At 45.1% G+C, this 64,923-nt stretch overlaps 1 protein-coding gene and 1 pseudogene across 3 annotated transcripts; one reads left to right on the top strand and one right to left on the bottom strand.

Moving 5' to 3' along the window:
* Window positions 1–4,936: 4,936 nt before the first annotated feature.
* Window positions 4,937–21,202, bottom strand: LOC135911564 (uncharacterized). Of its 3 annotated transcripts, XM_070522745.1 has the most exons (6): window positions 21,145–21,202; window positions 14,051–14,211; window positions 9,823–9,870; window positions 9,694–9,729; window positions 8,810–9,053; window positions 4,937–5,134 (listed from the first exon to the last, which is right to left on the bottom strand). In XM_070522745.1, exons 1-5 carry the CDS (start codon window positions 21,173–21,175, stop codon window positions 9,009–9,011), a joined length of 321 nt encoding a protein of 106 aa, XP_070378846.1. In that variant the 5' UTR covers window positions 21,176–21,202; the 3' UTR covers window positions 4,937–5,134; window positions 8,810–9,008. The 3 variants fall into 3 exon arrangements, with proteins under 3 accessions (XP_070378846.1, XP_070378844.1, XP_070378845.1); XM_070522743.1 differs by lacking the exon at window positions 8,810–9,053; XM_070522744.1 differs by lacking the exon at window positions 8,810–9,053 and having other exon boundaries at window positions 4,959–5,064.
* Window positions 21,203–36,546: 15,344 nt separating this feature from the next.
* LOC139048716 (uncharacterized) lies at window positions 36,547–38,940 on the top strand (annotated as a pseudogene).
* Window positions 38,941–64,923: the final 25,983 nt, after the last annotated feature.

The following is a 64,923-nucleotide window of genomic DNA, read 5'->3' as shown; positions in this document are numbered from 1 at the left end:
AATGGTAAAATAGTAACAATGGTAGGACGACGACTACATAACGGCGGAAAGACATGGTTTTTTTTTTGCCGCAATAAAAACACACACAGAAGAGAGCCACATAAACGACAGCACGGGCTGCAATACAGAACTCTTTTTGGCTTGGTTAGTGCTTGCAGAAAGGTATGTATTTCGCCGCAAGTTAACACACCCACAGGAAGAAGACACATAGGTGACGGCACGGGCGGTTATGTCTATGTGTCTCTCTTTTTTGTGTGTTTTAACTTGCGTAAAAAAAAAACATTTCTTTCTGCAAGCACCAACGAAGCCTACAAACAGTTCTGTATAGCAACCCGTGCCATCGTCTATGTGTCTTCCTTGTGTGTTTTTGGTTGCGGAAACAAACATGTCTTTGAGCAAGCACCGACTGGCGAACAAACAGTTCTGTTGAACCGCACGGGCCGTTATCTATTTGGCTTTCTCTTCTGTGTGCTTTCATAATAATAATAATAATAATAATAATAATAATAATAATAATAATAATAATAATAATAATAATAATAATAATAATAATAATAATAATAATACTGCTTTATGTCTACTGCAGGGACAAGGGCGTCTCCCTGCGATCTCCAAGTGCCCCTGTCCTGTGCAACCGATTGCAATTAACTGTGTGTTTGAAGTTGGGGCAAAAAACATGTCTTCTAAGAAGAACCAACCAGGCGAATATACAGTTCTGTTAATGTGTAATGGCAATATACGACATCGACTTTATGACGCCGGTGGCGTGTCATCGTCTCATGGCGTGCCCTGAGGACAGAGGGCTGACGAAGATGGAACCCCCACGGGAACGAGCCCAGAACGATATGACGACACTGGTTTGATGACAGTGTAATCGCTGCTACAAAATGACGATGAATTTGTGATGACGACCTATATGAAGAATGCCATGACGATGGTACAATGATTACGAAGTTATGACGACGACTACTCGAAGACGGCGTCATGACGGTGACATGACAGCGCAGTGACAACAGAGTGAAAACGGTGGAAAATTCACGAAGAGAACAAAATAATGATCGCAATATTATGAATTTAATCTAAGGACCAATTTGGAACGATGACAGCTTGATAACGACCACGACATTATGATGACGGACTTATGGACCTGCGCTCGCGTACATTACCTGCCGCCGTGGGTCTCCTTATTTTGCACTATATCGGGTAGTTGTTTACACAATGTCCGGTGGCTTTTCGAGCAGCACTATTTTTGGAGTTCGTGTGTATTTTCGCAGACAAAATGGCTGCGTCCTTCTGCTTGACTTTTCTCTGACCTGGGCTCCGACTAAGCAAAGAAACGCGCAGTATTGAGGAAAAGCCGAAGCATCGATTGTGAGAGCAAATTATAAGTGAGCTATACGAAGTAATGCTAGTAGCTTTATCGGCAATGTAAACTTTTGATTTTTCTATTTGATAGAAACATTTGGTTCCTAGCTAAATTAACAAGCATGCTGCCGTGCGTGCTCAGGCATGCATGAACAAAACCAATCCTATGACCACGGACACTCGCTACGAAACGCTGGCATGATGAAGCGCGGCAGCAGCGGCGAGTGAATTGACCTTCGTGGGGCCTCTCGCTTCAACGTGAACTGAACATACAGCACACACGAAGCTCTCAGCACGGCGCACCAAGATGTTGTCCCTGTGTTAGATCGCGTTAAACATAGGGCCCGTGCGGCCGCGCTCGGGTGCACCATACGGAGGCATCGCCGAAACATGACGCCCCCCCCCCGTCCCCGAATCCTTGCGCGTTAAAGTAGATGGGGCGCTTCCTGCCCGACTTCCTCCCTTGCGCGCGCAAGGTCCAGCCACCATCCTCGGCTAAGCCTCAGAACCTTTCACGCTCGCATACAGCATACGGTGCGCGGCAACTATGTTATTGCACTTGGACATAATACGGAAGAACATGACGACGCCGACGACGGAAATGTGCCTGTCATGTGAACATAATTTTTATCGCAATAAGCGAACTAGACAAAAAAGGAGCTATAATTGTCTTTTTTTTCCTTCGTGCCCGTGCCTTTCGCATTTTATTGCGATATAATTTATTGCGAAGGTCAGCCGAAGATGGTGACCTGATCTCGTGAGCGGATGGTAAGCAGGGAGGAAGCACGCCGTATTCCACCATGCCCAAAGCACCGGGGGGAGGGGGGCTGTTGTACTTCGGCGGTGGCTCCGTATGGGAGGGCTGAGCGCGACTGCGCAGGCTTTATCTTGAATGCGATCTGCCATGCACCGAGCGTAGGTGCGCAGAGGGTTCTAGGTGCATGTGTGCTGTGTTCTCGGCCGCTTCGTTCGCGAAGAAGTGAGAAACACTACGAAGGTCAAATCACTCGCTACTGCTGTTGCTCTTGCTCACGCCAGCGCTCTTACAACGAGTGTGCGTGTTCGTCCGATGCGACGTGCTCAGTTTTGTCTGTTCGCGCGTGGCATTATGCTTGATAATTTAGTTGGTAAACGAATGGTTACGAGTTTATATGGCCGATCAAGCTACTATCCTTACTGTATACTAATTAGCAAGCGCAAACGATGCAATCGATCATCAACATAGTTCCACTCACGGGGCCTGTGGAGCAATCATTCTTGACGTGCCATCTACCGCAACTACATACACGACGCTGCCTCGCGGCCAGCGCGCCTTGGGCACTATACTGTAAAGCTATTTAATTTTGATTTTATTTCATGAAACCGCCGACGCAAGCACGAGTAGTGACCTATAAAGTTGTTTGAAGACCCGACTAGCATTATGTCATATTTTAGAGGCGGTGACATTTGTTTGGCATTAAAGCGAATAGAATTGCCATCGTGGCAAGTTTTGTTTATGAATTGGCTGACGAGAGACTAGGGGCGTGCAGAAGTGGAGAGATATCACTGGGGTCGAGCTAGCACAGTGAAAGTTGTACTTGTGCCACTGTCTGCGATTGGTTGTCTTCCATTGCTTAGGTGGCGGTGGCTTATCGACGATCGCAGTGCAGGGAGACGGTTCTCTAGAAATGCTATCAAAACGGATATCAAACGCATAGCCAGTGAAGAAGACTTGGCAGGGCGATGCCCTGGGTATGCCGAGAGGGCTCGATGGTATTTTACTGGCAATGTATGGATGGATGCAAAACTTTAATAAAGGTCCTGAGGTATGCTACTCAGCGCGCTGCGGGCCGCTCCCACATGGGGACAGTCAGGCCACGCCCGACAGCCGCATCGTGGACCCTCTGGACAGCCCACAGTTCCGCCCCGGCATCGGGGCTCTTGACAATATAAAAATGTTTATTACACTGAAATTCATTCTGCTCGGCAGACCGACTAGCCAATGCTATACCAATTTCAATTGCACAACAAGCTCAACACCAACAAGTCCGAAAAGCTATACGCTGCTATAACGATTGATGGGCAGCCATCTTTTATTCCTTTTGGAATGCGGCAGTCACCTGTTCTCCCCCAAAAAAATTGTTTTCCCCGGCATATTAAGTTATCCTTAGTGCGTACACGATACTTTCACATGCTGAGTTCTGGCGCTTTCGTGAAGTCACGCAAACGATAGGCGCAGGGGGCGTGGTCCTAAAAATATTGACAAAATGCAATTGGCTGATCGCGGGAAAAGCGTAGAATCAGAAATTCTTTTTATGGGAATGCGTCCAAGGCCCATTGGACTGAAAAGCCGGAGTCTGTCGTCTCCAGTAGCGAAATGGCTGGTGAATTCCCATTCGCCGCGACGCCACGGCGCGAGCGCGCCTCAACGCAGCAGAACGGGCGAAAGGAGACACCTGCTGGGCAGTAGCGCGCCAGGTGCTGCCGGAAGGGAGTGTGCATCACCACGATGCCTTGTCAACCTCGCTCTCGCTCTCAGAAGCCTTTGTTATCCACGCTTTCTTTGCCTTATCTTGCACCTCGTTGAGGCCACATCAAAACGCGCCAAGCATCTGGATGCTCAGGCTTGCCCGTGAGGAGTTCAGAATTCGAAAGATCTCTCAGCAGCGTTCAATTGTACGTTAGTGCTTTCCCATTCACAACTCATAATTGCTTAGGTATCCTCCGATACTTTGTATTATTCAGCATAATCGTGCATAATCTGTGTGCACACGCTGTTTAGGGATGGAGAGCTTTAATGGTTTTGTTGACGTGGTGTAACAGAGAGACGAAGTGCGTGTGGGCTAAAATTGTTTCACTAATCACGGAATGCTATTGAGGGAAATCAAACAGAAACAGACTGTAATGTATTTAGCTTATACTTGGACTTGTTTCTTCACAAGAGAAGAAGCACTGAGGTGTTTGCTTTTTTCGGAATCTGATTGTTCTGTGAGTGGCTGGATTTCCTGCTGCGGTACGCTTTCTTTGACTCCGATCGAGAGCGGTATCCGCATTCTTGCAATACGAGTACGAGAGTGGCGGGGCCCAGTCTATTGTACTATAACTCTCAATGCAAGAACTGCGTACGCACAATCGATAGAGTGACATAAGGATGAAGGCGGTTCGAACGTGCTATCGGAATAAAGCCGACAGCATCATGTAAATTAAAATTCCAACTGTGTCCAGAATGCGTCGTTGCAAACACAGTGGAGAAACTCGCAGCCTTTAATGCCTGACTATGAAATGTTGAGTGTAAGTACAGGTACCTAAAAAGCTTAAAGCGACGACTGCTCGCTTGACCTATTCCACAACGGCCAACCATTGATATCGTTGCACTGTGCGGAGAACAAAAGACCGACGTTTGTGCGTTTACCAGCGCTAAGACAAGGCTCTTGTGGCTGGTACGTTTGACAGCTGAGCCAATGCCCGAGCTCATTTCTTATGTGAGAAACTGCTCTTATAAGGGTTTTGTGCTTATTAGAGTGAAAAAAGTGAATGTAAATTTCCGCGAATGTTTTTTATGAATAAACGTTGCGGAAAAGTCTCAGCTTGAAATTCTTTATTTTCTCTGGTTCGGCACGCTGCAATGAATGCCGAAGCTTTGTTGAAGAGCGAGGACAAGGCCGTCGGTCAAACTTCCGAGATCACTTGTGTGCTTCCCAAACAAGATGAATGGAAGTTCTGCAATATAGCAGACCAATTCTTGCAGCGACCCATCTAAGCCCAGGTTTATAACGGTACGCGTTAGGCACTGCAAAGGAAGTAAAATCAACGTAAGACTTCGTTGGCTGAATGTGGTTATCTTGTTCGCAACTGCTTTGCGCCTTTTTCATCTGCTTTTTATTTTTCAGTCCACAGGAAATCTGGCAAGTGCAATTTTTTACGCGGCTCTCTGTAATTAGCACACCATATTTTTTGAAGTAGGTCGTTTTCACTTAAGCACTCAAAGGCTTCCTGGCTGCACGACCCACCCTTTACAATGAAATAAATGAAAGTAACCTCTGGGTGTTCCAGTAACATAATTTCCGAATGGAGTCAAATGAGGACATTCAGGCAAAACTATCTCAGTCAAATAAATCAAATACCACATACTTTTTAAACACACTAAGACAAAACAAGAAACCGTACAAAAATACCGTATTTATGTACCTTAACCCTCGTTATGCGATTCAGATCAGATGGTCCGGCCAAATCAAGGATTTCTGTATGAGAAGCAGCAGTACGTTTACAAACGCTCCGAAGGTGTTGTTCTTTTCTGTTTCTCCAAAGAGCTACGTGAGAAACTACAGCACCGTAATTAACGGATGCTAACCTAGTGAGACTTATAAAATAATAAGTTAATGTGCCAATATGTTGACAACATAATAGTAGGTTTCCTGAGTAGGAAGCACCCTTTCTCATTTAGTGTGCAATATTGAGGGCAGTCAACTGCATTATCCACTCAGAGGAAAACTGTTAATTTCAGCACCTTCATTCGGAACCGCCAGCACGGAAATGTATATTGCGCTCTATGTACTTTACGTAATGCTTTCTTATTCGTTTTATTTCCACAAAAACGAATATTTCCCAATTTATGTTAGCAATTTTTTGAATTTATTATGAATAAAATAGCAAGTACTATTCATTTTGTATTGAAAGTTCCGAACTGTAGCACACCTCAAAAATTATACGGCTTTATTTTCTCATGCAGCCTTTCACCTCTTGGGCAACGAATTCATATTTGTGTGTTACTAACTTATTCAACAAACGACAGTTTCAGAGCTCGTTTGATTTATTTACCGAACATGGTAATTCATGAAATCGCAGGATTTGTACTAAGGTAAAAATCCCTACAACAGTGCTTGACATGAATTTCGCTACATTAGCATAAGCGTTAACGTCCATATCGTAAAAAAAAAAGTTCTGAATATGTTTAGTTCCCTACTTTAACGTTGTTATTTGTCGCAGAAGTTGAGTCCACCTCTTCACCTAATCGACCTTCACAGGCCGAATTATACATTGTGTGACAGACAACAAAAAAAAGCTATGCGACCACAGAAAAAGACTGCACCATATGCTTGCATCCGCGCCTCATGAGAAATACTGCAATGTTCACAACCAACGTACGACCTCATCGACGTCTTACAGCCAAACTGCGTGATTGTAGGCCTTCAGAATTAGAACGCTGAAATGCATGCCTTAATTTTAATGAAGATTTAACCTCATCAAAATCACCCACATTTCATCGCCCACCAGTTGAGTAAAAACGTCGACATTTTTTTCCCTCCCATGCCTTGAAGTTCATGAAGTTCAAAGTTCAGCCCAGCTTACAACGTTGCTTGGTAACATTGACACATGTACTTATTTATTCTTTTCTCGGGGACTACATTACGCCCACAAACAACTTGCAGTTATCATTCAACGCAAGGCGCTCCCACATGATGAGACCTCACGGCAACGTTTTCGAGGGTGCTACGCCTTGTCTGTTATCATGGAAGCCTATTTAATTTCATTATATACAGGACGCGAATTGCGTAGTACTTTCTGAAAGACGCGCGGGCACCAGCGATTACTTTGGAAACTTCCACGACTCATGTATAAAAGCCAACGCTCTTGACCCGCAGATCAGAGTTCGACGATCGCCGACTGTGTTCGCCGCTATCGTTGTGCTTTGCGCGTAGCCTGTTTTCTCGAGCACAGGCTCGCCCAACAAAACTTAGTTTTGTCATTCATACCTTTGCTACTGTGTTCTCTGCCGTCGCCACTACGTGACATCTGGTAGAGGTGCTTTGCGTTCACGTACGAGACACCCCGTAAAGCCGTGATCCAAGCCGGAACGCGCAAGACAATACCAACGTCGCCCAGGACCAGCAAAGGAGCCGAATACTGGAAGGACTGATCCCAGAGCACGGAGGTTTTGCGTGAAACGACAGGAAAGTCGTCGGCAAATCAACAACAACAATGACAGCTTCAGCGTCTCCCATCGTGCTTCAACAACCCACGGAGCCACCTACCTTCCATGGAGCTTCGTCGGACGATCCAGAAACGTAGCTCGATACTTTCGAAAGGATCTCATCTTTTAATAAGTGGACCTCTGAGGATAAGTTGAGCCATGTGTAAATTTTCCTTGGAAGATCCCGCGAGGGCATGGTTTGGGAACCGGGAGTCCACCATTACAACGGGTGACTGATTCCGCTGTAACTTCTTGAGAACTTTTACGAGCGTCGTCCGGAAAGAAAGGGCGAAAGCTCTACTGCGAGCGCGAGTGCAGCCACCAATCGTCAACGCTGCCATTTTCACAGAAGAAATGGCCCATCTGTCCCACCATGCCGACCCGAAAATGTCCGAGGAGAAGAAAGCTCGCCTGATCATGCGTTGTGTGAAGCAAGAACTTTTGGCCGGAATGATACGAAACCCGCTAAAGACCGTCGAAGAGATTGTTCGCGAGGGCGCCAGCATCGAGAAGACTCTGAAAATGCGGAAGCGGGAATTCACCCGCCGCACGGTCCCAACAAACTAGGCCGAAGTTGAATCATTGGGCTCCAACGCTCTGTCCGAGACCATCAGAGAGGTCGTGCGGGAAGAGCTTCAGAAGTTGTTTCCTCCCTCACTGCCTCAAGTTGCCTAGATTTCCGACGTAGTCCGCGAGGAGATCGAAAAGCCACTAAGACTCCCTCAATCGCCGCTGCCTTAGCCGGAAGCGATGATGCGTGCCGCCGTAGCCTGGCGTCACAATCCCCCACTGCGCTTGAACCAGCGCCAGGTATCGCCGCCGTTCCGTCGTCCACCGTTCCGTCGCCAGCCCGCCAACCCGTTTCCCCGCGTAGCATTCCAAGGAAGACTGACGTTTGGCGCGTCCCCGACTACCGTACGCTGTGCTATCAGTACGGAGAAGCAGGTCATTCCTACCTCCAATGCCCACACCGTGAGGTGTGCCTACGAAGATTCGCCTCCAACGCGCCACGCCCGCAGCTAGGTCAGTGGCCGCCTCAGATCGCCGACTCTCTGCAACGCAGTGGAGACAACGGATGGCCTTCGCGTGCTTCGTCTATAGGGTGCTATCTGTCGGCGCAGCGCCAACCCTGCACTGGCCCAGCCAGGGGTCAGTCAGTAAGCCTATATCTGTAAAACTATAAGCAGCAACTGATGGAGGTGCCGCTGCGGTTCGTCGAACAGACAAAGGTCCTCCACCGCTGGCCACCACGCTTCTCGACGACACAGTAACGACACGCCACCATGCCGACGAATCCTGGAAGCTAAGAATACGCCAGAAGACCTTTACAGACTTATGCGCGCACAAAGACAGGACGTCGAACGAAGAAGGAATTCACAACATTACAACGTTGGCGTCTTGTGTTTGTGCGCGCACAAGTCTCTAAAGAATCATGTACAACAAACTCGCCCAAAGCGTAACGCTTCACAAAGAAGACCTGACGACGCGACGTGCCAGCCACAGGTGAAATGCCAGGCAGCCATGTTCCGACGCCGTGGCCTAACTGCAGCGCAATACGTAGAACGACCGACCTCGACGTATTTCTCGACGGCCGTGAATCCACCACTCTTGTAGACACTGCAGCTGACTTCTCCGTAATCAGGGGACTATTCGCTGCCAAGTCTCAAAAATTGAAGACGGCATGGGACGGTCCTCATATTCGGGCAGCTGGAGGACACCTGATAACACTGACTGGAATCTGCGCAGCAAAAATTACAGTCCATGACCAGGCTCAAATTCTTGACAAAGTTGTTCCTCGTAATTTTGGGGATTACAGCCCAGAAACAAATTTCATGAAAGGAAAGACCGACAACGTAGCCTTTTCTGTGAAATCCTGAAGCACATTTTCCCTGCTTTATATCGTGCCGACCATGCCCCTGCGGCAGATAGTTTGTTACCGTTGCTATTATAGTTACGAGCAGCCGGTCAAAGACGATTGAGTAGCCTTATTTTTATTTCAATAGCTGAAGTATGAAGTAACAGGATATTTGTAGAGCAGTTTTTATTGAACTGCGTTATATCTATGCAACAAATGGCTTCGTGGAGCTTGATCTACCACTGCGAAATTTCAACTGCTGCCGCTATTATCAATTTCATTTAGGCACCCCATAGGATTGTGCTTCAAAAAAAAAGAAAATGTTCAAACCGAAAAGACAGAAAGACAGAGTCGGCGTTACCTAGGAATATTGCGCGCGTCTACATCCCACTGAGAAAAAAAAGTGCAGTCTCGCAAAACGTGCAATTGAAGGGCATACACACTCTATAATGAATTAGCAACGGGTGATAAACATTTGAATTGATGCCATGGCTTCCACCAACGTAAGACAGCAGCAACTTACCGCTACCAATACGGTAAATCCTTTCAGCAATGGTTCCTGTATGAAAAAAAATATATTTGCAGCTGTGATCGAGCAACCTTTACTTTATACAGGGGCCCAGTTCAAGAGAAACTCATTCAAAAGTCTCACCGTCAAAACTTTTCCCCTGATGCATGTAAATGGTACTTGGCCAAAACACTGCATAGGATGGAAATTGGACATGAAAGAAGGAATTTCGTCTCAAGTTTGAAGAACGCCAACAAGCACCAAAATATCGTTAGCCCACCACAACGCCACCGGCACACAGTCAAAAAATGCCAAATATCGCCAGAAAACAAGGTACATATTTGAAATAAGTGAAACTAATTGAAAGAGAGAGAAGTACGAATAGGGAACGGAGCACCGTGACCGTAATATTATCCCCTGATTTGCCTTCTGGTAGTTTAGGCGGAGTATAACTTACGTAGTGTAACAGCATTTACATGGCAAAACAAGAAGCCATAAAATTCAATTCTGGAGTTTGAGATAGCAATTTCAATGTTCTTGTGTCCTAATGCTCTGTTGTAGACAGATTTATTTGCTAGAGTCCAAGCAAACTATTTTATTCTGGAATTTTTATCTATTGTACCTATAGCGTAAAGCTATTCGAATATGTTTTTACTCCAATCTCCAGACGTGAAATTTGCGTAAGCGCCGACGCAAGTATCGGGCCGTGGCCCGCAGGGTTGTCTAAGCTGACAAATGAGACGCTCTTCTCACTTCTAGGCGGTAACATTTGTTTGTTTTAAAAACAAGTAACATTGCCTACACTGAGCGGCTTGCCTTATCTAATTGGCTGATAAGAGGCGAAGAGCACGCTCAAGTAGAGAGGGATTCAATGGGGCCCAGCCACTGCACTGAAAATCGATAACCGGAGGAAGAGGGTGGTGCCGGCGTCTGCGATTGGTCCATTTTCCCTTAGTTAGCTTGCGGTTGCTGGTCGAAAATCGTGGCCGCATGCAAGGGAAGGGTAAGAATGCTGCTAAAAAGGATCCTCAGCTAAGAAAAGTCGGCTGAGCGACGTCGTGAACGTGCAAAAAATGCTCCAAAGCATTACACAGCCACGAAATTTTTTTTATTATACGCAAATAAACTAATGCTCTCCGGTAGGTGCGAGTAGCCAGTCTGAGCGATCGGCGGCAGCTATCTTTTATTCCTTTTGTAACGGGGCAGCCTGCGGCTATTTAGAGACAACTTCAGTTTTGTTCGGCATATTAATGCATCTGTAACACGTGATCACCACTTTCACGCCGTGAGTTTTCACGGTGTTGTGACGTCGCGTGAGAGGCAGGTGAAGTGGTTGCAGCCGGAAATCTTTTTACTAGTATCCGAGGGCTAGTGGTGAAAAGGCGTCGAATCAGAAATAACTAATTTTCTTTTCTTCGGTTCAATCATGCATAACCAGTGTGTACACGTCATATCAGATGGGGAGCTATCGCGGTTTGCGTGACGTCGCGTGACTGACTAGGGAACTGGGGGTGGCCCAAAAAAGTTTTTCGCCAATCGTGGAGGGCTGATTGCAGAATCGGAATGGAAAGTTTGCTATAGCTTTGCGCTATAGCGCTCCATTCCTACGCAATTCTTAAGAATGTTTTTATTTAATCCAATAAATTAATTGTCCTTCACCTTCACAGAAGTGTGAGAGCTCGACAAGCTTTACTTCTAGATATATAACAAAGAAATAAGCCCGTAAATGGCGCAATCATCCCGTTGAGCTTGTGTGTAGCTGCGCTGCTGTGTTCCTTTTTTATTTTTTTACTGCAACTGAAGCTCAACTTTTGTTGAGCAAGAAAGAAAACTCTTTCTCGAAAACGAAGTTGTGTAGACCGGATCCCGTGTCGCAGCTGTGCTGCCTGAAGCATATCGCGTCATCCTGGACGTGCTCGCCGGCATGAAAGCCTGTTTCAAATATGTAAATGACTATGTGGTTAGCGCCGATGAGAGGCCCGACTTCACCGTAACTGCTGAAATCGTCGAAAAATTATTTCGAAAAACTCATAAGTGACTTAAATTCTGCTATGAACTCCTAGAAGGAGTCAGATTGGAGTTTTTTCTTTAATTCATAAATAAAAATGAGGAACACCATAAGTGCTGATTATACGGGGTACGAGGCCAGAATCAGCCGCTGCGCTTCAATTTGAGGCACTCTTGAATATTCCAGCGAGGAATATCTCTTGCGCGCATCGACCAAGCCACTTGGAAATCATTCTACCACAGAAGTGCAGATAATGTGACGGCATAGATGAATAGCCTTTACAAGAGTGGCTTCCCGTTAGGGATTATCATGAATATTAGCAAACAACTGCTCATTGAAATGAAATGAAACAAGAAAATGAACAAAATAAAAGCGCTATTGCATAAAACCAACAAACAGGTCACTGTATCGTGCAACTTGTTTTAAAAAAGTGAGAACTACAGCGTAAGACGCAATACGGCGCGATTCGGCGCAAAAACGGCTTCAGGCGTAATTACAGCCTAAGGAATGAATGTCGTTTGCCCAGCTCAATAAATGCCGAAAGTATTTGGAAAAAGTAAATGTCGACGAAAAATATAACTGTGAGCACAACTGCGACATGAAGCCCAGAAACAAGTTCGTGAGTATTTGAAGGCTGATGTATATGGAATCCCATTTTCATGTGCCAAAGGCACCATCGGACAAACGGCGCGCTACCTCTGTGACAAAAATAAAGAACCTATATAAACGTGCTAACAGCTGGTTGTGTCTAACAACCTCAATGCGCAATGCAAAATGTGTTGCGGTACACGACGTTTCGAAGTGCTGCTGTCGCCGCCTCTAATAAGAAAAAAGAAAGGAATATGTGGAGGCTCTGAGGCTATGGAAAAAAGCTGAGGCGTGCGTAAGCATTTATTTTATTGTGCTCACGGCACCGACATAGAGCGGGCAAGAAATGTCACTTAACAAAAAAGCAAACACGTGGTGATATTTAACTATTGAATGTTTTCGCTATTGTATCAAGGCGTTCTTTTTAAAATTCTAGGATATTACGTGCCAAACTATTTTCGCTTATGATGCATGTTGAACTGGGGTACTCCGGAATAATTTTGACCACACGAGGTTCTTTTAACTTACTCCTAGTGCTCGGGACAGAGGCGTTTATTAATTTGACCCGAATTGAAATGAGGCCACCGCAGCCAGGATTTGATCCCGCGACCTGGTATTTAGGGAGTAACACCTTAGCCGCTCAGCTACCGCAGCGCATAATGTGTTCTTTTACTTCCAAGCAATCCATATCTTCTTGCGGTCTTTTTAGCATAGTCTACTGCACATGCTGAATTTACTGCAGTCGATGGATCATATATTTCTTCCGTGACATTTTTTGCGCGTCCCTTTGACCTTTCAAGGAGCTGTGATAAGCACGTCCATCGCTCAAGCCGCAACTAGGGCAAATTGGCGCCTGAAGAGAAAGCTCTTAAGAGGAAGCTGGAGGAAGCCTGAAGTTGCAATGACAATACACGCGTTGTTAGCTTGCGCCTTAATATTCTGGGCCCGTATTCACGAGAAGTTCTTGCCCTAAAAGCTTTCGTGCCAGCTAGTAGCGATGTAGGACATATTATAAGCGGAGGCGATACCACCAATGAAAAACAGCACTTACGAACGAAATACTTTGTGAATTGGACCACTTGTGTTTTACGCGCCAAAATCACGATATTGTTATGAGCCACGCTTAGTGCGAAACTGCGTAATAATTTTGAATACCTAGGGTTCTTTAACGTCCACCCAACGCACGGTACACTGGTGTCTTCGCACTACCACCCTCATCGAAGTGCCACCACCGCGACCAATGCGACTACGCCGGCATGATGCGGCAGATAGTTTTCGCCATATTGTCCTGTCGGGTGGGTCGTTTTGTGTCACTTGCCAGTGAGTGCTCTCACTGAGAGCTGTCGCAGGTTAATTGATATGTATATGCTAATTTCCTTGTGTGCTGATAATTGACCTTTGCATCTGCGCATGTCGCAATGGCAACTTTGTAGATTTACCAGATTCCTGGGAAGTTTGTTCACTCTTTACAATACAAAAACTTGTAACCAATCACTGACCTTCACGCTCACCGTGTCACCTCCTTTGTCTTCGTACGATTTTGCTCTAGTGGTTTTGCATTCGTGAACATATGTCAACTCAAGCAACAACTTACATTGCTGTCACATTGTTTTTTTAGTTGTTTTGTTTTCTATAATTGGGTACGCCAGCAAGAAGCCGCATAGCTTTGGTATAAAAAAAATAAAAAATAAAGGCGAACTAAGAACTTCCAGCCCGGCATGTTGCTATTTGCGTTCTTGAAAAAACTAATAAACGAGCAAGAAATAAACTAGATACCTCTGTTAGATTGAGAGTAGCGGGCAGCGTTAACTTTATCTTGTCTTCACACAGAGCCTGAGTGTCTAATTGCAGCAAATTGCAGTCGAGGTCTATTCCAATGACGTCAGTAACAGAGGAAAGTGTTTCACAAAGGCCCCCGAGGATCTCAGGAATAGGATCTGCAAAATAGAAGATAATGGTAGTGGTGATCATGACGAGTGTTGCTGGCAGATTCAACATACATTGGCATAAGGCGTAATTTTACAACATCTTTGATTAAAATGTTCGCAATTTATTTAGATATTTGTTCCTCAATTCTGCATATTTGTATTACTAGTTCATAAATGTCGCTCGCAGGGGTAGCAGACAGCACACTAATGCATATGTCCTGGTGTTGTTTCCATTATTTCTCATTAAACAACATTTATACTGTATTGTTATTATTATTTCCTTTTCTTTCTCGCCATGTGCATCATATTCATAAGCACGGTCCTACAAGCCAACTGAGACTTAGACCGGCCTGTTTATGTTGTTTTGTATTTTTATGGCAATATTCATTATTATTATTATTATTATTATTATTATTATTATTATTATTATTATTATTATTATTATTATTATTATTATTATTATTATATCCACGGCCTTCCTGCTGCACCTAATGAAGACTTGCGCGTTCTTGCGGTGAATCTAGCACAAAAATTGACCATCAAAGACTTCGACAGCTCTGCCATACTTGTCATCCATCGCTTAACGAGCAAAAAGAAAGATGAAAGTCCAGTCATCTGATTAAATCTGCTTCGGTATCTGTAAAGGGAACTTGGATGGCTTGTCGCCATTACCTGCAGAACTTATGCAAAACTGATACTGACCACAAACTTTATTTTAATGAGAACATTTCAGCAACAAACCGGGAACTGTTCTGGCTTGCCAGGAAAAAGGGAAAGGAAAAGAAATATAAGTATGTTTGGACAAAGCACGGAAACGTGTTTGCTAAGAAGGAGCAGGGTGCCTCTTTAATCCGTGTGAACGACGTGAATGATCGGTTACGCCTAACGCAATTGGTTCAAAGCGGTCTATCATTTACTACAATGATCTTTTTCGAAAGAACCTCATGGCTCTATGCGAGAGTTTGGTTGATTTTCAAGCACTTGTTCGTAAGTTTTCCTTTCCATCAACAGTTACCACAGTTCACGTTAATATCCGCAGTTTGCGCAAGCGTTGGAACACATTTTGTACTTACATTGATAGCATTTTACATGAAGTGGACGTTTTTGTTCTTACTGAAATAAATATACGCTCGGCCGAGACACCCTTTCACCCTTCCAGGAGTCGTTTCCTTTTGGTTCACTCGAGACACTCAAAGAGGCGGAGGGATAGCGATTCTCGTACAGGATACTTGGAGTGTGGAAAAGGTAGCGGCTAATTTTTCTAGTGCGGACTCTTTGGCACTGAACATTTCAAACCAACTTAGTCATATTTCACTCTTGGCAACATATAGACCCCCCTCAAGTAACCTGTCCTTGTTCCCAATGACTTGGAGTCACATGTACAAAGGACGACGTTAGTTCCTGACATCAGCCTAGTAGGCGATTTCAATAGATATTCTTAATCCCATTGCAACCTCGGTATGCGATAATTTGTATATCATTGCAAAACATGGCCTTGAAAGTATTATTGATATTCCAACTAGGGAAGAATTGCTTCTTAATAATTTAGTAAAGTCTTGTACTGATCACTTCAACATCCGCTCGGAGTCTGCTTCAGTTCATGGTGCCGTGTTACAACAGAAAGTTGCCGACCATTACTTCATAGCTTGTCAGTTACGCTTTCCTTCTCGGTCGTTATTATGTTCTAGCCCCAACACTTGCCACGCTGTTACCGATACGGCTACTTTTGATAAACTGGTCGCCTTGTTCGACTGGCCAGTTATGCTTGAAAATACCGACCAGCTCGAGCTATATAATGAACTTTCACGTTCGATGGACAATATATCGTCATCGTCATCATCATCATCATCATCATCATCATCAGCCTGGTTACGCCCACTGCAGGGCAAAGGCCACTCCCATACTTCTCCAACTACCCCGGTCATGTACTAATTCTGGCCATGTCCCTGCAAACTTCTTAATCTCATCCGCCCACCTAACTTTCTGCCGCCCTCTGCTACGCTTCCCTTCCCTTGGAATCGATTCCGCAAATCTTAATGACCATCGGTTATCTTCCCTCCTCATTACGTGTCCTGCCAATGCCCATTTATTTTTCTTTATTTCAACTAAGATATCACTAACTCGCGTTTGTTCCCTCACCCAATCAGCTCTTTTCTTATCTCTTAACGTTACACCTATCATTCTTCTTTCCATAGCTCGTTGCGTTGTCCTCAATTTAAGTAGAACCCTTTTCGTAAGCCTCCAGGTTTTTGCCCCGTACGTGAGCACCGGTAAGGTACAGCTGTACTAAACTTTTCTCTTGAGGGAAATTGGCAATCTGCTGTTCATGATCTGAGAATGCCTACCAAACGCACCCCAGCCCACTCTTCTTGTTCTGATTATTTCACTCTCATGATCCGGATCCGCAGTCACTACCTGTCCTAAGCAGATGTATTCCCTTACTACTTCCAGTGCCTCACTACCTATAGTAAACTGCTGTTCTCTTTCGAGACTGGTAAGCATTACTTTAGATTTCTGCAGATTAATTTTTAGACCCACCCTTCGGCTTTGCCTCTCCAGGTCAGTGAGCATTCATTGCAGTTGGTCCCCTGAGTTCCTAAGCAAGGCAGTATCATCGGCGAATCGCAAGGTACTAAGGTATTTTCCATTAACTCTTATCCCCAATTCTTCCCAATCCAGGTCTCTGAATACTTCTTGTAAACACTCTGTGAATAACATTGGAGAGATCGTATCTCCCTGCCTGACGCCTTTCTTTATTGGGATTTTGCTGCTTTCTTTATGGAGGAGTACGGTGGCAGTGGAGCCGCTATGGATATCATTCAGTATTTTTACATACAGCTCGTCTACACCCTGATTCCGCAATGCCTCCATGACTGCTGAGGTTTCTACTGAATCAAACGCTTTCTCGTAATCAATGAAAGCTATATATAAGGGGTGGTTATATTCCGCACATTTTGCTATCACCTGATTGATAGTGTGAATATGGTCTATTGTTGAGTAGCCCTTACGGAATCCTGCCTGGTCCTTTGGTTGACGGAAGTCTAACGTGTTCCTGATTATATTTGCAATTACCTTAGTAAATACTTTCTAGGCAACGGACAGTAAGCTGACCTGTCTCTAATTTTTCAAGTCTTTGGCGTCCCCTTTCTTATGGATTGGGATTATGTTAGCGTTTTTCCAATATTCCGGTACGCTCGAAGTCATGAGGCATTGCGTATACAGGGTGGCAAGCTTCTCTAGAACAATCTGCCCACCATCGTTCAACAAATCTGCTGTTACCAGATCCTCCCCAGCTGCCTTCCCCCTTTGCATAACTCCCAAGGCTTTCTTTCCTTCTGCCGGCGTTACCAGTGGGATTTCGAATTCCTCTACACTATTCTCTCTTCCATTATCGTCGTGGGTGCCACTGGTACTGTATAAATCTCTATAGTACTCCTCAGCCACTGGAACTATCTCATCCATATTAGGAATGATATTGGCGGCTTTGTTTCTTAACGCATACATCTGATTCTTGCCAATTCCTAGTTTCTTCTTCACTGCTTTTAGGCTTCCTCCGTTCCTGAGAGCATGTTCAATTCTATCCATATTATACTTCCTCATGTCAGCTGTCTTACGCTTGTTGATTAACTTAGAAAGTTCTGCCAGTTCTATTCTAGCTTAGGGTTAGACGCTTTCATACATTGACGTTTCTTGATCAGATTTTTCGTCTCCTGCGATAGTTTGCAGGTATCCTGTTTAACAGAGTTACCACCGACTTCTATTGCACACTCCTTGATGATGCCCAGGGGATTGTCGTTCATTGCTTCTACACTAAGGTCTCCTTCCTGAGTTAAAGCCGAATACCTGTTCTGTAGCTTGATCTGGAATTCGTCTATTTCCCCTCTTACGATTAACTCATTTATCGCCTTCTTATGCACCAGTTTCTTCCGTTCCCTCCTCAAGACTAGGCTAATTCGTGTTCTTACCATCCTAAGGTCACTGCAGCGCACCTTCCTGAGCACGTACACATCTTGTATGATGCCAGGGTTAGCGCAGAGTATGAGGTCTATTTCATTTCTAGTCTCGCCGTTCGGGCTCCTCCACATCCACTTGCGGCTTTCCCGCTTGCGGATGAAGGTATGCTACTAATAACTCTCCCCTGCTATTCCTAGTACCTATGCCATATTGGACTACCTTCAAATTTGGCTAAAGGTATTCAGAATCATTTTGATTCAGATTTATCAACAGTCGTTGACAATTTTAGCCAATTTTTCCCTCAGTTTTCTGGGGTGTCTAAGCCATCATGCTACACTGGTATCACTGCTACTCCTGTAATTTACTCCGTTTCCTACCCACTATGACCGAAGAACAGCTTTACTCGTTTTGGGCAGCTTTGGCAGCCATCATTCACCAGGTATCAATAAAATTCGCATGTTTGGTCTACACAGGAACTTTTGCGTTCTGAAACAGGTCTTGCTAGAAATCCTAGATGGGATAATTAGAAGCGGAAGTATTCCTACACGGTCAAAAACGGCCATAGTTCGACCACTTGTAAAAGGTGATGATGCTAATTGTGTGCATAATTATTGCCCCATTTCTATCCCGCCTAGTGTAGCAAAAATTCTAGAAAAACATATATACTTGGTAAGGAACAGCTTTATTAACAAAGTGGGGGGGGGGGGGGTCTCCGACTGTCAATATTGTTTTACTGAAAAAAGGGGCATTCAGGCTATATTAGAAGAATTGAGTGACCATTTATTTTCTTAACTTGAAAAAAATATTTTATGTTGTGCACTTTTTTCAGATGTGGCAAAATCCATTGACAGGTTTTGCCATTCGATGATGCTAGAGAAGCTCTAGAATTTAGGTTTTCGAGGACCTTTCTTCCGATTGGTACGCAATTTCCTTACAGATCGCTCCCAGCTTGTCTCCATTTCTGTCATTTCCAGTTCCCGTGTTTTTCTGAAGGCCGGTGTGCGACAAGGTTCCATACTGTCTCCCTTACTTTTTAATATACATGTTAAGGACATGTTCATCATGCTATCTTTCTCCAAGTTATTTCAATGTGCAGACGATGCTGCAATTTTAGCCATACATGTTAATTTTCCAGACGGATCCTCAATCCTTCAAAATGACGTAGGCAAATTAATGGATTATTTTGGTGCAAATGTAAGTGACATCAATCATTTTAAATCAAAGTTGGTTTGCTTCCGTAGCCCACTCAAGCGTGTTTCACATTCTTCTTCACTTTACCTGCACAGCTCTCGATGTATTAATTGTTCCTGCCCTCCAATAAATTTTTCTGAGTCTGTGAAGTATTTGCGCGTATGGTTCGATTCCAGTCTTCTTTTTTCTACTCACTTATCTTAAATACGTGCCAAATTTCGTAAAATAGTCTGTTTACTGTACCGCATCAAAGTGTTTTTACCCTTGTATATTTAGGAAACTTTTGGAACACTCGTTGGCCTACAGTGTGCTCAGATATGGGATTACAACATTTGTACATTGTTCTAGTACCTGGCATCAACCTGTAAATAGGTTGCTAAAATGTATGTTAAAAAGTGTTACTTATGACGTATACAGACCACAAGAGATGAACCTCTTTCAGATGCTAAAAATGCGGAACATGCGCTCACTGTTTGTTTAAACAGTGGTACTGAAACACTTCTGGACAGACACCTTTAAAATCCCCACTGTACCTTGCCGTCCTTTACGGCGTGCACCTGCTTTTTCAGTTCCTCACACACGTACTAGATATGGCAGATATACTCGAGCCTTTTATGTTCCAGATATATTGATTGCCCTTCCTCCTGAAATTTCTTCCTGTAAGTCTGTACGCAACATTGGCAAAATTTTAAGGGCATTGTACACGGTATGATTATAGGCGTCATATATTTATTTTTCCTGTCATTGTTGAAACATGTCTTCGCTCTCTGGTCGTTTCTTCGCTTTTTAATGTCTTCTTTGTTGTTGTTTTTTCGTGATTCTCTCTTTTTTTGCCTTGTACTTTATCACTCACTACCTTAGTTTTCAATGTCTTTTTATTTTTATTTCTTGCAAAAGAAAGAAAAGTGAGTTTCTGGCTGAGTCTTGTTACTGACTGCCGCGTTTCACGTGACAAGCCACTGTGATGGCTTAGGCGAACCCGATTTCTATACTTATACTCGCAGATTTGATGATAAATATAATATCATCATCATCATCATTATTATTATTATTATTATTATTATTATTATTATTATTATTATTATTATTATTATTATTATTATTATTATTATTATTATTATTGCTTGTTTTCGCGAACAATGACAATCTATATAGATCGCGTCTCCCGTCAAGCGAAGCCCTTCATATCTGGTCGACATGTCGGATATTACTAGTCCTATCAGACATAATCAATCTATTATCTAAAATATATGCGTCATTTGTAATCAAAGGCGTAATGGCACCACTCGGCTGCTTAGTGCTTCTCTTCGGTAAAGTGAGAAACTGTGATAGTTGTTTTAGTTGTAAACTTAATACTAACGAACATGTCCTATTCTATACGAAAGCTCATTAGGTGACGTTATGATGCATTTCTTCCCTATGCTGAATGTTTGCCCACTCTTCAAGTATCAGTGGTAAAGAATTAAGTTTAAACTCAAGATTACCGGTGGGTACGCCAAGGATACGTGAGCACTTAACTAATTTTTAGACAAGTGGACTTCTCTTTGTTACGGAAGCAACTGTGTCGAAATGTTGTAATGGTCCTGCAGGACCTTCCAGGTAATATGGGCCAATGTAAGTCAGATGGAAAAGCTAAGAAATACGAACGTTTTACCGGCTTTGCTCAGCCACGCGTCGGCGTTCCCAAGGATGTGCACTTTTTATGTTACCCGCAATAAATATTTCGCTTGAACTAACGAGTGCATTGCTAGCGATGATTGTCTATTTACAGGTGAAGGCTAACAGAGAATGATTCACCGAGAAGATAGGCGTCGAAATGCTGCCGCATGCCCCAGGTACCATCATCGTCGTCTTCTTCTTCAACCTAGTTTATTCGCCGCGTTACATCTCCCTTTGTGAAGACGATGCCCGCTGGGAGAGTCGGTGTTCAGTTACGGCATATTAGCGGTGTCTATATGATGACGAGCAAGAGAAGACCGAAGAGTGGTAGGGTTTTGATCTTGGAAGAAGTCAAACATGAAAGCATACCGAGATAGCATTTGTACGAATGCTCCCGTTCACGTAAAGACAGACTATCTGAATATGTTCTGGATTCTTGGCTCAAGGGGCACACAGGTTGTACATTTGGGGAATTCGCCTCACGACTGGCAACCCTAACGGTACTGTAGGCGTTGTCGTCGAGCACAATGGGATTCATGTGTTTAGGTAGTAGTACACCAATCGGCCAGTGGTCGAACTATGGCGCCAAATGAGCCACCGGTATCAACAGGCGCGATAGCAGAAACAGACGGTAGCGACCATGTAGGCAGCCTCACCATATCAGCAGGAGCAAATGTGTTTTATGGACGTGGTCGTTCATCAAAAATTCTTGGGACAAAGACTCTGCTGACAGAAAGTTCACCAGTACCGTCATCAACAGTCCCCCGCGTGTTTGCAAAAAGCCAATTCCCAGGATAACACCTTGCGTGCACCGTTCCAGAAACACAAGTGCAGTTAGGAAACACTTCTCAGCAAGTAAAACATTCCTACCACAACACCAAGGAACGAAGCATCTCGCAGCTTACAGAAAAAAATCTAGTATGACCATTCAAAAGAAACCTGACTTTACGATGAAGGAGGTTCTTGAAAGAAAGCCTAATAAAAATTACCACATTCCCTGCGTCCACCAAGAGAATTGTAGACGCATCATCAATTAACACTTCCACTTTGATTCACAGCTTGCGGCAGAGGCATCTGTGTCATATTGTTTCCGGCGACCTCACCTCCGTTGGTCGCGCCTGCTAGTTTTCCGGCAGAGGTGGCGGTGACAATGAACGCCGCCGCGGTGAGGGAGAGCGATGCTGCCATGAATATGGTGTAGTCAAGCTGCGATCAGAAACTGGAGAATAACTACGGGGATTGTGTCGAGTACCATTGTTGGGGAAGGTCGTCGCAAATTATCGTGGAGACCACCGACGGTCGAAGATTCGACTGCCGCGTCAAGATGACATCGATGGGGCTTCGCACAATGTTGGTGTTGGTACCCCCTTCGTGTAGGTTGCAAGGTACCTCGACCACGCCAACACGGCTCTCTAACTGCCTGATCTTAGCCGAAGCCGCGGCCTTGCTGGCTGCCTGCATTACCACTGGTGGTACAGAGATGTGACACGATGTACACGGATCGTCGGGGCCAGTTTCATAGGCGGCTGGTTGCTGGCGACGTCAGCACCTCATAAAGCCTCGATTTATCACAGACAAGTACGGCGAGGACGTGGACGAGTGGCTCATTCCCTACAAAAGGGTCTGCAACTGCTGGCAATGGGACGGAGTAAGTCACCTCTGAAGTGCTGCGTCTTTCTTACGGGCATGGCGCTCATATTATTTGATAACCTCAAGGATACACCTACAACAAGGGATCGGTGTGTGTCTGAAATACAATATATATATATATATATATATATATATATATATATATATATATATATATATATATATATATATATATATATATATATATATATATATATATATATATATATATATATATGAGTGTGTGTGTGTGTGTGTGTGTGTGTGTGTGTGTGTGTGTGTGTGTGTGTGTGTGTGTGTGTGTGTGTGTGTGTGTGTGTGTGTGTGTGTGTGTAGGAGTCCTGCTGAAGCATACTTGCATGTTGGAGGAGGACAAAGTTGGCCACTTGTGCAAAGACATCGGCGAGGATGTCTATAAGTTCTTCGTCGCCAAGGAGACCCTCAACTCACTCGCCAACGTAATGCTTCATTGCCTTACGTTCCTGGCTCACAAATGTCGCAACCATTGCCAGCGTAGCCCATTGCCCATCCCTTGATCTCACATCCACTATTAGGCAGATCGTGTGGGAGGAGCTGAGTCGTCACACAGAAATAACCAACGACATACGATTCCGTGATGAACAGCAGCTTTACCGTTTCATGCAGGTTCATAAAGGTTTCGAACGCTATGCAGCACCTCCACCAAATACGGATCATTCTGTGTTCATTTATATGATCGATCGGGAAGATATAGCCATTGAAATGCTGCTGCACGCCCCAGTGACCGTTGTCGTCCTCTTCAACCTTCTTTTCCTCGCCATGTTACAATATTATTTTTTGCTTTACTTACTTGAGGGTATCGAATGTGGGCGCTATTAAAAAAATTACGTATTGGTAACTATTAGTCTAGGACAATTATTTATTTCTTTCCGCGTTTCGATGCACTGGCGCATAATACAACAACATAAGAAAGAGAGAGATCTGACACGCACCCTCGAGACGCGCGTCATTGTTGAGGACAAACGTCAAAACAGTGACTTGCTGCGCCGCATCGGTGCCGTGCGCTGGCATTGAGAACACAGTAATTGGAGACTGGCTGACGCCAGCAAAGGGCACGCCACCAGGTCAGAAAACATGGCGGCGCAAATGCGAACACGGTGATGAGAGAGTGTATTCTACGCGCAAGCGTAACTGACTAGCTCGTAAAATCGGCTGTTTCTATCTGAAGCCACGGCGGAAGCGGACGAGGAAGGCGCCTGCAAGGTGAATTGCACGCTGGAGAAAGACAGAAGGAGCACGCTGAACGTGCAGCAAAGTAGCACTAGCTTGAGGAATGTGTAGGTAACGTTGAGCGAAGTGGGGATGGAGAAACTAGAGGAAGCGTCGTGGAGGGGAACATGGAGGCGCGCAGGGTTGACATCCTCTGGGAGTTGCGACAGGGTTTCCCTGCGATGCATCCGTACCGTGTTCGTCTCATGCTAACATCGCTCTCGAGTGCCGTAGGCTGTGTGTGCGAGTGAAAGCGTGGGACGATGCCGACGATGGCAGCTTAATCTCGCGGGTGCAAGGGCAGAATCGCGCCGCATTACGTCGCGCACTTGGGACAGCGGGAAGGAGGGCGCGGGGCATTGTCTTTCGGCCGCGCGGGGTCTATCTTGCAAACGATTTGCTCTGGTGTCTGATGGCTCGTAATCTGACTCCGGGATATTCATAAAACTTTCTAGAGCTCAATAAACGTTTTTCCTCCTCCTCCTCCTCCTCCTCCTCGTAGCTTTGCGTGCGCTGGGTTCTCACCGCTCAGTTCACGTTCAAGCAAGGGACAACAAGAAAGTCACTTCGCTCGTTGTTTCCGCCGCGATTCTTCATGCCTGCCTTTTGACAGGGACAGTCCGCGGTTATTGTCTGTCAAGTGTTTACGTTTGCCTATGCGCGCTGACACGATTCCAGGTAATTTACAAGGTAAGCGAATGTTTAGAACGGGGCTTTCTACTCCGGCTGCTGCTGCGTATGGTGCTGCCACACGAGCCCTCTCGTTAACACGATCTGCGATGCGGGCAGTGTAGGCATCTAGGCGCACCGCGGGCCGATAGCGTCGTGTGCCCTGTTAACCCAGATAACTGCCTATAGGGGCGCTGCGAGCGCCGCTCGCGTGTCGTCAGGGCACGCACTCGCGCCTGTCGTCTGCTACAGTTCAGGCGGTGTCCGCACGCACGCTGCAGTGTTTCCCCTTCTTAAGAGGAAGCTTTAGCAGGGGGGGGGGGGGGACACTTCCCGGTTTCGGTGGCACAGGAAATTGGCGCCATCTCTGTAATGGGCGAACGCAAAAATCTGTTTCCCTTGCATGGCCTCGTAGATCGTCGCGCGCACTCGCGCCGATCCAGGTGGCCAAGCCCTCCCGCCGCTCAACTCCTCTCCCCACGCCCTCTCTCGTAACACCCTCGCAACTCCCTCACCTTCGACTGTCTACGCGCCCGCGCCGCCGTGCCGTCCCCGCCGGCCCGGCTGCTGCTTAGTCCGCTACGTAACGCTTTATTTTTGTTATCTACTGTCATCGAGATGCGTGCGTTGCTGTGCGTTGACCGACGTGGCTAGTTTCGTCAGTTCTGTGGTCCTCGGTAGCTGTGTGCTTGTGCTCCGCGATGTTTCAACCGTTTCACGTCTTGTACCGCTCGTGCATCGTGCAGTGGTGCACAAATACCTCAAAAACCAGTCCTGCAAGGTTGTTCCGGGCGCCTAAAGACAACAGGTGAGCGCTCAGACCCAAGGACATCAGAAGGCGCATGTACACGAACACAGCCCTGTCCATTTGTGTGCTCCATGAGGCTCCGGACGTCGTTGCGCCTTGATTGTGCTATACTTGCCTCTTCCCGGTAGAGAAAGCTGACAAATAGATGTTCCTCCTCATTGTCACCTGGTCAGTGACTTGTGTTTTTCTGTGCCAAGTCTCACTCTGCAACTTCAGTAACTTGCCCAGCTTTCCATACGGCCCTGTGTTTTTTCTATGTATCACGTTCTACAAACCTACTAACCACTGAAAAATTGCTGTTAGTGTTTGTGTACTATCTCAGTAACCCCCGATGGGAAAACCGCACGAACAACCTTCATGTGTAGGCATGATACGCTTTTCTTTCTTCTGAAAAGCATGAGCATTGCAAGAGTCCTACATGGAGATTTTTGCAGTTCGTGTTTATTATACAAAGGAGAGCCCAGTAGGTACGACTCAGTGCCTTAAGTGACCTAATTGCTAAGCATTGCATTCGGGTAGAAAGAAAAGTCGTGTTGGCTTGTTTTACCTGGTCTTTGATTGAGGAATAAGCCTTTCTGCGAATGTTTTCTATGTGCTGCTGCAAAAGCCGACTACCTTCTGTTCCCCTTGCCACCGTTACTCAAGTTGTGGTCAAGTGCAAAATAATGTGGTAACGTGTGTTTCAGTTTTTTGTACAATGTAATTTTTTTCGGCCATGTTTTTTCAATTTGTTCAGCAGTAATGAACATGTCACGCATTTCAAATACTTTTGTGCAGATTTATAAGTAAGCTTTCTTCTGGTATGGCTCTCAATCAAACAATGTTAGCATTTTATTCTATCTTTCAGGTATTTTGCGTGTCATTGTTTTTGCCATTACCAGTGAGTTTTCCCTTTTTATAGTTGTCATGACTATGGCATACACGTCGTCCGATTTTGTGCAATATCTTAGTGCACATATCAGGAGCTCGTCTACATTTAGGTCTTGAGGACGTTATATAAAAATCAAGTTTTTTTATGTGTGTACATGAAACGGCCTTCGCGTTTTCTAGCGCTTTCTTTTGTTATTTCACCATCTGTGAACTTTTGTCTTTAGTACTCTTCTATATGTCATGCACCTATCACTTTTGGTCATTTTTTGAGCGTGTATCACACCACGTTGTAAGAAAAATCTGTTTTCGGAAACGAAGTCAATAAAGCGAGACTAAACATCTGTTGTGTTGGAAGTGGAATTTGTTTTTATGTCCCGGCACATGCTGGTATAATATAAGTATGGGCAAGACTGCGTGCGTGCCAACGCATAGCCCACGGCGCACCACGCGCCAGCTCGCAAGCAATGCCAATGCGTGGCGTAGCGCGCGCATTGCTCGCGAGCTGGCGCGTGGCGCGCCGTAACAAGCGCGCTATAAAAAAAACGCACCGCTTATGGGTAAAAACAAAAAAAAAGTGAGCGGCGCGCGCGGCATGGGGGAAAGGTGGTGGAGCGGGTTGGCATAATAAAAACAAAAAGTAAAGAAAAACGTTTGAGAGAGGAGCTGCCGCGCGGCTGCTGTTGCTGTTGCCATGACAACGTAAGCAATCATGTGCGCCACCCATTTGCTAAAGCGTCGCGCATTGGTTAGGGCCGTAACTGAAGGGGACCTTGGCGCTAGCGTCGAAAGAGCGTCTGCTCGAAAACGGCCAATGGGAGCCATACGGATTGCCCCCCCCCCCCCCCCCCCCCCTTGGCTTTAGCTCGGGCCAAACTCCGACGCGGCCAATTCAATTACATGTGAAACGCAAAAACGCTTTTCTGAGACAACCCGTGGATTGATTTTAATGAAATTTGTTGTATTTGAGATAGAAAGCTAAATTCTTGTGACTATTGGAAGTGTAATTTCGATTGATTTCGTGAATTTTGTTTAAAAAATTTTCGAAATTTCTAGAGTTTGAGAAATATAGAAGCACGAAGTTTACAAATTCATAGCTCTGCATCAAGTACAGATATCGCGGTTATGTAAGCGGCATCCATCAGACCAGTGAAAGCAAACAAATTCGATATGTCATTTTGTATCTTCCACAAATTTGTTACGTTGTGTGCAATGGTTTAGCAAAAGCTGTATTTTCGTATTAATAACTTTTTTGAGATTCATGTGTAACTTAGCGATTTTGTCCGCTTTAAATGTACTGTTAGATGAAATTCATAGAATTGTGATATCATTTTTCATTCCTGAGTTAGAGATGTCAAGATGAAAGTTCTGTGTCCTGAAAATTTTTGATTTTCGACAATTCTGAATAAAAAATTGACGACCTATATAGAAAATTCGAAACAAACAGACACTAAATTTTAGGTTTTTCTTTTAAATGCAACAAACCTTGCTAAATTTGGCGCAGTGGTTGCCGAGAAAAGCAAATTCTCCTTCTACATGTATTTAGATAGGGGCGCCCCAGCTAAAGCTTCCTTTTAAGCTCTCGTTCCCTTACTTGTATCCACAACTTCAAAACCGGCATTCATGAAACGCCACGTTGAATATGTCCTTGTATCTTGCACAATTTTTTTTTTACGTTCACCCACTCCTTTCTGTAATGCCTTCGGGCCTTGAAAGTATCTTAAATAAATAAATAAATAAATAACTTTTTACGACGACTTCGTTTGAAAATTTATTCAAAGAGCTTAGTTCCCAGACGGCAATATATCTATCAATAGAAACACTACAACGCCAGACGTAGGAGCTCCGAACAGCCTACTACGGGCTTTTAATGCGTGCATCTAGACATTGCAGTGGTAGCTCACGCGAATAATGAAAGCATAAACGCAATAACACAGCATATATATTTGCCGTGGTGCAACAACGATGTCAAAGCCACTGGCTCTATATGACTTCTTCAACATTTACCTTGATTTTAAGCCTCTAAAGCGTGTTGGCTCACGATGACTATAGTTCCCTGTGGCATATCGAATTTTTCCATTTCTTCCCAGAAACGCTGGGCATTGACATGCGCACTTAACTCACACTGCTGTTTGGATATTACCAGCACACTTGCTTCTTTAACTGCTTCTCAAACTTAGGCCGTTCTTCACTGGTTAAACTTAAGGGGCGCTAAATTGAAGTACAGCTAATTGAGGCCTACATCTGTCTGCAGCGCAGGGAAATGAATGTCCCAAATTTTATTTTATTTTCCGTGCTACATGTTCAACTAACTTCAGAAATTTACAGGTGCGTGTTGCTTGAGACACAGACACAGTGAACCTGTTTGGCGAACTGACACAGGCTGCTCCAACTGAAGATTTCAGTGAAATACACCTTTGGTACCGTGAGGCTGCGGCCAGGAAGAAGTCAAAGCCTCATTTATTAGTAATAGGGAACATACTGAAGTTATCAATATTTCAGGGTGGAAGTCAAAAATCAAGTCCATTCATGGGATTCTTCTGGTGTCTTCCTGATGAGGCGGGTGTGCGAGGTTGCCTTTTATGTACTGAGGAAGCGAATAGTTCTCAGTTTGCATAAATAAACAATGGAAGAACGCGACATGGTGAGGCAGAAGGCGTTTAAATTTTCCTTTGCAAGGCAGCGTAGGTTGCGCTGTAGTGCCTTGAGTATGCTTTAGACGTTGCAATTGGCATTGTAAAGAACCGCTTCATGTTTTCAATTCGAAGTGGCAAGGAACTAGTGGGTTTCGGGAACAACACGTGCCTCACCATAACGATAGTCGGTTGCTTCCGTTGCTTGAAGGGTGTACCGTAGCGTCGATAAAGGCTACTGAGGGCCACTGTGAAACATTCTATTGCTTGCAATTGATCGGCTGATTCCTGTTATGTTATTTCGGAAGTATATATGTAGTATTCAAGACCCGCCGTCGTCTTAATAGCCACGAACTGTGAGTTTTCTGGGTGCCTGTTAATGAGAATGGTGAAAGTTGTAGTAACCTTTTTGATACAAAATGCGTGCCTAACTCTTCCTTTTACGAATTAATAACGTGGCCGCATTTGAGTAGAACTCACCAGAGCGATAAGAATCGCGATAAAAGTTTCGCTGGCAGTGTCCTTCTAACAGGGATTTATATTGTTGGCACCAAATAAGATTTTCCTCCCACGTAATACTCAATGTACCTCATAGCCAAGTACTGAGGAAATATTTCGTTAAGTGTTTAGCGGAGCGCCATACTGAATTCCGAGCGGTGAATTCACAGACCTTCTATTTAGGCAAAATTTTTGTACACACACAGCGGATACATGCATTCAAAAACCAGTAGACCATTTCAACGCTGCATAGCTTGCGTTATCCAAGCCGGAAATCACGCGTTTTTCAAGAAAAAGAACTGTGCTTAAGGCATGCCAGCAAAAAGAAGCCAACGTATTCGCGAACGAGAACGACTGGAGCCACCAGTAACCCCAAGCGTGCACAAGGGGAACGAGCGAGCTGGAGGGAACGTGACGCCACTCGCCAGAGGGCCCCGCTGGAGCTTCTCGCCGCTCCTATCAGCGCTACGTGTGCGCGTCACACGCATTCTCGAAGTGAACCGCCACTAGCTTTTTTTTTTTTTACTGCACTTGCAAGAGCGATGTGCTTACCTGTTTCCTGCAAGAGTTCCTTGAGAAATTCTATGAAGAGGTATATTTGCGTTGAGAGGTCAAAATTCAGCATTCCGTTCACGAAGCACTGAAACAAAAGGCATTAAACAACCAAGGCGAGACATCGGAATTAGTAGCAGACCAAGAATATCAACACTTACTTCGAAAATTTATAAATAGTTTACACAGACTTGAATCGGGGCTCACCTCTAAAATTCGCTGAACCAACCCAGTGATTCCAACCTTGAAATACATAAACAATGATGGTGGGTAACTGATTAGCCACCGCAACTACACATAACGGCATGTAAACAAAGGAAATGTTTGCTTGAGCATTACTATACTAATATTTGAATTTGTACACGCGAAAGTCTGAGACAAGCTAGTGCACGCCATCAAGTGTATTGAAATACTAAAAGAGGGATGTGATTACGTTTGTCGTACTGAAGAATGAAATTGCTTTTTACTTAAAGAAAAGCTTAGTACTTGCTTGAAACTTCGAGACCATATTATGCGAAAGCGTTCGACCCAAATGATTACATTCTAGTGCGGTTAATTGACGTTTTCCGTATTTCATTTTAAATCAGAAAAACAAAAATGATGGCGCTCTATCGTTTTTTATTGTGGACGGCCTTTTCCTTAGTTTAGTTTTTCACTGTAATGAAGTAGGTATGAGCTGGGTCACACAGGGCTTATGAGGGTAGCGGTTAGTTGCTTAAATGTGCAAACGATTGTCTGGTATTTAAGCAAGTATTCATGCTAGTCTATCAAGTTTTCCAGGTTCGTTATATTGACACGTGTACTTGCCTTTATCGGGCGACAAGTTTTTCCGCCTAACAAATGTTATCGCACAGCGCGGTACGCGCCTGCATGTATCCGAAGTTTCTGGAAAGTTATCGATGCTTCTATCCGCTGCCTGTTGTCGCCGAGACTTATGTTATCTTATTTCATCACCTGACGCGAATGGTGTAGAACTTTGTGGAAGGCACGCGGGTCCGAACGATTAGTCTGGAACGTTCGACGACTGCTCTATAAAAGCCGACCCGCTTGACCCGCAGATCAGATTTTCGACGATCGCCGAGCGTGTTCGCCGCTTTCGTTGTGCTATAAGTGTAGCCTGTTTTGTGGGCACAGGTTCGCCCAATAAAAGCTACTTTTGTATTCCACCGTACTGCTTCTTTCTTCACCGTCACTACCACGTGACATCGCCGATTACCTCGCCGCTGCTCAGTGGAGCCCTCGACGGCCGTCCCGTTCGCCATCACCAGGCCGCTACCTGTCGCCGCAGCGCCGACCATACACTGGCCCAGCCCGGGGCCGGTCAGCGAGCCCATACCCGGAAAACTAAAAGCAGCAACCGATGGAGGTGCGGTTGCTGTTCGTCGAACTGACGAAGATCCTCCGCCGCCGACGAAGAGGACGAAGAAACCATCTCGACGACCTGATGACGACACGCCGCCGTCCCGACGAAGTCTGGAAGCCAAAACTACACCGACGAAAGACGACTTGACGACGCGACGTTCCAACTTCATTTCAACACGACGCAGCCGTGATCCAACGCCAAGACCTAACTGCAATGCCAGACAAAGAACAACCGACCTCGACGTGCTTCTCGACGGCCACGCAGTCACTGCCTTAGTCGACACAGGGGCCGATTACTCCGTAATGAGTGGACACATCGCCGCCCAGTTGAAGAAAGTGAAGACCGCATGGGAAGGCCCTCAGATTCGCACCGCTGGAGGACACCTGATCACGCCGACTGGGATCTGCACGGCAAGAATAACAATTCATGACCGGACTTACCCTGCCACCTTCGTTATCCTCCAACAGTGTTCACGAGACGTCATTCTCGGTATGGACTTCCTGGACCAACACGGCGCAATCATCAACCTCAAGTCGAAGTCAGTAACGCTGTCGGAAGATAAAGCAATGCCGCCGGAGAGCCCTCGTAGTCACCACGCCTTGAGTGTGCTTGAAGATCAAGTGAGCATCCCGCCTCGCAGCAGCATTGTTATTTCGGTCAGCACCGAAACACCCGCTGACGCAGAAGGCGTCATCGAAGGCGACCAACGTCTACTGCTAGACCGTGAAATTTGCGTCGCAAGAGGGATCGCTCGACTGCATGGAGGTAAAACTAAAGTGTTGCTGACAAACTTCAGCCAGGAGTTCATGCACATCAACAAGGGCACGACGATCGCGTACATCGAGGAAACTCTGGAAACAAGTAATGCGTTTGTCCTCTCGGATTCCGCCGCATCTACCCCGCACCTCCACCAGATGTCACGCGGTAGTGACGGTGAAGAAAGAAGCAGTACGGTGGAATACAAAACTAGCTTTTATTGGGCGAACCTGTGCCCACAAAACAGGCTACACTTATAGCACAACGAAAGCGGCGAACACGCTCGGCGATCGTCGAAAATCTGATCTGCGGGTCAAGCGGGTCGGCTTTTATAGAGCAGTCGTCGAACGTTCCAGACTAATCGTTCGGACCCGCGTGCCTTCCACAAAGTTCTACACCATTCGCGTCAGGTGATGAAATAAGATAACATAAGTCTCGGCGACAACAGGCAGCGGATAGAAGCATCGATAACTTTCCAGAAACTTCGGATACATGCAGGCGCGTACCGCGCTGTGCGATAACATTTGTTAGGCGGAAAAACTTGTCGCCCGATAAAGACAAGTACACGTGTCAATATATACTTGAAGTTGCAAATTGTTTCTAAGCTACAGTTCTCAGTATATAAGTACTGGTTGTTTTAGTGAGTCCTTGTGAAACAGCACAACTTGCCTCTTTCAAGACAAAATGTTTAGGAAAATACAAGCATTCTTATTGTTCGTTTACTGATAACTTTAAAGAAATATGCTTTCAATAATGCCGTATTGTTGATTGTTGCGGATTCATGATTTACTGGTATGTGTAAAAAATAGGCTTTCTATAATTCCGTGCCGACCACAAGCCTTCCACTTGGACACAGAGCGCAGCTGCCGCTATACTTCAGGTTTTCCACTCGCTCCAATCGTTAGTCGTGTACAATGATGCACAATTACACGAAAATGGAATGACGTCTAAGCCTTTACTCCGCATGGGAAATTTAACACGAATGTCGTCAAGCAGTGCAGCTCGTGTTATCAGACCACCAAAATTATTGTTATCTTGTACTCAGTAGACTCGCCGTCTGGCGCATCAGCCAACATGAACAAATACACGTGTTATTCTTATCATGCCATACTGAATATCAGTAAAGCATTTACTTTCCAGCCTGACTTGTCAGGTATTTTTTAAATTGTTGACAACCCTTTGTTCAAGACACAAACTAGTACAAAAGATAAAGTTAGAAGACGAAAACAAATATTTTCTTTATAATACGTATTACATCCACTTAAACTACGTAAAAGACCCCGCGTTGTAGAAGCATGAACTTAATTAACATCAAAGGTGTTCGACTAGATTGACTTACAAAGTATAATAACAAGAATAGCAGACACTACTGTGACTTGGACGACACAGAGATGACACACACTCCTGTCCTCACATCTGTGATTTCAATGAGAAAATTAGTATTCTGGCTTCGCACATATAAGGTAGTCCATGTGTTCAATCACGTAGGTCTTTTAGAGCCTTTCGCCTATTTTCTGAAAGAAGTGCACTCTTAAAATTTTCACACCCTTATGGGTGTAATGAGGGTATTCATGTATTTTTACTTTTGTAAACCCCCTTGCAACACCTCCTTTTTACAGAAAAGACTATTCCATATAAAAACACCCTTGGAACACAGCAGTCGTTTTCATTTACGCCTAATATTACGGGAGTAGATGAACAAGCCTATAGTATATGATAAATGATCGTCGGCAGTTGATATTGGCAGTTGGCAGTTGGCAGTTGATAGGCGGCTAGCAGATGGCAGGGCGAAGTCGAAATTGTCGACGACACGAAGTAAAGGCAAGAGTTTGACTTCGCCCTGCCATGTGCTAGCCGCCTGGTTAGCTCAGATGGTAGAACGCCTGCCCCGGAAAGGCGGTGGTCCCGGGTTCCAGTCCCGGACCAGGACGAATTTTTCTTCAACTATTAGGCGTTTCTTTCGAGGAAACCGTACGGATTTCCTCTGTAGTAATTGCTATGAACAGGTGGATGTCTAATTTTCCCTTTATTCATAACTGGAGCTTATGCAACCTTAACGCTAACCAGGAAATGCTGGCGGCGTACGCTATGCACGAAGGCGAGCTTTTTGATAGAAACGCGGCCTCTTGCGTGGGTGCTATCCCGGAAGTTGTGCACAGCCGCGCCAATAGAAGTTACATCATTTTCAGGTTCGACAGTTCCGCAAATTCTATCTTATCGCTTGAGTTCTGGACTTTTATCCTTCGTCGTTTTTTAGTAGGTCCTTTGTTACTTGGGAGAGCTTGCCTAATGTCTGCCTTGGTGCCTTGCCACCCACTTCAATTGCGGCCTCTGAAGCCAGCCTCGTTACGGTTTCCTTCATCACCTCTATGCCATCATCATCATCTGTCTGTTCTAAGGCTGCATATTTGTTTGCAAGTACCAGCCTAAATTTGTCTGCTTTTGCCCTTACTGCCTCCAGGTTGACCTGTTTTTTCTTGACCAATTTTACTCTTTCTCTGTTCAAATTGATATGGATCCAGGCCCTCACTTACCTATGATCACTTTTTACCCTACCTATTACATGAACATCGTGCACTATGCTGGGATCGGCAGCAAGTATGAAATCAATCTCATTTCTTGTTTCACAATTAGGGATTTTCCAGGTCAATTTTCTGTTGCTACATTTCTTGAAAAAACTGTTCATTATTCTGAGCTTATTTTTTTCTGCGAATTCTACCAGCATATCACCTCTAGTGTTTGTAGAATCCACACCGTAGTGGCCAATTGCCAGTTCACCTGCCTGCTTTTCCCCATATTTGCATTGAAGTCCCCCATTACTACTGTATACCGCGTTTTCACTTTTATCGTCTGCTAATTCAACATCTTCATAAAACTGGGGCATGAGCGGAGATATTTTGTTCGATACGCGTTCTGCTCGGTTGCTGCAACGTCACTAAGTGGCAGTATGCAAAATTTGTGACAACGGCGTAGAGAGAGCAGCCAATCAGGAAGCGGTGACCTCCCCGGAACTTTACTTCCGTTGTTTGTCGTTTGCTTGCAGACAGTATACACTGTAAGCGTAAATGAACCGAAACGGGTATTTTAAGGGATGTGACCTCCCTTGAGACTACGTGCCTGAAAGCCGTGCTCCCTTACAGTGGTGCAGAAATGTTCAGCGTCCTCCATTTTGCTCCCTCGCAAAATGGGGATGAAAGAAGGAGAAAGGACCTCAATTCTACATCCTTTTTAACGGGGATTTTAGAATATAGAGACCTCCCTTTATCGTAAACGGAGTTCTCTGTTTCTTATTTTATGCGTTATTTTATTTTATTATACACATCTGTGAGAAGGAGACGAGAAGGGAGAGATATATTGTCCAAGTGGTTCTTTTTCTTTCTTTTTATTTCTGCAAATTTATACATTTCTAGAGTGCAAGCCAGCTTATTTAGGTCTTTATAATAGACGATCTGTTCGTCTCGTCGACCACAATGTCCTGTCGCGCTGCCAGAACCCCCGGTCGGCACCTGACGACCTGACTTCGGAAGCGGGACCACACAAAACTTCGACGGCTTCGGCCGCAGAATGTCCTCGCTTCTGTTCGTTTTCCTATCAACTAAAAGTGAAAATGAAGACAAAACCCGCGAAGCGCCACTGGCGTCGGCGCCGGTGACGGCACCTGTTTTGCTGTTTAGTTCTACATGTGTGTCTATCTGCGTTCTTACGAGAGAATTACGGCGGCCGTCGGAGAGTGTTTCGTGCAATGTGGAACCTCACAAGAAAACTACCTGCCCCACTTCGCTGCACCGCGGTGATCGGCCACCGCGTAGCCATCGCCTTGTGATCTGTGTACTACAATACACTTTTGTGGTTCGCGTGGCTGTGCTCGGGCGTTCCCTACTGCGCCACGATATGAAAGCGGCTAGGGAAACCTCACCCACAGTCCTCACAAAATGGGAGCGCGTACGGTGTCGACTGCTTTGGAAACGGCGCGTTTCGGATTACCGCTTGCCCAGTTGCCTCATGTTTCACGCGGCATTATATATTCAGCTGCGCTAGTGAGTACGGCGCGGACCCATTGCGTAATGCACATAATAGGCAGTTTTAGTGTTGGGGACGCAAGGCGTTGGGGCCCCAAGCGCTTGGGTGCGTTTGCGTTTGCGTACGCAAGCAGAAACGTGTTATAGGTTAGCGGCCCCAAACGCAAACCGCAATGAGGTCGCATGCGCTCGCAGCACCACCAACGTCTGATCGTTGCTGCGTTATCATTTTATAAAATATGAAATGAAGCATATGAAGTAAAGTACACTAAACTTTTTTTATTAGAAGCAATTAATATATATGAAAACGATGTATGACGACACTAGGCAAAAGATCCATAAGATTATCTACGCGCTTACGGTACGACTGAGGCCGAGCCGAAGCAATCCAAACATATGTTTGGTACGCTGTTAGTTTGCATGCTGTTAGGCTTCTCGTGCAGCGTAATCCGACGTGGTCTCTGTTTTGATCATTTAGAGCCTACTGCAGATTTTAACATGACGCCGTTGCGGCGACAGCGTGCCCGTGTGCTATGCGACCAGCTTCTTTACCTTGATTTGTCGTGGACAGAAATAGAAGATTTATTCCTCGCCCGCCGCGCGCCCACAGAAAGGAAGAGGATTTCGTCCACCGGTTTCGTGGACGCTGCGGCTATGGATGACCAAACTTTTCGGAGGCTGTTCCGATTCGAGAAGGGCGACCTCCACATGCTCAAGGATGCCTTGCGCATAACGGAAATCCGGAGCAGCCAGGGAGTCACTGTGTCGGCAGAGGAAGCTCTATTGATGGGTCTGCGCAGACTTGCGTACCCCAATAGATGGTGGGATTTAGAGCCCCTTTTCGGCCGACACGCGTCCGCAATGTCAAGCATCGTGAGCATACTGTTCAATCATATTGACAGCTCATTCGGCCATCTGCTGGACGACTTGAATAACCACAGCTGGCTGCGTCTCAGTGACCTGGAGGATTTTTCCAAAGTAAGTGGGCGAAAATTGTATTGGTGTGATTTGCTTTTGCACACTTCATGTTCTTGCACTGCACCCTTTTTTGTGCTTTTGTTTTTGTGCAACAGATAAATGTTTACTTGATACGAGGTATTAAAATCTTTTTCTCCAGTTTTGCATGCGGCATGCTATGGCTGCTCATTGCTGTCACCATCCGATTGCCAGTAAATTAAGTAACTGTATCAGCAGCAAATGTATACTACAGGCTAAAATATATTGTGACACTAAGCTCAGCGTTACCGCTAAAATTGAGCGTGTACATGCAGTTTTGACTGAGGAGGTTTTGTTTGTCTTTACAGGCTGTGTATGACAGAGGGGCTCCCCTGCGCAATTGTTGGGGCTTTGTGGATGGCACGGCAAGGCCCATTTGCCGCCCTTCAGTGAACCAGCGCATGTATTTTTCTGGGCACAAGAGGCACCACGCACTCAAGTATCAGGCAATCATGTGTGCCAATGGGATTGTGTGCCAACTTGATGGGCCTTATGAAGGGCACAGGCATGACGCTGGTCAGTGTTTCTTTGTTTAATGTAGTGTTTGTAAAACAAGTACAGCTAGATCGGAATGTTTGTTAGGGCGTTTCAAGCACTATAGTTGACACAGAACCAAAGTAAGACACAATACCACGGATAAAGCACCGACTTTCAATTGACTGATTTTATTAGGTAAATGATTACATATGTCCGTGAAATGCCTTAAGATATTTCATGACAATGCAAGAGCACAGGTGTTATTGCTCTACAGGTACTGCAGTGCATGCTGTTCTACCAGACATTTGTGTTCTTTTCCATGCTTTTTTTGCATTCTTGGTTCCTACTATAATGAGTTGTGCACTTTGCATGTGACATATATAAACATTTACCTAATGAAATCTGCTAGCTTAAAGTCAGTGCTTTGTCAGTCGTATGGTGTCTTTCTCTTATTGAACATCAGCTATAACGCTTCCCTTAATACAAAAGTTTACATTTGCAGAAAAACTAATTGTGTATGCGAATTTCTTGGGTTCAGGCGAGACCCAAGCAGAGTTTAGATGTGGCATATGGGAGCCACTTGTGTCCCCCTTATCTAGAACCAACTTCTCTAACCCAACTAGATGTCCACACACTTGGACACATTACCTACACCTTTCTCCTCAATTTAACCATCTGTAAACAATTTTTCATGTTTATTTCAATGACAGTTTCACAAAAATCTAATATGAAACCACTGCTTTTGCCTCATTTCCGCATTGCTACTGCATGTTGTTTACCATGCCACTTACACTGAGGTGGAAATGCATTAAACACACATTCAGGTTGCAATTTGGAAAAGGCAACCACCCATAATTGATCTTACAGTCCGAAATGTTGAGCTACAACCATCTGCTACGGATTGTTCTATGGTGCGGGCCATCACAACCTATTAAGCACTGCCTGAAACAGTGTCAGAGCTAGAGCCACCCTGCAGTAATGATACACAACTTCATGGCCATTTTTAAAAGCATTTGTTCTTTTTTTACACAGGTATCCTGCGCGACAGTGGCCTCTACGAGAAGTTGGAGCGGCTAGTGCAGGGTAACTCCTACTGCATCTATGGTGACCTTGCGTATCCTTTGCGCCCTCTCCTGATGAGGCCTTATGCCGGTGCTGCCCTCACTCGCCAGCAAGAGCTCTTCAACAAGCAAATGAGCACAGTTCGTCAAGCAGTGGAATGGGGATTCGGCAAGACTGTGGCTGAGTTTGCATTCCTTGATTTCAAAAAAAATCAGAAGCTGCTGCTGCAAAACCTTGGGCAGATGTACCGTGTCGGAACTTTGCTTGCGAACTGCCACACATGTATCTATGGAAGTCAAACTGGCATGTTTTTTTGGTATCCGTGCACCTGAACTGCACGAATATTTGGGAGTCTAAAGGAGTACCAAGATGATATTTGGCTCCTCGTAGTTTTTTTAAAGGGACACTAAACCGAAACAATAAATCAGTTTAGACTAATGAAGCACTGTTTGAGAACCCTGTAGGTAGTCATTTCAAAAAATAGTTTGATTATTAGTTGAGAAAATGAAGGTCCAAGTATCAGTATTTGAATTTCGCGCCAGAACCCCAGCGCTGGTCTGTCAGCGTGACGTCAGGGATTCCAAAGTGTTTTCATATTTGGGCCGCATTGGCTGAGTAAAGGTTCCCGAAACTTGCCATGTTTAATATTTGGTTCCTTTAGAACCCAATGTAGTCAATCTGTACTGCTATATATATAATTAGTAGGCCCTAGAAGATGCCATCAAAATCCAAGACGTCACAGCCCCCAGGTGCGGAAATTTAAGTAGGTGCTGCCACCCGTATTTCGTTTTTGCGCTTTTTCTGGCTTACCAAATGTCTTATCGTTGTAAGAGTGGTGTTTTTGGTGTTGTAGAACGGTAATTTACTTATGCAGAAGAAATCATTTTTGTCTTTAGTGTCCCTTTAAATAAAGGTACTTGAGCTCGAAACCTCACAAAGTATATTAACAAGCCTCGGAGTACCCTAAATAATTTTCTTCAGCTGCTCCGTTGCACGACATCACGATATGAAGGGTGGTGACATGGCAACAGAGCACCTTGACAGTTTGGCACACACTGCAGCTTGCTCGGTCATCTGCTATGCTGCTGCTGTTTATTGCGCAGCTCAGTGTAGCAGCATAACAAACCCCCTGATCACAAGTTGAGGAAAATGCAACAATTTCACAATGGCCTGCTCCAATTTGACCACCACCACACTTTGCGTCATGATGGTAGGCCACATAGATCTCCTGGGAAAGTAAACCAAAATGGTTGTGCACTAGCCCGAACAGTAAGTTGTTTATAGTGGTTTGGGGCTGATTAGCAGACAGGGTTCTGCATATTTCGCTTAGCGGGTTCGAAAAAAGATTTGCGCCTACTGCTGCACTGTTCTTGCTAAAATGTTGCTGAAAGACCACATTTTAGAGTCTACAATGTTCAGTGTAACACTTCTCATAGTTAATTTCCTGATTCTTAAGAAAAAAGTGCAGCTGCCATGACAGTGTGACCATAAACTTGTGTTGCCATCTGCCGGCAGCTACAGTACCTGCTATAAGCCTACGAAAAAGGACCATGCTGCCAAAATGTGCAAATCTAAGCTTGTCCGCAATGTAGAGATTGAAGAGTGCAACAATGAACTCACTTTGTGTCACGTGAACCACAAAGAAGGCATGCCCGCCATTTTACTTGAGGTTCTAATGATAAAGTGATACGCATGGAACTTGCCACGGGCGCAGCAGTGTCAATAATGTCAAAAGTAGAGTGTGCGAAACACTTTCCAAATGGCTCTTGCAGACAAGCAAATGTCAAATTAGCTATGTGCAATGGCACGGCAGTCCCTACGGTAGGCTTCATGGATGTAAAGGTGCAATGCGAAGAGCAGTGCTTCGAATCGCCACTGGTCGTAGTGAAAGAAGCGCAGGGGGAAGAATGCCTACATTCTGTGGCTTTCTAAAATCAAAATAAATTGCCTTAAAGTCTTGTCTGTAAAGGCTTTGGATAAGGAGACGTCGCTTGCTGAGAAATTTCTCAAAGTGTTTGATGCGGGTTTTGGTACCATTAAGGGGTTGAATACAACATTGAATTGAAGGAGGAAGTGTGCCCTGTATTCATCAAAGCACTACCAGTGCCACATGCTTTGCGCGAGGGAGTTGAGCAAAAATTGGTCAAGCTAGAAACAGCTGGTGTCATATACAAGGTCAGACACAGTACTTGGGCAACGCCGCTTGCAAGCAGTGGTGGAGCAGATACAGCGCAATATGCCGAGGACCACCTGCTACTTAGATGTAGTCATTGCAGGTGACAATTGCAAGGAGTGCTACCACAGAGTGGAGCAAGTGCTTCGACACCTAAGTGAACACAGCATAATAGTGAACACTAAGAAATGCAGTCTCTTCCAGCAGCGCGTCACATATTTGGGGCACGAGATCGACAAGAATGGCTTGTACCCATTAAGCCATTAGAAAAGCACGAAGGCCCACTAGCGTGACCCAACTGAAGGCTATTTTGGGTTTGGTTCAGTTATAGCCCGAAAAGAAACTTCACGTCTCCTCATCGAGTTCTTAAGAGAGACTGGTTTGATGGACACATGGTGAAACCCTTCAGCGGTATTGTGCGAGACGCTCGGGCGGAGCAATTGCCGGCCTTGTTCGCCAGGCTAAACCCGCCTGTTGCTACAATTCACCACCACCACCACCACCACATTGGGTTTGGTTAACTACTATGGGAAATTTTTGCCAAATTTGGCCTCGGTCATGGAACCATTGCACTACATGCTTCAAAAAGAAACCAAATGGCACTCGTCACGTGAATGTGATGAGGCATTCGGCAGATGCAAAGAAATGTTGACTGATAAGAGTATGCTGCAACTCTATGATGTGGAAAAAAAAATCAATCACATGCGATGCATCCGATTATAGGTTACGTGCTGTGGTAGCGCACGTGGTGAACGGGCAGGAAAAGCCAGTTGTTTTTGCTTCACGGTCACTGTTCGTGTCCGAACGTAACTACGGACAAATTGAAAAAGAAGCACTTGGTATCGTGTTTGCTGTAAAAAAATTTCACAAGTACCTGCACAGACGGTCTTTTGATATAATTACCGATCACCAGCCCATGACAATTTTGTTTGATCCTAAACAGTCGGGCAGTGCAGTGGCCACTGCAAGAGTGCATCGCTGATTGACATTTTTGGCCGACTACAGCTATAGAACCGAACACAAGCCAGGATTGGCTATGCAGCTAACCGACGCATTGTCTCGCTTACCCCTACCCAACACAGGCAGCAACCCTGAGGAAATCTTTTACTTTTCGGCCCTAAGTGACTTGCTGTTAACATCAAAGGATGTCAGCCCGGAAACGGGGCGCAATGAAGTGCTGACAGCTGTGCGTGACATGATTTGGCATGGATGGCCCAAAGCAGTGTCCAGAGAGCTAAAGCCATTCTGGATATGCCAGTTGGACCTGCAATTGATCTTCTGCAATTGCTGCATGAACAGCACTTGGGAATAACCCAAATGAAAGTATTAGCAAGGTAAATAGTACGGTGGCTTGGAATGGACAAGGCCCTCAAAAACATTGTGCACAAATGTGATATATGCCAGACTGTACTCCTTGTAGCGCCACCCATACCCTTATCGCCGTGGAAAGCGTGTGAAACACCGTGGGAACAAGTGCGTTTAGATTTCACCCAAGAAAAAGGGAAGACATTTCTTGTGGCTATTGACACGTATTCCAAATTGTTGGAAATTAAGATCATGAATGGAACAACCACCCCGAAGACAGTTGAAGACAGTGGTGTACTCTTCGTTCGCAGCGCATGGCCTTCCTCTGGAGGTAGTGACGGACAACGGGCCAGAGTTTTGAGCCGCTGAGTGCCAAAATAAGAACGTCTCCTGATATACGCAGAGGTCCGCCGCGCGTGTCTGCTGTAGGTGATCGTGTACTAGTGCATTCTGTGCGCGGAGAAGTGGTCTTCGACATATCTAGTGAATGCGCGAAAGAAATTGCGGCTCGTGCACGCGGACCACCTGTGACCACTGAACATAGATCCAACGATACGTGACCCACTGGTTGAAGTAGAACTGCCACATGCACCTGACATCACTGATACTACACCGACGACAGACCAAAGCCAGGAGTAATCATCACCAGCAACGACTCCATTGCATTCCGGCAGTCATGAGCAGCTGGTAACCCTACGAAGGAGCGCAAGGGATTGGCGCCCACCTGATTGCCTAACTTATCATTTCTAAAATTGTGCGTGAAGGAAATGTAACGTCATCAGTCATTTGCGTGGCATATTTGTGTGCTCGCAAGCTACTGCTGGCTGCGCATGCGCCAAGAGATGACGTGTGCTTATTAGGAGCCAGAGTATTGTTGTGTTCTCTTCTTGTGGTTGACTTGAGGCTGCCAGCATGCGGCTTGATAATAACTTATCTTCTAACCCGTGCCTGGTATCAAGCTACAACAGGCTGCCTCCATAGCTCTATGACGCGCCACTCTCCGAAACACCAATGTACCGTGCGAACTGCACTGAAAGCGCTGCTTTCAGATTGTTAGATCGCCCCTCATTCCGATGTCCATCGTATTGTTGAAGTTCGGCAGATCGGTCTTCGTTGACAGCCTTTTGCTCCTTCCTCTTCATGTACATGCTGTGCACTTACAGATAGATGACATGGACTGAGAAGCTGTCAAGCTTGATGGTTTGCGAGCTTGAAATCTTCATGTTGCGAGGTCTTTTCTTTGGGGATGCCAAAGGCCCACACAGATGCTCCGCCTTGGATTTGATGACTGTGTGGGGACATACTACAGTGTCCTCACTCACAACACGGTACTTCCCGGACGTACTTCTCCGGGAAATGCTTCCTGGTATGGGCTTACATATTTGCAATTACTTGCTGGCATGCCGTGACACTTCGATGTACGAACCTTCAAAAAAATGCGCATAGGAGAGGTGGTTGAGGCCGCTGAGCTGGACACCATTTCCTCAAAACTGAGTTCTAACCAGAAACAGTGAACATGATGACCACTGCTGCGGGGAGAGAAAAAACACCATCGAGATGTCTCGAAGCCTTCAACGACGGTGAGGGTGTGAGATTGTGCATATAGACTGGCCAAAGCCTTACTATGACCCTACAGTCGTGTCGAGCCCCTAAGTCACCAGGGTGGCTCTTTTCTGGACGGGAAGTGAATGTAACGAAGACCGGTGCTACTTGACGGAGCAGAGGGCACTGCTTATGCAGAAAGAAGACATTTTGAGAGTGCAAGACTCGTGCTGGTTCTGCCATTGCCGGTCAACTCGCTGTGTCTGCGTCGCCATATAAAGAAGAGATCTATTAGCAAATGCTCCATTACAAAGCACTAAAAATGCAGCCTAAGTGAAGGTGCACACGAACATTTGTAGCTGTTTTCAATATGATGCCTGTGGAATCAGCCGCATAAATGTTTCAGTGTCAGTAGTCGAGATATGTTTGTGTCTACTTATCGACATTATGTTGAATCTGCTTTACATGAATTTACGGGCGACACATCCAAGATCAGCCTGATAACATTTAATTCTCAGTGTTTGTCCCCCATTTTTTATGACATTGTACGTGTTCGGAGAAAATGAGCAGATCGTTGACGTCTTCATTTTCAGTACGAACTTGTCTCACCATGTGATGTGAGAAAATAACTATTAAGCTGCTGCTGTTGTTCTAGTGCAAAGTAGTGTAAAATATGTTGTGTGCATGCTTTCACAATCTGAACTCTGCATGTCAGTTTGCAGTGCCATGCAATATTTATCTGTATATCTATTAATTTGATGCCCCAGGGTGTAGCCGACACCTTTTACCGTATAAACCGTGTATAGGTCGACCCCCCTACCTTGAAGTGACAAAAATAGAAAAAATAGAAATGAAGCAAATATTGCCGAAACGCATTTATTTGCAACGTCGGCTGTGTCCCTGGACCACCGGAGCTGCGACTTTAGTCCGAACTTTCATCAGCGTTGCGGAAGACGGTTCTTTGTCGCTCACCGCCTCCCACAGTGCATCGTCCTCGGTTTGATCCAGCGTGTTGCTTATGCCGCACTTCTTGAAAGCTTTCTGCACCATGGCATCTGGCAAAGAACGTCAGGCCGACAACACCCAGCTGCAGACGGTCGCAAGCACAGGCCTTTGTAGGCGACCCGTCGGCGTCTTCGGATTGTCGCCGGCCATCCACTCATTGTATTCCTGTCGCACTCTGTCCTTAACGAGCTCGTTTAGTGCGACGTCGAGTGGCTAAAGGGTAGACGTCATTTCACCAGGAATGATGACGAGGTTGGTTCTAGCTTCCGTGAGCGCGCGCTTTACTGATTCTGTCAGGTGACCGCGAAACGCATCCAAAATCAGTGTGCTCCAATGACACAGCAGTGCACCGGGCTGGCAATTCCACACCACACGAACCCATTTGATCATCATAGCCTCGTCCATGTACCCTTTCTCATTCACGTGCACAACAACAACACCTGAAGGGAAGGCTTCCTTCGGCATGGTTTTTCTTTGGAAAATGGCGAAAGGAGGCAACTTTCTGCCATCTGCCGTGCACACAAGCATGACAGTGAAGCACGAGTGCTCACTTCCTGTCGACAGGACTTTCATTTCTTTGGCGCCGCGTTCGCTGACTGTGGCAGCTGAAGGCATATCAAACCAGATGGGTCTCGTCGGCGTTTGCAATTTGTCCGAGCATGTAATCATGCTCCTCTCAAAGCCGAATCACATACCGCTGGAAGCTGACGAGCTTCGGCGAACTCCTCTGGCAGCTTCTGGCGTATAGGTAGATGTGCGACCGCAGAGAGAAAATCCCTTGCGCCTCATAAAACGACGCACCCATGACTTCGGTGCGCTGAACTCTTCTCGGCGTAGTCCGGCTTAACGCGTAAGCTCCAAGGCTTTGCATTGAATTGAATGCACAATCACGAGTAGTGACCGCGCACAAAGGTGCTGCACAGAGTGCGCAAGTGCGTCCTCAAGCTGTGGATGTACTGCACGTCGGTACGGCTTTGGCTATCTGTTTGTGAACACGTACACCGCGGGTTGCCAGACTACGACTCACATTCTGCTAATGGCCACTATGTAAGACGAGGGGCGACTTTCACTCGCTGTTTTTAAGAAAAAATCTCGACTTATATTCTGGTTTATACGGTACATTCATGTGAAAAATTCATGTTAACATCAAAAGTACCTTGTTTGTGATACAGTGCGCTCATGTCCAAGCATGAAGTGGCCTTCAAAGAGTTGTCCAATAGCATGCTTGTTCTTTGCATCAATAAACTAGTGATGTTTTGTGTTTGGCTGCTGCATTTTTGTGTACAAGCTTTTTTCTAAGCATTTGCATGCACTCCAACAATATTGTGTTATTGTTGAAATGGGCAAATACCAACTTATAGTACACGTATTCAAATGCAAACACATACATTTACAACAGGACACCATCTGGCCATTTTCCTTCACGACCTCCATGTTAATCTTGACCATAACCTTCACATTGATGCCATATTCCTGGATTTCGCCAAAGCATTTGACACGTTCTTCATAAATGTTTACTCCCAGAACTGTCTCAGTTAAATTGACGCCCTGATGTGGTAAAGTGGATTGAAACATTCTTGAATAACCGCTCTCAGTTTGTCTTCATAATAACCATTATTCGAACAGACTCACCGTAACACCCCGCCAACAGCAACGGTGAGTGAACTGGGCAAGTGCGGTTAAGGGGAAGCGCGCGGAGGCTGTAGTTAATCACAAATTAGAGGAAGAGCTGGCACAACTAAATCAAGTTGTTGCAGCAATGAAACAACAAATGGCAGTATTGAGTAAAGAGAACACGAGAACACAAAGGATCAGTTCTGGGGCCTCTTCTTTTTCTTATATATATTAATGATATTAACTTAGGTATTTGACTCTAACATGCAGCTCTTCGCAGATGACTGTATTATGTATAGAAAAATCGATAATGAAGACGATGTTCTCAAACTGCAGGCCGACCTAGATCGTATTTGCGAATGGTGCTCAAAGTGGAAAATGACTTTGAATACCGGAAAGTGCGTCCATGTGCGGTTTACTAAGAAGAAAAAAGTAATCGATGCCAGCTACAGTCTAATGAATAATATATTAAGTACTAAATCCAAGACTAAATATTTCGGCGTAATGCTGTCGGGCGACTGCTCTTGGCGGGCACACGTGGACTATGTAGTTGGCAAAGCGGCAGTTGCTCTGAATTACATTCAAAGAAATTTAAAATGCGCAAATTCCAACCTTAGAAGCACGGCGTACCTAACTTGTATACGACCTATTTTGGAATATGCTTGTAACCTATGGGACCCGTCACAGATATGTCTGATAAATAAACTAGAAAAAATACAAAACAGAGCAGCCAGGTTCGTCTTGAGTAGGTACGGGAGGAGGCACAGTTGCACAGCAATGAAAACAGAGCTCAACTGGGAGTCCCTGTCGTCTCGCCGAAAGAGGCTGCGGCTAAAGCTTCTGTATGAAATCTATCATAACAAAACTGGAATTGATAGAGAAATGTACTTAAAACTGCCAAACTATATATCGGCACGCACTGACCACCTGTGCAAAATTAGAGAATACCGGGCTAGGACGGGCCTGTATGCCAACTCTTTTTTTGTAAAAACTATCGCTCAGTGGAATAGACTGTCATGTGAACAGGTGTGCAGTGAGAATCAAGATGTATCCTTTCATGCTCGTAACCCCCCTGCTGTAACGCTTTCGGGCTAAGCGGGGATATGTCTGAATAAAGAATAAAGATTAAAAGAAGTCTTCAAACAATAAGTTGAAAACCGAAAACAGAGCGAATGTACAACAAACAATAGAGAGCAAGAATGTGAACATGGAAGAAAACAGCGATACTCCACAACTTAAACACAAGACCGCAGAGATTATCGAGGACAATGGGGCCAAACCCAAGAAAACTAAAACCACAAGCATAACAAAGGAACGTCTAGAAGTATTTGAGCCACAAACTTGACAAAAAGATAGAAGAGCACATGTGCCAGATGGAAGAATCAATTGAGGTGGCCATGGTCAGCATAGTCACACAACAACTACAAACCATACACCAACATATAAACATAAGAGTAATGAGGTTAGAAGAAAGAATGGACTCTGTAGGCCCTGCAAAGGAAATAGAAACAGTCCAGGCAACTCCCAAGTCTTCTCCCAAGCCGTTGATACTAGATCCAACAACCTCTAAGATCACAGCATCATCATGGCCAGGCAAAGAAAACGTAGATATACCATATGGCAATGGAATTGCAGAAGTTACCAAAATAAAAAATCGAATCTCTATTAGTATCTAAAAATGCAAGAAAAGCCAGACATAATTCCACAAGAAACGAATGGTCTCGCCATACTATCAGAGTACCAACCCATAGGCAATGCCGTAGGAGGAACTAAGGTCCTTACCACCCTAGTCGGAAGAGATCACGCGGTTGTGCATAATACACGAGTCACAGACATAGACAACATACTAATTGAAATTATACCATCAAGGATAATCAACTCAAACTAGTTGATTGGGTGAAATTCAGGAAAATAAGGGAAGAGATGAATATAGAAACCATTACAGACATTGATCAGTGGACAGCCAACCTAAAGAAAGATGTCTCCAAATCAACGGAGGTGAACCCACAAGAGGCTCAGCTAGAAATGATAGACAGCAGGCTTCCCTCACATCTGGGAGTCCAAAAAAAGGGCTGCAACAATGGAAAACGTAGAAACAAGAATAAGGAAGAAGATAGCCTTACTAAACAAAGAAGTAGAACAATATGCACAATAGCTCCAATGACGACAATGGGAGGAACTATGTACGGAGATGGATCAGCAACTCAGCACAAGCGCACGGGCAAGACATGGCGGTTACTCAAATACCTCCTTAACCCAGACGAAACAAAAACGGTGCACAGGCAAAACAAGCACAAGATCCTATGCGCGTGTAAAGGAACAGAGCAAGAATTCTTGAGAGGTCGAACTCGCATACATATCACAGGCATCACTATGTATTAATTCCAAATACGAGGGGGAACAGAACTCCAACCTCGATGAAGAGTTTAGTGATGCAGAAATAACAGCAGTCCTGCACAAACTCAGCACCAAAGCGGACCATGCCCAGACGCCCTTACAAACAAGACACTCAGAAACCTGGACAACGCATCCATTGGCAAACTAACAGAGAGATACATAGAGTAATACATAGAGCGCTGGAAACAAGGAAAGCTACCGCAGCAGTGGAAGATGGCACAACTCATCTTAATACCAAGGCCTGGCAAACAACTACAACTCGGGAATCTAAGACCCATATATTTAACTTCCTGCATGGGCTAACTAATGGAGCATGCCTTCCTAGCAAGGCTCACCAACTACGTAGAAGACAATGACTTACTCCCAAACATGATGATAGGATTCCGACGAAACCTGTCTACACAAGTTGCCATGCTGACACTGAAGCACCAAGTAATAGACAAACCAGGCAGATCGACTTGAGCCATCCTCGGGCTACATCTCAAGAAGGAATTCGACAATGTGGCACACCAAACCATACTGCATTAAATCAGCAACCTTGGCTTGGGCGAGCGGACGTACAACTATGTACGAAACTTCTTAACGGATAGAGAAGGCAAAAATCACGATAGGAGACCTGATGTCCCAGAAAGTGCCTATTGGCAGTGCAGGCACACCACAGGGACCGGTTATATCACCTATGCTTTTTAACCTGGCTCTGATTGGTCTTCCTAGCAAATTACAAAGAATCAAAGAACTTAACCACACAATCTATGCAGATGACATGACGCTATGGATTAGCGATGGCAGTGATGGATTGATTGAACAGAGACTACAAGAAGCAGTTCAAACAGTCGAAAAATATCTAGCAGGCACCGGTCTAACATGCTCGGCCAAAAAATTTGAACTGTTGCTGTACAGACTAGTGCTAAAGGGGATACCTCCCAAGAACCACAGCACACAAACCTACAAAGACATACAACTCATGAACCAAGATGGGCGACCCATACCCAAAGTCAAGAAGATAAGGGTGTTGGGATTAATCATAGAAGCCAAGGACACCAATGGGGAAACCACTCGCAAAATTGAAGCCCAAGTTTCTCAGATGATGCGATTGATCAAGAGAATCACCAACAGGCACGAGGGAATGAAAGAAGCAAGCACCATGAGAATCATCCAGGTGTTCGTCATAAGTCAGATCATGTATGTGGCGGCATACCACAGATGGTGCGCCGCAGAAAAGCAGAAACTAGACTGCCCGATTAGGAAGATGTATAAACAAGCGATCGGACTCATGCTAAGCACAAGCACGGCGAAACTCCTTGAGCTGGGTCTGCACAACACGCTAGAGGAGCTAATAGAAGCACAATGTATAGTGCAATATGAATGCCTCCAAAACGACAGCGGGCAGATGCATCCTAGATAAACTAGGGATCCGCTACCATAAACAACACGGAGACAAACGGCACACACCCAAAGAAATGAGGGCTAAACTCACGGTACCCATCTTGCCCAAGAATATGCCACGAGGGCACGAGAAAAATCAGAGCAAAGAACATGGCAAAGAAGTACGGAAGAAACAAGGATGCGGTCTTTGTAGATGCTGCACGTTACAAACACAAACGCAACTTCGTCACAGCAGTACTTAACCACAACAGATAATGCCACACAATCTTGACTATGAACACAACACGCATCGAAACAGCGGAGGAAGCGGCTATAGCGTTAGCCATAGCAGAACCCAACACATGCTATATAATCAGAGATTTCCAGACGGCAGTACGCAACTTCACGAATGGCCGGATCTCAGCTGAGGCGCTAAACATCCTGAGAAAAGGCAAAACAACAGGGGCAGACAGATGTGTCCAAATCCTACGGATGCCAGCCCACACCACTGACTCAACGGGAGAGGACAACCCTAATGCGGCAGCACACAACGTAGTTCAAGGACTCGCTTTCCGAGCTGCGACAAACATAGACCCCTCGACAGGGCCCTCCGAAGTATGGGAATGGGAAGACAGAATGACCAGGTTCAACGACATCACCAACCATTACAAGATGCAAAGATGCACTTATCCGCCACCCTATCCACAACTCAGTAGATTGCAAGCTGTCCAGTGGCGACAACTACAAACCAAATCATAGAAGAGTCCAATACTAATGCACACTATTTATCCAGACATATACTCAACAGATAGATGCAAAGTGTGTAGCACCAGAGCCATGCTAGAACACATGCTACGGGAATGCTAGGCACTAATACAGGACAATGAGAGCGAAGCCTCCATCAACAGCCTCCGCGCATCATGGCAGGCCACGCTGCTCAGCTGGAACCTGGAAGACCAACTCTGGGCAGTCCAGCGGGCCGAGAAAGCCGCCGAGAGGCAAGAACCTCAGCAGGCGCCCTATAGATTTACCTATTCCATTGCAAGTGTGCCAATCGAATCAGTCGAATCATGGAAACACCTCGGTGTCACTCTATCTTGTGATCTGTACTGGCGCTTGCACACCACTAGCATCATCTGAGCTGCTAACAAATCACTGCGATTTCTTAGGAGACATCTATGTCATACTCCACGACAAGTAAAAAATGTTTGCCTATGAATCATTTGTAAGATCAAAACTTGAGTATGTATCTCCCATCTGGAGCCCGCATCAAGCTTATATCATGAATGCACTCGAGCCGCTACAAAATCGTGCTACTAGATTTATTTACTCATCATATTCATCGTTGCAAGCGGAATCTGGCTTGGCAACGCTTTCTTTCTGTCATCAGGCCACCACGCTCTCTCTTCCGTTAATTTTTTTACAGCTCCCTTAATCACCCACCGCACCTTGTGCCCCCTGCTTACATAATTCATCGCACTGGTCATTGGCAACATTTTAGGGCCTGATGGCAAACAAACCTTCCAACAACGCATTGCTTTCTGTACGAGTGCTTTCCCAAGAACACTGAACTATTGAAAAAAAAAACTGCTGAAGGTTGTTTGTCATAGTGACGTGTAAGAGGGCCCATTGCAAGAAAAACATCCTTTGCTGTAGCTTAAAAGATACATCTGCCTCTGACTAGACTGCCAAAAACACTGGATGATAGATTACAAGTGAAAGTCAGAATGTGATATAGGCTTCCGCCACGAAAGCATAAACAAAGGTTGCATTACTCTTTCTTTCTGCATTGCTCCAAAAACTTTTCTTGCTTCACTTCTGATAATTTGTAATATTTAGTTTAGCATATGGAAAGTACTAACCAGACTTTAAGAGGTGTTGGTTGCAAAATCTTTCATTAATTTCAAATGTAGCAAATCGTGAATTTTCAAATACGATCAGTATTATTTCCATTCGTTTTCAAAACTTCAGATATCCACACCGTCAGGCTGGCTTATGAAAATATATACGTTCACTATCGCACCACTGCATAAACAGAGTGGGAGATTGCTCACATGCATAGATAAAGAAGCAATAGGTTTGCTTTTGTGTCATCAAGAAAAAGCAGATGTGTGAGAATAAACAATTGTTAGTTTGTTTCTGTCATCTCTACTTGTTAATATGAAGTATTATGAACTAGCTTAGTTTGGAGCCTTGCTATCTGACTTTTCCTTAAACCTCTTATAGCCTGAATTTTCCACTTTGAATCGTAATTATCCGAATTTTAGTTGCAAGTAATGTTATGCAAGGATAGAACATCACAATGGTGTCTCATGCCATTTGCTACCCAGGTGTGATATTTGTAGGCTTATTAAATAACACTGAAACAGGCATGTAGCATAAGATAATGCCTTTGCATTCACATATTTTCGCACTGAACCAACAGAACACCATTGCCACTCTGCCATCACAGCAGATGGTAATTCGTTGAGTTAAAACTCGTGAATCTGAACCCAAGGTTTTCTAACCTGAAAAGTATTGATGTTGCCTGAAAGCGTATTCTTCTGTTGCCAGAATACGCTTTACGTCACCTTATGCCGTGGCCTTTTGTGCATACGTGTCGTATACAGAGAATTACTGTGGCAGTTAACCCTGCTAACCGTAATAGACACCCTAACCATTATCAACAATAGCAACATGGCAGCACCCTTACAGCACCGACTACCCGTTTCGGTCTGAATTCGCACTTTTTAGTGCCTTTCCGTCCTGTCGGCAAGAAACAAATGGTGGAAGCAGTCATTGCTGTCTCATCTCAAGCTGAGGCCTCCAAAGCAGCCAGTTCACCACGCACAGACATACAGACAGGCCAAGAGGGTACCAAAAGCATCAGAGCAAGAAGAAACCAACAGTAGGATAGGGAGTCTCTCACAACTTACTTCGTTCTCATAAAAATATATACAATATAAAGCTCTGCCGAGCATGCAAAGAGGGTAACGGTGGAGTGCGGAGGCTCATGTGACCCCGTGGCCGAAGCAGACATGAAGGGTGGTCCTGATAAGGACCGTTTTGTGTTGCTTGCCAGACCGAGGCTGCTGAACTGGTAGAACCGTAGGAAGACGTGGATGAAGTGGTCAACAGAGGTTGAACAAGGGACGTCTCAGGAGCCTGTGTTTCAACAAAGGGACTTGTCTTCGCCAGGGAAACAATTGCTTTCTTTGACAGTGTTTATGTACCTTTCTCTCTAACACCCCTTCGGGGGAGGAGAATAAAGAGAGGTGCAGAGAGTAGCATAAAGCACATAGAAAAATTACAATGTGCCTTACTCTTCTCTATGGGCCTCTTTTTACTCTCCCCCATAGGAGTTGTTTGAGAGGAAAGTACATAAATGCTCTCAAGGAAAGTAATTGTTTTTCAGGTGAAGACAAGTTCCCTTGTTGAAACACTGGCTCCAAAGACATCCCTCATTCAACTTTTGCTGATCAACCAGAAGTTTGGTTCAAATTTTGTGAATATGATTTTATAATTTCCAGGAGAGCTTGCTGCTGACGGAGAAAAAACTCTCGCTACTCCCTCCTTTCTTGGAGCTGCTGGAGACGCTCTTCTTTTTTCTCCTCTTGCGCCTCCTCCCACTCGCGCTTCTTCTGCAGAAACTGCTCTTTTTCGAAGGACAGCCTGTCTTCTTCAAGACGAATACGCCTATCCTCAAGAGCAAGGCGGCTCCTCTCAAGGTCCATTTCTGCACCTCTGGTCCCTTTCCCCACCTGCAGCCTTTTTTCGAAGAACTCCAAATGGGGGTCTGCATGCCGTTTTCCTGTAAATAAAACAGATATGTAGATTATGGTTACATGCCAAGAGGGGCAATTAAAATGTTCTGCACATCAGCAGTCACTAGGAGTGGGTGCCACAAAACCTCTCTACACAAGATTATCGCCACCACTTGCACTCATCAAATGAGCTGCACAGCCCGTGTGAAAGTGACCGAAAATAGTTTCTTGCTTGCCTTGTGACTCGATACGAAATATGGCCTTTACAAGTGGGACATATATGTTAGTCATTGCATGCGGAATGTCCTAGACATGCCGCTTGGTCTCAGACTTTCTTGTAGAAATTCATGCCTATTTACTAGCTTGCTGAACATGTCGAACACGTAACACAGCGCTTGTGTATCTTTTGTCCTTTCTTGCGCTGTCTCCCACTACAAAACAGACGAGGCTCATTAATTTGATTGTGTTTGATCTCCATTCAGCCACGAAGTAATCCAGAAGCAACAACTCATGGCAAGGCTAACAGAACTTTGCCCTAGATGTTTACATCACAGTTGTGCACATATGAAACAGCATGTACATATACACAGGCAAATACAATGACTTCATTGGACCAACGAAGTAACAGATGGGTGCTCATGTGCTTGGGAATGAAACGCACCAGCAATGAATGAGCTCTTCAACCTTACTGGGAGGATTACCTTTCATGTTCAAGCCTGCTAAGCGCTGAAGATTTACACTGTGACACCGTATGCGCTGCTTGCCATACGACTACTTTGAATGGGTGCATAGCTGAAATCAACGCAAAACATGATGGCAACCCAAAAAGGACACACAGCGCTCATCTTGTGTCTTTTTTTTTTGTTAGTCATTTGTCGCCCTAATATCAATTATGTACATATGCCTGTGTCCGAAAACATCACTGTGGCCAGGACCCATTATTTTGCATACAAATGGGTATGCTTTAAAAGCAATAATACATTTTTGATTAACAACATCTCTCGGAGAAGCTATCGTGCTTGTCTGTCCACTTCCCCAGCATATGTATAGTTGCGGTACAGGCAGCATACACCTGACCAAGACATGGTTGTTAATCTAGGTAGTCAAATCTTGGGTGTTTCTGTGGACTTTTGGTAACTTCTTAAAAGTCATCGGTGGCAGATAGCACAATTATAATCATTTGGCTGGATTGGCCAAACAGGTGGACACTACTGGGACTAGAAATCAAAATGCATTATTGAATCATTCAAATAATGCACAAAGTTTTTCACCGATTATCACACATACTGCAATTTGCAAATTCAAGCCGGATAGTTCACAAGGTAGATCCAATTGTAACAAGTGATCATGATAACAGCAGTTTTGAGACACAAATTCGCAAACGTTGCAAAGAAATGCATTAGTGGTGCAGTTAATTTTGTGTTTTAATGCACAAAATGGAGTTTCGTTTCAAATGTAAGTGGAATGACAGTTCTACAGCAAGTTTGATGTTGCATATCTTAAAAATGATGTTATCCACAGAATGCCAGTATCACAAGCTAAAATTTGTAAATTGCAACATGAGATGCAAGGCAGTTAGTTAAAATCTTCATTCGTGAAGTAGATTAAGCACTTCGATTTCTCGTGCAAGTAATGTCTGCCCCTTCGAGTCGATCAGCTCAAGGGCTAGAATCGTGCTATTTGTCACAGGCGCAAAATTACTGGTAGTACTAAACCTAGTGAGACAAGCCCAAATGTTACTTATGGCTAAATTCACTTTGGGCAGACTACAATGAAAGTTTGATAAAAAGGCATAGAAAAACACCGGAATGTATCACACAGTCTACAGAACAGCTGAATCAGAACAAAAACCCTTGCACATAAAAGATACTGCTACAACCGGCCAAAATTCCGCGCCCATACAAAGCAAATTGTAGCACACTCGGCGCCGCCAAAGAAGATGCTCCACCCCAGCATGCCGTGTCCCTGCGGCCAACAGCTGGTGGCTGGTGCGCACCATCTCATGAAGGTCTATCAATGGTTTACTAAAACGTACGAATTTGCCGGTGCGTGCCAGTTGGAGTCGTGGTACTTGCAGGGGTGGTACCCGAGAGGCGGACAGGGATGGGGTGGTGATAGGGCCTGGGGTGGGGTTGTGGATAGGGCCTGGGGTGGGGTTGTGGATAGGGCCTGGGGTGGGGTTGTGGATAGGGCCTGGGGTGGGGTCATGAAGAGGGCCTGGGGTGGGGTCATGAAGAGGGCCTGGGGTGGAGTCATGAAAAGGGCTTGGGCTGGGCCCAGGGGTAGCATCAGGTGTGGGTCCAGGGGTAGTGCCAGGTGTGGGGCTAGTGGCAGGGCTAGTGGTGGAGCCTTGGATGGGGCAAAAAGAGGTTGTAGAGACTGCCCTCCACGGTGGCATACTTACCGAAGCACTGGCATATAGCTCTGGAGCTATGGCCAGCACCTCGTAGTCACCGTGAAGAGGCTCTGCCTCAGACACTACTGCAGCATCATTGCCATTTGCAGACCCTGAAAGAGACGGTACATATATCTGTAATGAATAGAGTGTACAGCAAATCAAACAGATATAAAAAGTGACCTACAGACACAAGCAGGCAATGTGAATGCACATATGCCTTCGTTTGTTTTTCGCGCTACTTAATCATTTCCAATGGCAAACCAACTAGTCCAAGCTTCCATCCATACTGACCATATGAAGCCTTTACCACAATCTTTTCTTTTTCGTCAATGGGAGCATGGAGGATGAGCTGCCACTAGCTCTATAATCAGGCGAAAACAGTGGCTCGACCTTGTTCACTAATTAAAGAAAAGATCGCTGCAATAGTGGCAGTACAATCTTTGTTTTACATGGAGCACGACGGAAAGGTAGGCTAATACGTTCAAAATTTATGTAGTACCGCGACACTTATGCACAGCGCGGCCGTTTCATCACGATATTTTTGCCTTAACAAATACAGGCCTTTAACTGCCAGCATATAAGCTAAACAACCGTTAAATACTATACTCGAAATACTAGGGTTACTAATACAAGCATTATTTCTTGTTGATTAACGAGGAACTTACAAAGGTTGTCGTCGTCACAAGAGGTGGCCGCATCATCAGACTCGTGCAATTCCGAGGCACCAAGGTCCCGGACAGCCGACGCCGTGCTTTTATCCGTGGCCGGCCGCCGGGACTGACCCTGCTGCGGCTGTTGCCGCCGTGTCGCCGCAACTTTGCGCACAGCGGAGTGCTTCAGCTTGTAGCCACTCTCTCGTGCGAGTTCGTACACCTCTGCGAGAAGTTGTTCCTTCTCGTCGTAGTCCTCCTCGGTTCCGGACCTAAAAGAACGTTCCACAGGTAAGGTTGCAACTTGGCAACACAAACTCAGAGAACAATTGCTGGAAGCAGCGGAGCGAACAGCACACTTACTTTCTTAGGTTCGCTGGGTCACGTGCGGCGAACGGTGCGAGAAGCAGGTCCACGCGGTCCCGCAGGCTCCGGGCTGAAAAATGCTTTAGAAGCACCAGCAGGAGGTTATGTGCGATCACCGCCCACCGCGACACATCCTCGAATGGGTTGATCGCCCTTACTTCACGCAGAACTTGAACGTCCACGTCGGCCGTGAAGTACACACGCGCACTCGGCCTCGTCGGTGCAGTTGGCGCAGCCATTATCTCCGTCTGTCTGGCGAGATGCACATGGAGCGCGGCTTGACTCGGCAGGTCTCGCTTCTCGTAAGTTCTCGTACACCGCGAGAGTCACGTGTGTAACGTGACCTCTTAGGGGCAGCGATGTTTTCGGCCGCTCCCCCAACCCAAGGACGCGAGTAGACGTTGCGGTCTGCGCATGCGCAGTAACGTCGCCCCTAGCTCTTGCGTACGCAAGCCGCTTGCGTTCCCAACACTAAAACTCCCTAATGCTCACACCTTTTATGTTGCGGTGTTGAGACCCGTCGGTCCGCTCAAGAAAACGCAAGGAGCTAGTGCCGCACAAAAAAGAGACTTTGTTTTCTATTTCTCGCTTTTTACTTGCCGGAACCACGATCTGATTACGAGGCACGCCGCATGCAGTTGGGGACTTCGGATTAATATTAACCTACTGGGGTTTTTACCGTGCACAGTTCTTTAATGTACGGCATGCGGGCGTTCTTGCACGCCACCGCATCGAAGTGCGGCCGCCGTGGCCAGGATTTGATCCTGCGACCTCGTGCTTAATACTAAGCACAACGCCAAGGACACTCATAGCAACCATGGCGGGTCAAAGAGTGTTTTATTTTCGTCATGAGGTGTATTTGATAACCATTCCCTAAGTGTCGATATAGGTTGTGACAGTGATTTGTGTTACAGCAACAATATTTTTAAGGCGGCAAATTACTGTTATGCAGCATGAACATTGCGAACAGCCAACCTGTTTCTGTGTTAAATGGAGGCATGCAGTGTGTGCACACAAATATGTTCATTTTATCAGTTTTGTGAAATAAGCTTAAAACTGCACGCATTTTCACTGAGAAATCCATACCAGCACTTCCCTGTACCAAATTGTCTATGCACGAAAGTTTGTGCATTAGAAATAAATTTTAGGCAGTTACAGCATACAACTTCTTTTTCTGTATGCCGACACCAACTGCGTTTTCATAGTCATGAATTGCACGTTTGACCAGTGTGAAAAGGATAAATGGAATAAATTCAAAGAAGCCTGCGAATTTGTCTGCTTGGTCAGGCTTTGATGTATTTTATTAACATATGTTCATGTGCAGATGTCGTGTGAATGCATATTTGGACTTTGCTTACGTTTCACTGCAATAAAAGAAAGCACCTAGCCAATCTCAATTCTTTTTCTTGTTTCTTGCCCTTGGTGTGCACATACCAGAATGTAGTCTGAGATTTTGTACCAAGACAACGGCAGGGCACCACACATGCTAGAAACATTAAAACAAAGAACAAGGAATGTGGCACAAATGATCCACAGAGTCACAAAACAACAAAGAGGCTTCATAGAAGCGGAGGTAGTCAGACTTGTGCAAGCATTCATTATTAGCAGGGTGACCTATAGCCTCCCCTTTCAAAAACTAAATAAGGCGGAAATGTCTAAAGTGAGCTCCATCATCAGGGCAGTTAGGGCTCCCAAAAACACAAGTGCCGAAAATCTGGAGGCTCTTGGTATTCACAACACATATGAAGAACATGGCACAGCAGTGGTCACGCCTCAGACAGAACGTCAGAATACGACAAAACAAGGAAAGGCCCTATTGCAAAAGGTGCATAACCCCTGAGAGCGCAGTATGGCTGGGAAAAAACAGTTTCACTACCCAGACAAACGAGAGAAAATTCTAGTTTCACCAATCCCAAAGAATATCAGCACAGAATACCACCGAAGCAGAAAAGCGCAATCAAAGGCTTTGCAAAAGAAATATGGAAGAAATCCAGACATATACTACACATATGCGTGTAGAGTGGCAAAAGACAAATTCACAATAGTGGCCTTCAATCGGTTCACAGTGATAACCTCCATTCGGAACCGTTCAACCTGTACCGTGGATGCAGCAGCCATAGCACTGGTCTTTCGATATGCAGATGAAAAAGAAACAATCTGCATTGGCAATGGTATACTCTAAGGCAGCATGCTGTTTGTTAATGACGGGTACCGTCCCATGCAAAATTCACAGAATTGCACCAGGTGGTAATTTGGTGCCCGGCGCATTCTAGACTCGAGGGAAATAGAGGGCAGACCGAACTGCTCGGGCAATAAGCATCCGAGCACTAGTCGGTACTTTCAAGGAACCCCCCATTGGCCCACACCACACCTTCGGAAACCAAGAAAAAGAGAGACAAAAATACAGCCACCCGTACCCCAACCTGATGGGAGAACAGGCCAGGGATTGGCACGGTGTACAGACTGACACATATCTATCCCTACAAATGCTCAGTAACATACACCCTGCATTCTATGAAAGTATGTGTTCTTGGTGCGGGGAGCTGCCAACTCTTTCCTATGTGACATGAGTGTATAAACTACAACCTCCAAGTTCCAATTCGCCCCTTACGGCGCGAGTGCCAAGTACCAGACACTGGGATGTTTGGCTTGCTAGTGAAGATGTAGGGAGCCAGAGAGCTCTTCTCAATGAAGCCCAGCAAACCATAGAGACCAGTGGAGCCCTGAACTGAGGGACGCACCGACCACCAAAACCACTAAGAGAAATAAAGTTTATACTACTACTACTTGCCCTTAGTGCTATCAGCTGTGAAGTTTACATGCAATTACAAATGACCCAAATGTCACTTTATTCACTCAGTTTCCATCCAGAAAATGCCCTCTTTGTCGGAAGGCATGCATGATTGATTTTGTATGTGTAACATTTTGTTGCCACAGAGAGGCATGTAATATGGAAACTGACATAAGCATTCATACACTCTGCAGCAACTTATTCTGAATAGAAATTTTAAAAATAAAGAGCAATTTCAGTAAATGACAACATGTGTTTGTTTTTTTATCTCACTGCGTAGTGTGCTACTGTCTGGTTTTTTTTTATTCCACGTGGCAGAGGTGTGTGGCTGTCATTGTATTGCTTTCAAGCTTCTGCAATAAGTGTGCTTCTCGCACCTGGGACAAATTCTCAAAGCGAATATGTTTCACATAATTGTGAATTCTAGTCAAACATGACATACATATTGCTGTATTTGTCTTGGAAAACTTATTCAGGAAAGCAGCTTTGATAGCTTCAGTAAATTATTCATTGGGGCCAATTCAGTTGACACTCTTCAAGACTAACCATTAATTTTACAGCAGTGGCTTCCTGTAATTCTAGTATTCAGTGTGTATACTGCTTCGTTTCAGGTATGTTAACATCATACAAGTCTGCATTCATAAGAACTTAAACAGCCAGAGGCCACATTGCAAAGACGGGGATCTGAGTATCAACAAAAAAATCAATAATGAAGGTATCAAGAAGTACTCACAAACAAATGTTTATAGTCAGAGGGATGCGAGAATATTGCAGCCCATGCAGGGGGTGCATGAAAGCCAGATAATAGCCACAAAAAAAGCCTAATCATATGTCACAGCCACATTAATCAAAAATAGCATTTAACTCCAGTGTATGCATAATGAAGCCTTGCTACTTATGTCAATTTACTAGTATTACCGCCCAGTACTGCTGTGCTCCTGAATGGTGGCTCACCATTGCAGGTAGCAATAGGTGCAGCGACATCCATCATTCCTTCATCACTCATTTGGGACAATACACACCTTGCTGCGAGGAAAAGGAGCCACAATATAGCTTTCTGACAAAAATTTTGGCAATTAGTTTCAGAGAGGCGTTTCCAACCACACCAGACTAGACTGGCATTGCCTTGGAGTATGCTCGACACCGGAAACGTAACTTCTTGCCCCCGAACCCAAAATTTCTGTTTACCTGGCATAAGACGATGTGCGGACAATGCCCACCTGCCCCCTGCCTCCTTTGCCACTCCCCACTCCCCAACACACGCACGAAAATATTCCTGGCTAAGGCACTGGTCCTTGTTACAAGAAATAGAAGTACAGATCCTTGGTCTCAATGTTTGCCAATCTGGAACACGATAAAATTGGCTAGGCAAAGTAAAGAAGACACCAATGTCAACCCTCCAGCTGATATGAAGGATCGCTTCAAAATAAGGAGGGGCATGTACCGAAGTAGCCAGTAATGTTGTTCGGTCTGTACTCCAGCCACGTATTATTTATCAGGCTCAATTTTACTAGCTCTCACCGAAGCAGAGGGACCAGATTGAGATCATTATTCAGAACGTGATGAGGGCAATAGGTGCTCTCCCTTTGTTCACTCAAGAACACGCCCAGGTTAACACCATGACAGCGTATCTAATTCAACGTGAATGAGCATGTGAATTAAAGAGGTTGCATGTTGCAGTGACTTCTGATTGCTTGGGTGCAAGAACAGACTTAAGGCTATGGCACGGCTGTACACTGATGTTTGTTTGGACCAATGTATTTTGTACAGGCGCTGTTATTACAGGAGATGGAAGCATAGTATGAGTCAGCCTTAAGTACTTCCCTCTTTATAAAAATAAGGAATCTACAATGGATGTCTGCAACTCTACTTGAGCTTCATACCATACATGACAAGAGTCTGGAGAACAGGGCTGGTACACGGTAAAGTCAAACATGACACCAATGAGGCAGCCTCATTTTTATCAAACATCGCCCAAATACAGACACACACCAATTCCTTGAGTGCCATTTACAAGCTGAAGCAAGACAGTAAAGCAACATAGCTTTTTCAGAAGATACACAAGCTTCACAACTACTCACATTTATTGCTTGCTTACACTAGGTACAGGCGCACTCTTCTGGCATTTTCAATGCTGCCATGGCAGATAACAAACACAACAACATAAAGAACATGTATCTACCCGCACCCCTTGTGCCAGGCTCACTTACCGTCTTTCTACCACGGAAAGTTTCCTCCGATGCGACACATGCTTTTACGCTCAAATTCGACAGCCTTTGCTGCATCAATTTTGCCAGCACTGTCAACTGTCAAGGACACAGTATCCTTAACTGTAATTTATCATCAGGAAATACGTAATTTTAATTATGTGAGCACAGGCATTTTGACTCACTTATTATGAATGGAAAGAAATGTCACTGCTGCCTGAATGAAGAGAGTAATCTTCTGCAGTTGTAGAGAGTCAGTGTAGCTTCATGCAATACTGTTTCACAGCAAGTTTGTACAAAGGATCATTACAGGCAGGGAATTATAGGCCTAATTGTGCTTGTCACTTGCTCTGAATGTGACCTCAAACAAAGCATTGTGTGTAAAAAGGGGCAAATGTTCTTTGAAATGGAGCATCTATCAGCGAGTAGAATTTTGCCTTTTGACACTTTTTAGCATCCATGGTGGAGAGATTAAATTGCCAATGTATATCTATAAGTCATGCCTATAAAGATGCACGTGGCGTTTAGGAAGGTAAATTTTGTTTAACCAGGGAGGGACACACGGAAAAACATTTAGTGAGAAAAGGATCTGCAAGGTTGCCAGCCTGGACTCGGGCCACCCGGGCATTATGTGTGGTGAGGCATAGCCTTTCCACCGCTGCCCGGGCCCATTGGATAGCCCATAGTTGGTTGTGTAGTTCCGAGCTAGTCAGAGCGCTTAGCCATCGCTCCTCGAGAAGGCCCGGTTCTATCTTGTCCTCTACATATATTGACCTGATCTGTGCGCACTTCCATAAGATGTGTGCCATGTCTGCGTGTTCGCGCTTGCAGAGCTTGCAGCTCGCGTCTGGGTATTGTGTTGAATTTACTCTGTTTACATGCTCTGGGTTTCGGAACGTTCTTGTTTGCAACCTTCTCCAATCTGTTTCTTGAGACCTGTCGAGTTGTTTGCGGGGTTGTTCGTATGTTTCTTTTTATTTCGTATAGTGTGTCAGTACGTCGTGGTACTTGACCGGTCTGTCCCTGTTTGGTATCGCTACTTTGTTGTAGTCACCTCCCCGCAGTCCTTCCTCTTTCCTCAGGGGTTGCGGAGTGTTGGGCCGTCACTGTCTGAGCCGCAGTGGGTTAGTTCTCACGCGGCTCGATGGGCCTTCGCGTGAGGTTGGGAGAGCCATTCATGGTTACTTCTCCCATATGTGCGGGGATCCATTTGAGGTACTTGGGTCATGTCAGAGAAACACAAATGTATTGTTCAAAAATGGCACAGTGCTACACCGCTGTTAGAAAGGTGATTCACAAGAGCTCTCTAACTCATTTGACTAAATTTTCAGAGGTGATTGCCATGGGTAATTCCACTGTTGCTCTGGTATTGCTGGTCTGGTGCTTACGGTCGGTAATATACAAAGCATACCAGTCTTGGAGCTCAACATTCAAGAGCCAAGGGGCATGTCATGGGGGATTAAATCATGGATTTTCTCAGACAGATGGAATTGTCACATTAAAACTGTGTACATGCATTTCATCATCAGTACAGCTGTGAAAAGGTGGTAGTTTTGTGTAGTATAGCCGCCTGACCAGTGGCGTTCTTTGTTGAGCCGACCATTATTCAGACCACCCCGCTAGCTAAATTGTGGACACCACATGCAGTATCTCCTCCGTGCTGGGCTACGAGTTTATTAAGGTTTCTTTTAAACAAACAATTAATTTATTCTTTATTTTTGCTGTCATTTTGATGGCCTGTCTATGCTTTTTGTTTTCAAAGGCTATATTTATTTTCATTATTATGGCCTTTAATGTTTAAAATTGTAATATCCTATATAATCCACCGTCATTACTCGTAAGAGAGAAATCAATATAGAACAAACAGTAGATGTGGGCAAATGTATGTGCATTGACTTGAACAGTCACCTGCGAAGGCTTAAAGTCAGGTTGCTCAATGGATTGAATAATCTCAGTTGGAAAGCCGCACAGAGTGTGTTCATATGCCTCTCACTCATCCAGTATACGTAAATGCATGCCTAACCAAGAGACTTTCAGACTTTAGTACCAAAGCAATATGTTGTGTAATACTGTTATGTTGAGACTGTGAATGGAACTTTTATTAAAATGAGCAAGCCAGAGACAACTATTGCAGTGTTTAATGCAGTGTTTATAATTTGTGGCAAGTGCAGAATGATATTGCAAAAGAACATAAATAACGCTCATATCAATGTTTCTATCTATGCCTTTCATTCATCTCTTAGTCTCTCTGAAATTAAGCAGCAGGGCATGACAGAAGCACTGCTGCTTAGGTTTATAATGGAGACATCAGTGGGTTTCAGACAGAGCCAACTCCTGTCCCTTATGCACATATGTTTTGCACATATGCAATATGCACGGTACTGTACATATATGCCGCGCTCATCATTCGTCCACACGCTAATAGGAAGTTCGTTTATAGTAGTGTGCGAGAAAAATGCAAAAGATCATTTCATCGGCATGTCGTCGGCGAGCAATATATATCTCATGAGAGCCTCTCAACTGCACGTGCCAATTCGACCGAGTCATACATACATACGATGCGATTCGGCAAACATGAACCTATCTTCAGGGCCAGTATATCACATGGATTCCTTTCTCACGGTTACCGTTATTATCGTTACCTACCATCCATATAAACGACCCATCGGTGATAGCGTATACGCGCAGCACCGCAAGGAAAGGCCCTAGCGAGTACGGCACCTCGATCCGGCCTGCCTGCTCTATCGCCGACGACGTCGCAGGAATATATATATATATATATAT

This window comes from Dermacentor albipictus, chromosome 8 (assembly GCF_038994185.2).
Source record: "Dermacentor albipictus isolate Rhodes 1998 colony chromosome 8, USDA_Dalb.pri_finalv2, whole genome shotgun sequence".
Lineage (NCBI taxonomy): Eukaryota > Metazoa > Arthropoda > Arachnida > Ixodida > Ixodidae > Dermacentor > Dermacentor albipictus.
This window is presented reverse-complemented; position numbering and strand designations above follow the sequence as displayed.

Excerpts from the sequence above, each read along its gene's own strand:
- LOC135911564 (XM_070522743.1), bottom strand. The coding sequence starts at position 21,175 with ATGCGGCAGCATTTCGACGCCTATCTTCTCG. Across the intron at positions 14,212-21,144 it reads TTTCGACGCCTATCTTCTCG|ATCCTATTCCTGAGATCCTC; the intron begins GTGAATCATTCT and ends TCTATTTTGCAG. Across the intron at positions 9,730-9,822 it reads TCAGGGGAAAAGTTTTGACG|GAACCATTGCTGAAAGGATT; the intron begins GTGAGACTTTTG and ends TTTTTCATACAG.